At 34.0% G+C, this 62,614-nt stretch overlaps 3 protein-coding genes, 1 long non-coding RNA gene, 1 other non-coding gene and 1 pseudogene across 8 annotated transcripts; 5 read left to right on the top strand and 1 right to left on the bottom strand.

The window, feature by feature from the left end:
* Positions 1–3,311: 3,311 nt before the first annotated feature.
* LOC132055827 (CASP-like protein 4A3) lies at positions 3,312–7,223 on the top strand (annotated as a pseudogene).
* A 1,826-nt stretch (positions 7,224–9,049) lies between these two features.
* Positions 9,050–17,880, top strand: LOC132055826 (4-hydroxybenzoate geranyltransferase 2). 3 transcript variants are annotated; one of them, XR_009414658.1, is made up of 10 exons: positions 9,050–9,471; positions 9,860–9,995; positions 11,051–11,172; positions 12,128–12,197; positions 12,364–12,513; positions 14,336–14,471; positions 14,597–14,693; positions 15,161–15,239; positions 15,372–15,410; positions 17,294–17,880. XR_009414658.1 is itself a non-coding variant. In XM_059447824.1 (8 exons), exons 1-8 carry the CDS (start codon positions 9,059–9,061, stop codon positions 15,225–15,227), a joined length of 1,191 nt encoding a protein of 396 aa, XP_059303807.1. In that variant the 5' UTR covers positions 9,050–9,058; the 3' UTR covers positions 15,228–15,243. The 3 variants fall into 3 exon arrangements, 1 of the variants encoding a protein (XP_059303807.1); XR_009414657.1 differs by having other exon boundaries at positions 17,289–17,880; XM_059447824.1 differs by lacking the exons at positions 15,372–15,410; positions 17,294–17,880 and having other exon boundaries at positions 15,161–15,243.
* A 12,582-nt stretch (positions 17,881–30,462) lies between these two features.
* Positions 30,463–35,770, top strand: LOC132055824 (serine/threonine/tyrosine-protein kinase HT1-like). The gene is made up of 3 exons (XM_059447823.1): positions 30,463–31,151; positions 32,991–33,446; positions 35,290–35,770. Exons 1-3 carry the CDS (start codon positions 30,792–30,794, stop codon positions 35,527–35,529), a joined length of 1,056 nt encoding a protein of 351 aa, XP_059303806.1. The 5' UTR covers positions 30,463–30,791; the 3' UTR covers positions 35,530–35,770.
* Positions 35,771–36,453: 683 nt separating this feature from the next.
* On the top strand, positions 36,454–36,533 carry TRNAL-UAG (transfer RNA leucine (anticodon UAG)). The gene has a single exon. It is a non-coding gene; the product is annotated as a tRNA-Leu (tRNA).
* A 5,513-nt stretch (positions 36,534–42,046) lies between these two features.
* Positions 42,047–45,439, top strand: LOC132055823 (protein KINESIN LIGHT CHAIN-RELATED 3-like). The gene is made up of 3 exons (XM_059447822.1): positions 42,047–42,197; positions 42,512–44,509; positions 44,943–45,439. Exons 2-3 carry the CDS (start codon positions 42,564–42,566, stop codon positions 45,157–45,159), a joined length of 2,163 nt encoding a protein of 720 aa, XP_059303805.1. The 5' UTR covers positions 42,047–42,197; positions 42,512–42,563; the 3' UTR covers positions 45,160–45,439.
* Positions 45,440–52,431: 6,992 nt separating this feature from the next.
* LOC132055822 (uncharacterized) lies at positions 52,432–58,518 on the bottom strand. Of its 2 annotated transcripts, XR_009414656.1 has the most exons (6): positions 57,979–58,518; positions 55,400–55,531; positions 55,252–55,321; positions 54,039–54,087; positions 53,413–53,958; positions 52,432–52,795 (listed from the first exon to the last, which is right to left on the bottom strand). It is a non-coding gene; the product is annotated as an uncharacterized LOC132055822 (long non-coding RNA). The 2 variants fall into 2 exon arrangements; XR_009414655.1 differs by lacking the exon at positions 57,979–58,518 and having other exon boundaries at positions 52,433–52,795; positions 55,400–55,695.
* Positions 58,519–62,614: the final 4,096 nt, after the last annotated feature.

Here is a 62,614-nt window from a genome sequence, read left to right as displayed (position 1 = left end):
TCGAGCTAGAGGAAGGTGCATTAGAAAAGAATGTGACACTTCTCTCATTGCAATTAACATTGTCATGACTTGTGACGGGTTTTTTCAACCATTTTGATTTCAGAGCAACGCGGGCAAAGTTGGTATTAAGTGACAAAAAATAGTCTAGTAACCTTACTGCATCAAACCGTAAGTTGAATGATCATTTGAGAAATTAATCTTTGATGATAAAATATAGTAGAATTTGTTGAATTTTGTATTCATCGAGTGACCTAAGCTACAACTTAAAACATAAAGGGCACAAGCGAAATTGATAAATATATAACTTGTTTTCTTATAATATTGGATAATTCTCACCTCTTAAACTTATAGTAGTTTTTAAAATTAAGTTAAATTCAAGATTCATTTTCTTAAATTGTAGCCGTGTACCCTTTGGATTTCGATAGTAAATTGTTGTTATGCGCGTATTTAGATTGACTAGCACTCGGTCTTGTGTCTCTTTCGCTGCTAACAGACAAGTTCCTGGACACTTTACTAATTGAAATTAAAACAGTACATGTGTTCCTTATAATATTAAAAAGCTCTTTTAACCAATTGAAGAAAGGGACTCGTAAATATACGTTTGAGTGTGTTTGATAGTGACTTAAAGCAAGTAGAGGATAATGAACACAACTTTTTGCTTTTTTCTTTTATGGCCCTCAAAAAAGATTAGAGGTTTGTAGTTGATAAATATAAAGTAAAACCTCTCACTTTATTAGGAGCCTTTAGCTTAATGCGGCAAATATACCTACTCACGACTATCATCTCTTTTTGCTGTAGTCAAAAAGTGGACGCCTTGTTTCTTAACCAGGTTGTTTTCTTAGTGTAATGAGGCTTCTTAAAGTTCCGTACCACACGTGTTCATTGAAATATATGAATAGCTGCTTACTTTGTTTGATCCAAGATACTACAACAATCTACCTTGTGTTCTTGTAATATAGAAGTTACAGATTTGACAAAGCTCGTGAGCTCGTAGCTTTCGACTGGACTTATATTTTTAATACTATACATATTAGGAGTATCTAATAGCAGAGGGTCAAATTTATATTTCAAGTATGGTTTATAGTTTAAATTTTCCGAATCAAAGTTTGGGATCAAATTCATAAGCAGAGATAGTTGATAAATTCTATATATGATGAAACATCAACTCCACAACACAAAAAAATTGCCCATCGGATCCACGCAGCCATTTCCGTAAATCCCAACCCCAATTATTTTAACGCAGAATCATAACCCGTTTCCCCATCCCATAAAAAATCATACAAGCCTGGTTCATTTTATTTTAGAAAGAGAGGAAATCACCCCCTTTACAGTAACATACTAAGAAGGATTTGGAACTCCAGCGAATCTAATTTCTTGGAGGTTAGATTCTCACTAGATATGGTACAGAAAAGGACAATGCCAAACAAATAAATAAATAAATAAATATATTTGCATTAAAACTTGCTTAGACAATGCCATGATCAATGATAGACAAAATCAGCCACTTTCATATCCTAATCTCCTATCGATTTTCATCAACATTGCAGCACATACGAAAGGTATCATTCTCCAAGTAAATGTGAAAAGTAAAATGAAGGAAACACTATCCTAGCACAAAATAAACAAGGACTTCAAGAGTATTAAGGAGTAATTTACACTAATTCTACAGTCGCTCAATGCAAGAAAGCCCAGTAAGGCAGTAACAATCAGAATCTCTTGTAGTTAGTCAAAGGTAAAAGCAACCCTTTAATATTTGAAATTAAAGTGCAATATAAAGCAAGTTTTTTTGATTGAACAACACCACTTGTGACTTCTCATGATTTATTAGTCAGAGCATAGAAACCACCCTTTTAAGTTTGCTGCCAAATGCATGGAGTTAGTATTGCATTGCATGATACGGAGGTACTATTACTACACCTAAAAGAGCAGCTTAACCCAATTTTTAGTGCAAACATGGCATGATACAGAAACACCATAACACCAGTAGCATAGCACAGTGACATAGAAACAGTTAAGAGAATTGGGATGGGGAAAGCAGTTCTTGGTTAAAATAATTAAGCGTTCTGAGGCATTCGTGGAACTGCGTGAATCTAACGTTGTTTTGTAGTCAAATCGCATTTCCATCCATAGTAGAAGAAATTGCTCAATCTCCTAACTTTTATGCAAATTTGATCCCAAAGTTTGAAGGAGGCGAATATTTAAACTAAAAATCATACTTGGAGGGTAAATTTGACGTTGCCCTATTAATTATGTTTCTAACGAGAATTATAATGTCTAGATTCTGAATTCATGTGGAGCGAAAAAATCCTTTCTTGCTGAAGTGTATATTAATGATCTCACATATACAAGTGCAATAAGTGACGGTAAATCTAACCAATTATAGAAAAGCCAAGTTCAGTTATCGTTTGAGGGGTGTTAAGCCAAAATTGTACCGTATGATAAAAAGTTAATAAGAGGTGCAAACAAACGTCATCGTGATTTAACCTGCAAATGCGATTTATGGCACTATGCGTAAGGAATCAATTGTCAGGAAGATTCATGCAGACATAACGTGGAGCTGAAAATCCTCACGAAGACGGCCATAGTTAGCTTTATATATCCCCTAACCATTGCGAGCCATCTCAGCAAGTATACTCCACGGGGACACACCGACGGTAACAATGAAATATGAATAAACAGAGAGATAGAAAGGAGTAAAGCTTAATACATTACCACCCCTTAAACTCACAAGATTTTTTTTATTTGACAACTCAAATTATGATCTGTTTTAATTGATCATCCTAACACACGATAAAGTATTTATATTAGATATTTTTTTTGTTTAAATTTTGAAAAAAAATTAGCATGTTCTCAAACATCTACCATGGGTTGTTAAAGTTAAACTAGCATAAAATATATAAATCTATTTTAATTATCTGCACATGAGCCTCGAATTAGAGAACTCCTGAGATTTTATGTCTTATTAAGGCGAATGTCCATAATCAAAGGAAAGTGACTTATTTTAAGTACGTGGTTAACTTATCTACGTAATGAATACTTGAGAAACGAGCAAAAAATTTCAAACTTTGAATCGAAAGTGTCTTAAAAAACGCTTTATCACGTGTTTAATTGAAACAAATCATAATTCGCGTGTTTAGACGAAATTCTTGACAAGTTCAAGGGCCGTAAATGTATTAAGCCAAGAAATAAACAATTTTTTTTTTTTTTTAAAAGTAAACAACTAAAAGCAGTTCCACTCCTACCAAACAAAAGCACTTCCATTATTTTCCTACTTTTTTCCTTTTCCTCTCTAAATAAATAAAGCGCAAACTCTTCCCGGGGAAACTCAAAAAATGGAGAAATCGAATTCCATTTCCAACTCCAACTCCAATCATCACTACCCGAATTTCCAGAAACAAAAAAGCCACAGATCAATGTCTGAGGACTCATTCCACTCCCCTCTCCGCTCACCTTTTCCTTTCGATGAACCTGGCAATAATCACCGCCCAACAACAACAACAACAACAACCAAGTCTCTCTCTTCAAAGGGCTCCATTGTTTCAGTCGACTACTCACCACGTAGAGATCCACATACTCCCAAACCGGAAAACACAAACAAAGATCAGCTGTATTTTAATAGGGGTGGCTGTTAGGGAGGATGTAGTAGCTACTACTAAGGTGCGAACACCGGTTCGTGGTGGTGCTGACGTGGAAAGTGGTGAGGAGAGCTCGCCTGTGAGGACTGGGCGTACGAAGAGGGAATTGATGTTGACTAAGGCGGGCCTAGGGTTTAGGGTTTGTGAGTTTGCTTTGTGCTTGATTTCGTTCTCTGTTATGGCGGCTGATAAACTCAAGGTTGGAGTGGTGACTCTTTTGATCGATACACCGAGTACAGGTTGAGATTTTCTTTTCCTTATTTGCATATCAGTTGTAGTTGGAAGCTGCTTGGTAGTCTAATTTTCGGTTTAATATTGACCGTGATTTCGGGCATGGAGTCTTTAAGTCTTTTTAAATAAAATTTACATATTTGGAAACTACGCAAAATGTACTATAAGTTGCAATAATTGACAATTCAAAAGATATATAAAAAATTACGGTCAAAGAAAGACTTTTTTGAATCTCGAAATTCGAAAGGTGTCACATAGTTGGGACGGAGGGAGTACTAATTTACTGATTTTAAAAAAGCTATTCACTCAGTGAATATTGTGAACAAGAATTTCATGCTAATGGTTATTTATTAGTTACAGCTTTAGTTCATGGACCTTCAGGCTTATTGCACCAAAAGTGCAAGTTTAGTGGGGAGAGTCAGGGCTATTTGTTGTTTTTATCTTTCTTCAAGTTATCATTACATGAAGCAATAGACAACCGGTTTGTATAACAGTATAAGTAGGCATTTCATTAGTTCTTAAACAGAAGAAAGTGATGATGTCCCTACGAAGCAGGGTGGCTCGGTTGGTTGAGAATGGGGCTTCCATGATAGAGGTCTCAGGTTCGAAACCCTTTGCCTACGACAGCAGGGGATTTGCCTTCCGCGTTAAGCTAATCGCACGGGGCTTGCCTAGTGCGGGTTATCTCTCCTGTGTGATTTAAGGGCTATTGCTGGCGCAGCGTGCAGGGTTTACCTTGTGCGCTGAAGGGTAGTGGCTGTAGATTCCCTTGTCATAAAAAAATAAAAAAAAGAGTGATGTCCCTACAACTATTCCACTACTTTATGTCACCAAAACTTACATTACTGACCTTGCATATATATTTCGATGTAGTGTGGCAGATCAGACTTACTTTCATCAAATTAAAACTCTGTATGCCTAATTTATTATAAATTTTCTGTTTTCAAAATAGGGCCGCTATACTTGGATTTTGCTTCATTTGATATGAGTATCCAATAATTAACAGTCAGATTTATGTCATGTAGCAGTTGGTTATTTGGAAATGTTGTGTCTTGTCATGTAACACCAGATTCTTCTTGTCATAAGTACCGAGGCGCTGATGGATTTTAGCTATAGACAGAATTTATTTATTTCTCTTTCAGCGGAAGAAATTATGTTATTTGTGGTTGATGCAAAGAGATTTGCTGTTCTTTCTTTCTTCAGTTGGCTTTTGGTGATATTGGATCTTTATATTATGTCACAGGTATTGTGTTGCTGTTAATATTATTGGATTTGTGTATTCTGGATTTCAAGCGTTTGATCTAATTTACAATCTGGCAAGTCGGAAACACTTTCTCTCTCACCACACTCGATATCGTTTTGATTTCTTGATGGATCAGGCAAGTAATAACTTTTGAACTTGTCTACTTTCGTAACACCTATTTCTAGTTTATTATTGGTTACTTGTGTTGGATGTTACTTTTTCATAGTGGCTGTTAAAATGCGGCTGGATAGGAGGGTGTAAGTCATGATGACTTCACTTTATTAAAGATCAAATAACTGCTAGTTTGGAGAAGTATGGTAATAATTGACCTTTTCAAATAGTCCAGCTTTTAGGAGCATCTTATTAGATCAGATTCCGCCAAAGTCCTTGTCTGTGGTTTATGCTGAAGAAAAAAACTTTTGATCTTAGGAGCTAACAGATAAGATTCAGCTCTTCTGAAGAAAATCTTTTCAATGCCTCATTTACAATTTACACTACCTCGTTCAGCACTTAAAGATCATGACCATGTGTGGTTGCACTAGTATGATATAGGATGGCAGAGGGGAATCCACCCTTTATCAGGGATAAGCGCTACAATGAATTTAAATTCATAGTATGCTGGTCATGCTAAAAATAGATGCTGGCGGGCTGAACGCGATAATTGAAAGAAACGGAGACAGTCATTTACTTTTTTTTTTTTCTTTCTTTGAGAGTCATCTACTATACTTCCTTACTTGTCGGAGGGCTGATGACCTATGCGCTTTGTACTAATTTTTGCTGGTCAATTTGATTGTTATCATGAGAGCTCTGCTGTATACTGAAGTATGAAACTATCTTGATATGAATTGAGTATTATATATCAATGAATAAGCTTTACAGCACAAATCATTCCGTTCACGTCTTAATGATTAAAGCTTTCATTTTGAAGTGTGATTTCACACTGATTTAGATGAAATAGGTCTGCCTTCAGTCTCCAGGGGACGTTTTGACAATTATGTCTTATTACTCAAATTTGTATTAACCAAAAACTATATAAGTACTTTCAAATTAATGAATTTTTATGAAGTACTTAAAATTCAATGACCCGTCATGCTTTGGGGGCACAAGTTTCAGTATTTAAACTTTGCTTTGTCCTTTTAGCAAATTATACTACTTAATAGAGTGATACCTAGAAGCATCAGATGTGATAATTTTCTTAATTTGCTTTATTAAATTTGATGACCCTCTTAATTTGTTAATGACATCCTGCTTCATTTTCCTGTTCTTCGTTTTAAATCCAACACAACATAGAACGTGTTTATCCTTGGGAGTTGTAAACGTCTGACAATGTTCCTGAACATGTTATTTGAAAGACATCAAACATGGTATCAAATCTTTCTTTGTTTACTTTGTTGAGTTTCAAAATTTCATATATGTTTGGTAAACCCTGTATCACGTGTGAAAGGTATTTCCTAGCAATTAGCATACACGCCAGCTTACAAAATTATACTCATCTTCGTATTTCCACAGGGAGAAACCTTGTTAGGAGATGTTGGGTTGTAGCATGTTTACGCATGTTGTGGTTCTCGGGACAGGAATGTAGTTTTTGAACAATTTTAATACTAATGGAAAAACTAGCAGAGTCCAAGCTGTAACTTCATGTATGAAAGAGAATGGAATACATATGCTGACCCTCCTAGAATAGTAGAATATGCACTTAGCCTTCAGAAATTCTTACTCAGTTCATAGTGGTAATTGGAAAACTGTTTTAAACCATGTTCATAACTCTGTTTCGCACTGTTCCCGTTGTTTTTATGTATGATTTGCTCTTAATAATTTTGCTTTTGCATGTACCTGTGCAGATATTGGCTTATCTGATTATGTCAGCATCTTCTTCAGCTGCAACAAGGGCATATGACTGGATATTAAATTGGGGAAAAGATGAGTTTACAGAGATGGCATCTGCATCTATAGGGGTGTCTTTCCTGGCTTTTATAGCCTTTGCCTTTAGCTCTCTCATTTCTGGTTACAACCTCTGTAACCGAAATGCCGTTGTGACCCAGCAATGAGTTTGTATCCATTTATTCGATGAGTATATTTGAGAATCGCCACATAAAATCTTGTTTCTAGCTTGACAGCTGTATAGAAGTAACGAATAGAAATTCAACCATGTAACTTTTCCTTCCTACTACAGATAAGTAAGATGTGCAAATGTAGTTAGCTGAGGTCTTCTGGAGTATGTATAAAATGTGAGGGAGCCCAAGAAATGACCCAGAACCCAATGGCGATTAGCTAGAAGGTCGTATTTCGATGTCTTTTTTTTTTTTTTTTTTTTTTGGTGTTACTAAAATTAGATTCATAGTTAACTTCAATATGTCTGACAAAGAATGAGAAGCTGATCATATTTTCGTATTCACTATTCAGAGTTTTGAAAGGAACAAACGGGTATCTATATTTGCCAGTCGTGTCTCGATTAGCTAATGTGTTCCTTGAATATACGGTTAAAAAACATTGCATTGTCTGGTCAAAACCTTTTTTTTTTTTTTTTAAATTTTGTTTTAGTTTGAGTTGTTGTAACATAAGAAATAATGGCAGGCATAAAGTTAGTGACCTTTTTATTAGGTCTATGATTAGTTCAATGAATTTGAAGGAATCAACAGGTTGATAGTCACGTATTATTCCCAAAGAACAAGATTGCTCGCTTTTACGAAACGTATTTGAATCCAAAATATGGTCCATGCAACATTTTTATGATTTTGTTTATGACAAATTAATGCGACTTAGCAGGAAAGAGTTCTTGCCTCCTTTGACACTGGTCCTGTAACGAGTGAAAAGTACCTTGTACAATTTTTCATTTCCATTTCATCGTGATCTTATATATAAAAAGAACAATAGACCTTGATCAATCAAAACAAATGATGGCAAGTCAAGAACATTTTTATTCCCACATAAAATAGTGAATGTATGGATCCATAATGGATCGTGTCCTTCAAGTCACACATTGCTTTCTACAACATCATTTTAAACAAAGCTTTAACATATAACATTCCTCTAAGATCGATATGGAGTTGATTTTAATTAGAGAAAATTACGCCCTATGTTAATTAGGATAACAATGTTATCAAAATTGACCCATAATTTCAAATCTTACAAAAAATAATCCACTCTCCTCCTCCTCTCTCTCTCTCTCTCTCTCTCTCTCTCTCTCTCTCTCGCAACCTCTGACCACCACTATGTCGCTGGCAAACAACCATTGACGGCGAATGAGAACCACTGGTGGCGCTGGGTTTGGTCCAAGTTGTTTGGTGGGAGATGGAGCAGCGGCGGCATTGTGGTTGTTGCACAACGGAGCTCTGATGATGAGTTCCGGCGAGAAATCTCGGGTCGCGCCGATAGTAGGTAAGTCGGCGAGGTGGAGAAACCGACAGGTGCAGGGGTAGTGGGTGTATAATATCATATATCGGTGTATACACACATCTTATACACTATTATGAATGTTTGTACACCCATATACATAATATAATTAATCCAGATTTATGTTTTATACCTACTTATATAATATAGCATAATTGTGTATAAATGTGTAACGTGCGTATTTTCGCGTATAAACTTATACAATTATATTTTTTAGTGTATATACCTACACATTATACACCTTTAAATGCCTATATACATAATGTTCCTGTCTTTTATATAGAAGTGTATAGCGTTGTATAAAAGTGTTTTTGGGCTAAAGCTGAGCAATGTAAGTTTTAGGCTATTTTTCTGAAATGTTAGTGAGCAATATGTACATTTCTGAAATTTCCCCTTTTAATTATGGAATGATGAATAATCGTTGGTGGGTATTGATAAGTATTACTATATATATTGCTAGTGTAATTGGATTACTTAAGATGTTTAACTGGTTTAGTGACCACTTTAAATAGTTACTACTACTACTGTGTATTTCGGCCCTCCTCGATTCGTCAAAATGGCACTGTATCGCCGCCTTTCTCAGACTCGCCATGTCTTCCATCGTCACTGTATCACTGCTCTTTACCCCTCCGCCCACCTAACTAACCCTAGCCCCATTGCTCTTCATTCTCATTTAATCAACAGCCCCTTTCAATTCTCTTCATCTAATGATGATCATTACACTCACACCCTTAATTCTATAAAATCATTCACATTTTACTCCCCACATTCTTCAAGAATTGAACTTTCAGGGTTTCACTTTTCAACCTTAGCTAATTCAGAAGAAAAGAAGAAGAAGAAGAATGAGCAACAAAAGGCAAAGCCTTCTTGGATTGATACTTATTTGCCTCAAAGAATTAGACCCTATGCACATCTTGCCCGACTTGATAAGCCTATTGGCACTTGGTTACTTGCTTGGCCTTGCATGTGGTAACTCCTTTATACTCTTTTGATCCTTGTGTTTTGTTTGTTTGTTTTTCATTTTTATACTTTTAAGGATTTAATAATACCCGAGTATTCTCCTTAATGGTAGTATTAGTTAGTAATCGCTTAGTTTTTCTCTTCAAGGTGTAATACTATCTGGTGCTTCAGTTGCTTTTATCTTGCTATTTTGTTGTCATATTTTTCTTGATATCATGCTTCAACTCCTTTTCTATTCGATTGAGCCGAGGGTCTATCGGAAACAGCTTCTCTACCCTACAAAGGTAGGAGTAAGGTCTGCGTACATCCTACCCTCCCCAGACTCCACTTGTGGAGTAGACTGGGTTGTTGTTGTTGTTGTTTTCATTGTTTTACTTTTTCAAGGATATATATGTAGGTCGATTGCTTTGGCTGCTCCACCAGGGAGCCTACCTGATGTGAAGATGATGACATTATTTGGTTGCGGGGCTTTTCTTTTGCGAGGTGCTGGATGTACAGTTAATGATCTTCTTGATCGCGATATTGATACTAAGGTGATTGTGCTTTCCCTTTTACTGTTAGTAGAATTTTGTATACTTCCCTTTCAAAAAATTGTTTCTTGCTCCTTTTCCAATTTATTTGTTGGCTAATTGATGTGGTAAACCCCAAGTGATTGCTTTAAGTATTTGTTAGTTCCATAAAAAAGGAAATTCACCAACTCATTATGACTTGGCTCTCAACACTTGGTAGGAAAGTTTGCTCTCTTTCTCAACCCTCTTGGATAATACTCCATCTGTTTCAATTTATGTGAACCTATTTCCTTTTTAGTCCGTGTCAAAATGAATGGCCTCTTTCCTAATTTGGAAACAAATTCACTCTATGAAGTGATTTACAGTCACACAAATATTCAAGACTTACTTTGAACCACAAGTTTCAAAAGTCTTCACTCTTTCTTAAATTTCGTGCCCAGTCAAATGAGTTAACATAAATTGAAACGGAGGGAGTAATATAAAAGGAGTTAGAGAATCATTCTGCTCTATGGATAATTAGAATGCTTTGAGCAGGCGAGTGGTTTTCCATAGATATTGCCTAAGTAGGTAAAAGCTGGACCTCAAGGGAGAATTTTGGTTACTGACTGAAGGTGATGTCTCCTGCTACTTCCTTCTGCACTGTCTTGTTCATGATCATGAGTGACAGAGAGAGAGGAGACGGAATTAATGGGAGGGACAAAATGCTAGTCTTTCCCCTCATTATGACGTTTCATTGCAAGATGGGTGCTGCTTTTATTAGTTTCACTTGCTTCTTCTGGGATCTTTACTGCTCGATTGGGTAGCAATGTGATACTCTTTAGTGCCATTGAAACTTAAAGTTGACACCTTATGTCTGTTTTGTTTTCTCACTGTTGTTATCATCCGTAATCTTTTCCAAATTTTTTAAAAAGTCCTTGACTGTTGAAATTTATATCTTATATTGGTTTAATTCCTGACTCCTCCTAATATAATCCTTTCTTTCCAATCTTGTGAAAGCTGGTCTACCTTTGAGCTTTTGCATCACACGTTGGTCTTTTATTCTGCTTTGTAGTGCATTTGAGAGCTTGAATGCAGTGCAGGTGGAAAGAACAAGGTCGAGGCCAGTCGCTAGTGGTGTCTTGACACCCTTTCAGGGGCTCACTTTTCTTGGGTTCCAATTGCTACTAGGTCTTGGGATTCTTTTGCAATTAAACAATTATAGGTTTGTCTTATTTTCTTCTTGACATAATTTTGTTCTTTCTCAGACTTTCCCCTTGCAGAGAAAGCATTTTGCTTAATCTATTTCAGAGTGATTTGATTGATTGGTTCATTCTAGTTGATTAGCTGACCTAGGGAATGGCTATCTGTTCATCTCCTGGTTTATAGAGAGATTAGCATAGTTCCCTTCGCAAGTATGAAATCAGAAAAATGTATATGTTATATGCTACTTTGTGGATCTGACGAATATTATCTCGCTGGACAGCTGTTTCTCTAATCACGCTATTCATTTTGCTGAGCAAGTCAAAAAAAAAAAACTTAAGAGTATTAGCATATAAATTTGTTGTGTCTGATAATGTGGCAACCTATTCCCTTCTCTAGAAGAAGGATCAGTGTGTCTATCGTAAAGACTCCAACTATTATGACCGAATATAGTTAACACATAGATTGTTGACATTTCTCTTCTTTTTTCCATTTTATCATTTTTTTTTTTTTTGAGAATGGTAATGTTCTTTTTTCCATTTTTATCATTTTCGGCACCATTCTCAAGACCTGCCCCCTCCCAGCCTGAAAAACTCAATTCTTTGTTGAATTCTTACTTTGAACTTCAATTTTTACGTCAATCCATTAATGAGATTTTGTTCTTGGTAAGATAGGTACGGAAAGTGTAGTAATTTTCACGGAAATGTTGTAATTTTACAAGTTATAGACATATGGGACTAAAGACAGCACATTTGTTGGAATCCCCATTTGAATTACATATGGTTTTGTCACTTTTTGTTACTATGCTTAAAATTTTCACGGACGGTTTATTTTTAATTTACGAATATTTTGGAGAACTAGATATTCGCTAGTGTCTTTGATTCTTTCTTGCATTTCAATGAAAAAAAGTTTTTTTTTTTTTTTTCCTTTTTTGTGACATTCTTACATTATTAATGATTCATCTCATATTCCTGCAGCCGCATTTTGGGAGCTTCTTCCTTGTTGCTGGTCTTCTCATACCCCCTCATGAAGAGGTTTACATTTTGGGTAATGTATCCGAATCTTCATGCTACATCTCTCAAAATCAGTATATATGTACTATCTCTCGCTCTCCCTGCCCTCAACTCCAAAGGATACAACCCTTCTCAGCTTCTGTGGATCTTTTGCCAACTGTTTGGTTTATGATGGGTGATATCTATATCTGTTGGTGCAGCCTCAAGCCTATCTTGGTCTAACTTTCAACTGGGGAGCTTTGTTAGGTTGGGCTGCTATTAGAGGAAGTATTGATCCTTCAGTTGTGCTTCCACTATATGTCTCGGGTGCGTTTTGGACGCTTGTATATGACACAATATATGCACATCAGGTACATATTGATCATTTGAAATTAGCTGCCATTATTTATACTATATTGAGTTTGAGACTTCTAGCAGAATAAATACTAACATGAATATAACATATTGGGATAATAATCATGCACACCATTTCGCCGTACTTGAATATATCCTGCTATTAACTTCCTGTAACCCTATCCAGAAAGATGGGGCCTCTTATTTACTCCCTCCGTTTCAATTTATGTGAACCTCTTCGGAGTACGAGGGTCAAACTTTATAACTTTGACCATAAATTTTGACATAGATTTTTCAAGTTTGTAAAAATATTACATGTTTAGAAACTACATAAAAGGTACTATAAGTCATGATATTATTCAAATAATTTAGAAAAGATATAAGGAAGACGTGGTCAAAGAACCACCTCATAGACTCCCCAAATAGTAATAGGTTCACATAAATTGAAACAGAGGGAGTACAAGTTTGCAACTTTACTCTCGATGCCTCACAATTTTTTTTTTTTGGATTGCTAATCCACTTGATAAATATTAACAGTCAAATTCTGAATTTTTTTTGGAAGTTATTACCAGACATCTGTGTGATTAGAGTGCAGTTTCAATCATGTAATTCTGGTCAACGCAGAGAGAACCAGAAATGCACTTATATGTATAATATACATACATTATATATACATGCATGACGTGTGTCTGTGTATGTGTATATATATGTGTATAAATACATATGAGAGAGATGTACTTCCCATAACTCCCATGTGGTTCTCTTTCAGTGTTTTCATCTTTTGAGGATTTGTGTTGGTTCCTCTGGTTTAATATTGGATCTTATGGCGCCCAAGGATATGGCCTAGTGCTCAATGAGGGGGAGGTGAACCATGCGGAGGCAAAAAAAAAAAAAAAAAAAAAAAAAAACTAGGTGATCTTCCCATCTGCGCCTGTCTTTGTAGTGGGCAGAGTTACCTAGTACCTATGCTGGTGGGAGGTAATAAATATTCGGTGGAATAATCAAGATACGTACGGCCCGGATGCCACCAATCATCAAAAGAGATACTACTTGACTTGTATATTATATTAGTAATTGTGCAAGGAAGTTTAAAGCAATGGTTCAAAAGATATTTTTGTCGGACAAATATCTCTGCGAAGTTTGAATTATGAATAGTTAAATGAATTTGAATTCTTAAAAATTGTAAAATGGTATAGAATAGTGTTGCCATTAGAGATTGGGTGTCTTGCAGAGAATCATATTCTTGTGAAAGTTCTATACTTTTGGTATAGATTGCTTGTTTATGTGATCCTGTTCCAAATCAATATAATTATTACGTTTTCAAAAGAATAAACTAATGGCGTGGTTTTTTACTTGTTTGGATTTTCCGACATTCCAAATGGAAAAAATTGTATGATAAATTCGAATTGAGGGAGTGGTTGTTTACTTGTTTGGATTTTCTTTAAGTAGCTTAATGGTGTTATTTAGGAAAAATCCTAGTGGTATCAGACTACATTTTGGAAAATCCTGTACTTGCTCATTTCCATGCATTATTAGGTAATAATAGCGTGAAGACCTGCCTTTGCCATAAAAAATAGACTTCACAAAATTGTTTAAATGAAGAAAAGACCCATGTTGATTGGGCCTTTTAGACTCTCAGGTTCTCAGTATCATAATTGCCTTGTGCCACAATTGATTGCAGCCCTCATAGCATGTTGCACATGTGTCTGAATGTTTACTTATATAGCATATGCACCAGTCTGGATTTGTGTTCCCTATTAAACTAGTATGAGATACTTAAAAAGTTCGTAATTTATGTGAAAGCAGCTCTTGTCAATATGTTACTAACTGTTCATCCAGGATAAAGAAGATGATCTCAAAGTGGGTGTCAAATCTACAGCCTTGAGATTTGGAGATTCCACAAAAGAATGGATCAGTGGGTTTGGATTAGCTTGCATCAGCAGTCTTGCTCTTTCTGGAGTTAATGCCAATATTGGTATCTATTTTCCTTCTCTAATTTATTTAGCTACGATGTTCTTGTGGACATCATTCTCTTGTTACTTATTTACCATAATTTGGTTTAATTTAATTTTTTATTTGTCTCTTTTCTGTTTGGAACAGGATGGCCATACTATGCCTTTTTGACAGCTGCTTCTGGCCAATTGGCTTGGCAAATTTGGACTGTTGACCTATCATCTCGTGCTGATTGCAACAGAAAGTATGTATCACATAGTAATTAGAGACATATTATTTGTCTAACTGGTTATTGCTAGTTGTCTGCTACCTTGAGCATGAAACCCCTGACATGCTGACAATTAATCAGTGGCAGAGTTACTTTTTAGCAAGTATCACAAGCATTTCACACTTAGCATGAGAGTATCTCTCTCTCTCTTTTTTTTTTTTTAATGACCGGGAAATTCGTCTGGAGCCGACCCTTTGGGCCAACCGCAACCTTTGAAGCTGGGGGATGATGGGCCCACCCCTCTACCCTTCTCCACTTAAATACTAGAATTAATTCGCTTGCCGCGGGGCTCGAACCTATAACCTTAGACACAAGTCCCTCAACCTTTGCCAATATTATAGCACCCAAAGCAGTTCAAATGCACCTATGAATTGTTTCATGTGACTGATAATGTTTAGTCTTCTAAACTCTCACTATTTGAATCTATTGTGCTTTGTATGTAGATTTGTTTCCAACAAATGGTTTGGTGCGTTTATCTTTGGGGGGATTCTATCTGGAAAACTATTGTGACAATAGTTACTGGTAACAGTGCCTTTTTCTTCTCTAACCTTTTGTTTGTTGTGAATCTCAATGCCATTGATTGGCTTCAGACTTCTTTCCCAAGAAAGTATTGAGAGTTATATGCTAAGTCATTTGGTTATAATTCTTCTGCAGATAAAAAACAAGTCTTACCAATTTAACCGGCTGGAGATGGTAAGTTATATTTATTCCTTTTTGGTTAAGTTGGAGCTTTTTGCCTTTTGGTTTGGTATTAGACTAGACTAAATGGAGATGATTACATCTGATTGTGTTACTAGTAGCACAAAGAGGATGAAATAAAAGAAGGTTGCATGAGGATGGTTTGATCATGTAGTACATAGACCTCTATTAGTAGCTGCGCAAAGAGGATGAAATAAAAGAAGTTGCATGAGGATGGTGTGGTCATCTACACGTAGACCTTCAAGCGCTTTCCATTTGTATTTGTGACACTATAATGATTGTAAGTGATAAAAGCGGATGAGGTAAATCTAAAAATTGTCTAAAAAAACCTACAATCTCATGGAATCTATAATGAAGAACGTGACACAACTAGAAGTAAAAGATACATTTAAGTAATATTAACTAATTGGGACTAAGACTTAGTCGTGTTGCTACACTTTTTAGGTCCAAGATTAGGAATAGTTTTGCTTAAATGATTTGTTGGTAAGTAGAATATGCATACTAACGTTGGAGAGCCCCTAATTTTGTCTTAGAAGACATTTCTTGAGATTGGTGCGAAACGAGTTTAGTGAAAACCTTGGAGGGTTCAAATCCCAGGAGAGATAAAAAGCCACGTGATTTCACCCAATCTCTGTAAGCCTTGGTGGGCATAGTCACCCCTTACCTGTGCTGGTGGGAGCTACTTGGTACCTGGTGAAATAATGAAGATCCTTGTAGCTTGCCCGGCCACCATCCCAAAATAACAAGAGAAAAAAAAGAAAAAAAATGAATTCAAATGGGATGGAACGTATATTGAAGATCCATGTAGCTCACCCTACTAGTCTGGGAATCATACGTGCTGATATGATATAAGAACGTACATGGGGTGACCTTATATCCTTTGAATAATTTAGCTGTTGTACAATAGACCCTTGTGGTCCGGCCCTTCCCCGGACCCCGCGCATAGCGGGAGCTAAGTGCACCGGGCTGCCCTTTTTTTATATTTTGTTTGGTTGAGTCACTGATATTACTTATTTTGAACTTTGTTCCGGTCTCTGAAACACTTTCCATGAAACAACATGCATTGTAATTTTGCTCCTTTCTTTTTGGGATGCATAGATCCAGTGATCCTTAGTTAAAGCGTTGCAAACTACTCCCTCCGGATCAAAAAGAGTGTCCACTTAGTCATTTTCACACCCCTTAAGAAAATACTAACTCCTAGGCAAAAATAGGTAATGACTAAACTACCCTAATTAAATAGGTATTGGAATTTGATCACCTAACACTTAATAAGGGCAATTTTTGAAGAATAAGGCTAATTGTTTCTTGATTTGGTAAGTGGACACTCTTTTTGAACCGAAAAAAAAAAGGGTAAGTGGACACTGTTTTTGATATGGAGGGAGTAACTGGATTTGTAGTCCTTGCTTCCGGATGCGATATCATGTCTCTGTCTAAACAATGAAATGTGTGTGCTTTAGAAGTGATATTATTATGATTACTCAGGCTTGCATCCCACACACACACACGCCAACCCCACCACAACACACACACACACACACACACACACAAAAAAAAACACAAACAATGTTTTTATTTGCGTTTGTTAATGATATACTGTCTTGCCAGGAATTCAGGTGACATTAGGTTTTCCTTTTTTTCTTCCCTTGCCCCGGATTAAGTGAACTTTCTTGGTTGTAAAAATGACTTTGTTGTACATGGATGTGGAGGGGTATGGAACCATGAGTTACAAAGGCAAGAACATCTTAGTAAATTGCATTTCTTCATGACTCATGCCATGGTGTGCGTTAGCACCACTCCACTTCTTGTAATCACTGTGAAGACATGTATTTTTGTCCCCGTGCCTAGTATCTAATTCAAATATTCTTTCACTAGTGTACCATGGGAGCTCAATCTTGGAGCTTGCAGCAAATCTCAAGCTGGATGCTCAAATAATTTGTTCCTTGCAGCATTCAAAGCTGTATTTGGGTTGATACGAGAAACATACGCAGGATTTGTGACCATCTTTTTGCATATATTTTTATTTATATGGTATAGATTTGTTTGGAGATATGGTAAAAAGCTAGGGGTGCACGCATACAACAATAACTACGACTCAGTCCCAAACATGTGTGCAGACATACCGGTTCTCTTTCTTTTTCTTTTACCTTAATAGTCTTATTGGGTATTTCCTCCGTGCCATCATGATAGAAGGCAGTAGATTATAGCTTTCTCTATGGAAGAATTAACCAGAGAGTTTACCAAGATATCTCTGTATACAGTAATATCAACATGCATTTGTTGGCAACTGTTGTTGTAGGTTCCCATTGGCCGATGTTGTTGTAGGTTCCGTTTGGCCATTGTCAGGGAATTTTCTTGCAGAAATGTTCATTGAAGGCTCCTGTGCTTTCTTTTCCTTTGTTTGAAGACGTATCATTTCCTTGTAATGTACTCTCTAAAATAGTTTGGGCAGCTTTTCAAGGAACTTGATTTTTGCTGATGCTGGGCTTGCTCTTTTTTCCCCTTTTCCAGCTCAATTTCTTATTTATCGTCAATTAAAATAAATAGTCTTCGTCTTTATTTGCGACTTTTCAGTTACAATATTTCACATATGGGTGTTTCAAGAGCGAGGCACATGCATTTCATTCTCTCCTTTAATCTTTGCAAGAGGAGACAAGAACGATGTGCATATGTTAAAACTTTCTACGTTTAATGCCTTTAGGAGCTAATATTAAGCATTAAAAAGTTTTATTTTAGGGGTCAATTATAGGAGTTCATATTCAACAATTTAAAAATAAAAGCATGTCTAAATGGAATTGTTAAGCACCTATTAATTAATTATTATTTTTTCTTTATAAATCTTTACTATCAATTTTAGGTGTTGTTTAGTAGTAATATATATTTGGAATTCCCTTTAGAATATTATTTGACATTTTACGAAATACATATTAATTAATTGTGATCCAAAGTGTGCATGTAGTCTAAATTCTGGCAATACTTACTTGAGATGCTTGGATTGGGCCCAATTGAGTTCCAGAACGGTGATATAAATGCCATTTTCCTAATATAATAAGAGACAATTAAGGGGCTTTTGTAGTCTCCACAAAAAAATTTCATAAAATGCCAAACTTTTTAATTAATTAATTCTAGGTTCTGATCATATTTTTTAAAGTGAAATTTATTTTTTATACTTATGGTCAACTTTTCAAAAGTTGTCAAACCTACTATCGTATTTTGCCTTTTTTTTTTCTTTCTATTCGGTGTTCGGTATCCGTATTGGAGCCCGATTAATCTGGATTCGCGTCGCGTAGGACCTATTCGGGGAAGCGCTCCCTACTAAGGATTTTTTCATGCCCAGGCTCAAACTCGAGACTCATGGTTAAGGGAGGAAAAACCCCATCCGCTGCACTTTACTTTTCCTATAACTTTCTTCTATTGATTCTATCTATTAACCTAAAAATAGTCATTTCTTTTACTTACATGTAGGCATTTCTTTTATTTTATATTTATACTTTAATGAGCTCATATGTGTTTAAAGATTTTTACTAAAATGATTTTCAGATAGGTTTAAAGATTATTAAATGATGTTATATAGTGTTGAAAATGAAGACAGTGTTATTAGTTAAGATAGAGTTATCTTTGAAATCTCTTGTTTGGTTAACTATGATTAATCTTTTAAACATAAAATAAGTTTGAAGCAGGGCGGAATTAGAGTGTCTGCTACGGGTTTGGTTGGATTGGTTCAAATTTTATATTTGCCTTAAAAGTTCATTAAATATGGTATAGATTATTAATTTAGAACTAAAAACTTCAAAAATTAGGATTCAGAACTCTTAAATTTCAAATTTGGCTCCGCATCTGATTGAAGCAAATACGTTCTTCAAAACAAAAGTTAAAATATTAAAGGAATGAAATGAAAGTTTTGCTTTTAGATATTGAAATTATACTTAGTTGAAATTTAATTATTACTACAATAAATTAGAGTTAATCACGCTGTATGATAATTAGGGTGAAAATGCTACCAAAATTGACTCACTTTTTTAAATCATACAAAAAATAACCCAAACTTTTCTCTCTATCACTCTCTCGCTACCTCCTCTCTGTCGGGCCTCGGCCTCCTCTCTCAGCCGCTGTCGACGCATTAGCGAAACTTTTGGAATCGAAACATCAATGATATTGCTTAGTCTTTCATCTGTGCGAATGAAACTGCTACTGTGTTTAACCATCAAAATCTCTTCATCCATTGAAAATTCGGAACGACGATACCTGAACAAGAGTAGTGTTGTTGAAATGGAAAAAGTGGAAAGGACTATTAAGATCTGTGGTTGGTTTCTTCCGTCGAAATATTTCCTCCACCTGCAACTGTATAATAGTGTATAAGAGATGTGTATACACCCATATACACACCTCTTATATACTATTATACATTTTTATATACCTATATACATAATGTATATGTCTTGTATAAAAGTGCAATTCTTATTCAAAACCAGTCCATATCTATGTTTATATTCATTTGTACAATATTGTATAATTGTGTATAAGTGTATTTTCGTATATAATATTATATAATTATATTTTTTAGTGTATGTACCTACACGTTATACAATAGTTGTATAATTGTGTATACGTGCGTATTTTCGTGTATAATATTGTATAATTATATTTTTTAGTGTATATACCTACACATAATACACCTGCAAGCACATATATACATAATGTACTTGTCTTTTGTATATAAGTGTATAACATTGTATAAAAGTATTTTTGGGCTAAAGCTTTACAATGTAAGTTTTAGACTTTTTTTGCAATGTATGTGAGCAAATTGTAATATCGTACATTTCTGAAAATTTTCCAATAATTATATTTCTTTAAATAAAATATCTATTTTATATTTTGAGTTTGGACTCGGACTTAGCACGGACCTCGTGAAACTAGTATCTATATATGATTGGTAAAAGGATGGTCGTTAGTGAGGCTAAGGATAATTGACTTTTAACAAGTAACTGGACTCATAATTTCTATATAGTGTGATGATTACGTATTATTAAATCAGCTCTAATGTTATGCACAGAGCACTCCCGTGATAGGGTAAAACTTAGGTGGTATTTCATTCTTGTAAGCAAGGAGGAGTAACCAAGTCTACGGATTCATTCAATTATTAGATTCATTCATTCTAGTCTATCGTCTTCTGGTTGCCTTTGACATCATATGGTTCCTAATTAATCAGATATTGGTACTATGCACACATACTTGCAAGTTATTATTAATTACTTATTAAAGTAAGTAGCATCTACACTGCCACGCTATCAGCTCTAGTACACGCACAAATCATTTATTGCAGGAAACATACATAAATATCCTGTTAAACTTATCAAAGATTACTAATTAAACACCTAAACTTTGCAGGCAATCAATCATATCCTCATATTTGTCAGAAGTGAAACTATTATCACACTGATGCATGGACAACTAGATTTACGGCATGCAATGATTTAAATGTATATCATAAGCATTAAAAAAATTTAGTCAATATTCTAACGAATATTAAGTTCCTTCACCCCCACCCACATTTTTTAAGTTTTCACGCACCTGAGTAAAGTCAGAACACTTTTCACTACCACGTGGTTGACCAGAGTGATGGATAATTGCACTTTGATGGAGTATAGAAAGATAGTAAATCATCTGCAAAGTTTAAATGTGTAATCTAAAGGTTGAAATACTGGAAAATATTAATTAGAGGGAATCTATGCTTATTCCTCTTATGATGGGGTTGCAAGTTTAGCATATTCAGGTTATAACTAAAGAAAAATAAATACGGATGCAAATGACTACAGCCATTCACAAGGAAACAGATAAAGGACAACAGTGATGAAAAAGACGTATGTTCTTAATTATTCTGTTAATTACGTCTAATATAAGACTAAAATATACTAATACAAAATTCCGATATTAAGTGTAAATTGATGCAGTTAATCTAATTTAATCCAAAGGTTCTGGAATGATATAACCTGAAAGGGATTCAACATAATTAAGGAACCGATATTTGTAAGAACATAACAAACACACATGTGATATCATCGTCAGCCATGTTGCTTCATTATTCACATTTAAGCTACGCGACAACAACATTATTATAAAACCTAACAACCAAGTATAATTAACCATCTTTTTAGCTTTACTAATTTGCCAAATTTTGTTGATATTGAACCAACTTGTTAAGCTTAAACCTATGTTAAGTCATTATTGTCTACCTAATTCTTCTTCGACGTCTTAACAAGATTTCAAAGAATTAAATACACCCCAATTATTTCGACTTGATTACTTTCTAAGAATATATCCTTAATTCTGATATGTCCTTATTCATAGAATTCAGTAAGCAAGAATAGCTTAATGGTTTGGAATATAATTATACACGTTGGAGACTAATTATAGACAACTTTGAACAATTTAATTAGTGGATTTGAACAATAAATATGTGAAGTTTGAGGTCTATGAAAGTATGAAGCATTAATTAGGAAGAAAGACTTAGAATGTTTGAAAAATAAAGAAAGCAGCTTAAAACTTAAAATTTGGAAAACCATAAAGCAAAAATTTAAACTGAAAAAGGAAAAGCATTATTCAACCAACAGTTACCAGTTTATTAAAAAAAAAAAAGAACATTATTCAACAAACTCCCAACTGAGCAAAACATGTTTGGTCAGTTACTTTTCTGGAATTTTGTGGGTATTATTGAGTGGCTCTCAAGGTTTTGCTTCCCCTATTCAAAAATTACTTTTTGGTTGTCTTTAAGTGCAGAGAAGTTGTAATTTTCTTGTTCATCTTTTAAATATATTGAGTTCCAAACGGTTTCTGTGCATGCGAGAACCTCTTTAAGGAGCATAGGTGGAACCAAGTTCTTCCAGATTTTTATTTTAATCTGATACTTTATTTGAATTTTTTCCTCCGTCTCAATTTATGTGATATAGTTTGACTAGTCACGAAATTTTGTTTAAAGATTTCATGATTTTAAAATTTGTTGAATACTATATGTTTGGTCTATTATTACTCCATGTTTCGCATATATATCTGATTAAATCCAAGTATTGTAGATATTCCCTCATTTCCATTCCCAAGCATTTTTAATTTCTCATTTATCAAAAAATACCACTATTAGTTTACTTTTCTGAAATGTTCATGCCAAGTACATGCTTAGGCTTTCAATTTCTTAGAAACCCTACTGAATTAACCTGTAAATTTTTCGATTCTTAGCCTAATATTTACTACCTGTTATTGGAGGGTGTTTTATCCCGGCTATGTCCAGCATGACGTTAAATAAGCAAGTTCTCCGAGTTAAGTTGAAAGGAAGAAGTGAAAGGGTATTAAAAAAAAATTACATTAATATGCATCAAAAATTTATATTTTATTCATATTATATATTAAAATACTCCCTCCGTTCCAATTTGTTTGAAGGTTGACTAATTTAGGAGTCTGATAGCTTTTTCTTTGACTTAATTTTAAACATAGATTCTTCGAATATTTTATAATAAAATTTACGTACTTGAAAACTACGTAAAAAGTACTATAAGTCTGCATAATTAATAATTCACAATATATGAAAATAATGGAAAAAAAATAAAGAGTTGTTTGACTCCTAAAGTGGTCAACCTTCAAACAAATTGGGACGGAGGGAGTATAAGAATATAGGTTTGTTGGCTGTTATTTTGGTATTTATATCAACTTCTCTTTTCAATACGAGACTTTTTTTTTTTGTACATACGACAATCTCTCCCTCAAATTAAGTTCAGCGTGGCCCACCTCGATTGGGTCTCCCGTGGCCTATTAGCAAAATTCACTGGTCAAGTTTCAAGATTCACTATACGTCATCCACATGACCGAGCATTTATGGCCACAAAGCCTCAAAACTGGCTTGTTCTTGTGATGTGTGCCTCCAAGTTACCATTGGCATCATAAAAGCAGTAAATTGAGTCCCACATCATTACTGTGCCATTTTACACTAGCTCGTCTCGTCAAATTATCATTCGCTCTAATATCAATTGTTGGGCTACACACGATCAGTGGTAGGGTTGGGCGGGGCCGGCCATTTAAGGTGGGCCACAAGGGGCGGGTCGGGCGGGCCGGCCGTAAGGGGGGGGGGGGCGGGGGCCGGGCTTGGAGGGGGGGAAAAGGGTGTCGGCCCGGCCCGCCGGATAGGGCTACACCTCGAGCTAGCACGGGCGGGCGGTTATAGTTAGTGGGCGGGATTTTTTTTTTTTTTTTAAGTTCTAATACAAAAATAGACATTTACATTTACTAATAATAATAAAATTAACATTTACATCTAATGATAAAATTGCTAAATTAAAAAAATATTTAGTCGTCGTCAAATTCAAAAAGCTAGCCGTTGTAAATTTAAAAAATTAGTCGTTGCTTAATTTTATTTGAACCCCAAATTTATGAATAACTTCACTTTGGTCATATTTTCAAACTATAAATACCCCTCCATTCTTCTTCATTTCACACAATTTTTCCACAATTCTCTCTTTATCTAAATTTGTCATTCAACTAGCCACATTACTTTACCTCCACCTTCTCAAGTTCGAAGACTTCAAGTGCGGTGTGGATGCATTTTGAGCGAGTAAATGAGTGTTAAATGTCAACATTATGGTGACATATATCTCCACAAGTACGGAGCGTCGAGTATTATCCTATTAGGGGGGTGGGGGTGGAGGGGGTATAGACATTGTGAAAAGGCATGAAATTGAACAATGATTTATCAAAGGTATATTTGTTGAGATAAGTACTATCACAACTAATACATACTATCTGTGTATCAAAGGTATATTTGTTTAGAAAATAAGATTGTCTAGCTTTAAAATACAATTTTAAAGAAAACTAAAGTGCTCCGTAAAAAGAGACTCCTAATTTATTAGGATATAATGTTTTTAAAATACTTATTATTAGTAATAAATGTAGTACTTATCTTTTTTTTTTTTTTTTTTTTTTTTAATTTGAAGTGGGCGGGGCGGCACGGTGCCATCAACCATCAGCCATCTCTTGGGGGCCGGTGGGGCTGTGGTCCTTTGTCCTACCCACCCCTAATAAAAAACTACCCCAGCCCTTACACTTTTTAGTGGGTTTGGTAGGGCCGGTGGTGGCGGGTTTCCCTTCGGCCTACCAATTTGCCCCAACGTTCCCTCAATATAGCGTGATCCTCCTCTTTGAGTAAAGCCTACACGACTCTTCAAGAAAAACTTCACACCGTTAAAAATATGTCAATATCTTAAGTGTAACTTTTCAATCTTGACAAGTGTTAATTAAAATAAGACTTTTTTTCCTTATAACCTAACAATATAAGAAAGAAAATTAAAATATATTCATTTAGTAAATCACACTCATTCTGGAATAACTTAATTACTTTATATCATCATTTCATCTTTGTGAATATTTAACAAGAAAAAGATGGATCGCCATACCGAGTGCACATGGTGATAAATGCACGTGACATTCTATCATCTAAGCCATGTTGCTACAACATTCAAAACTTGGAACTACGTGAACACCCCACGCACAACCCCACCTCAAAAGACTACCCTATTCTAGTCCCAACACCAATATTTCATTTCTGATTCACTTAATTTTATAATCCTACGTAATCCCTTAACCCTAAAATATAATCATAATCAAGATTTTAAGCATTTCCCAAATTTTCTTTAGACAGGACAAATAAATATTCTTAGGCTCTGTGGCTGTTGTATAACCAGACAAAACCACCAGGCCGTACCTTTACCGTATTCATCAACCCACATGGCTTGTCCAACTGTTTTTCTCTGCAAATTGTTATGTGTGTGGGGTTCTATTTATTTTGAGTGCTTTCTTAATCACACTTTAATTACTTTATAAACCATTAAATTAATTAAACCTGCTTTTTTGTTAAGTGACAGATGACTCTTATCCCCATGCCATTAGTTTAATATCGAGAGTTAAATAACCTCTACGTACGTAACCAGTACCCTGAAGAGGATCTGGCCGTACGATTCATCTAATAAAAGGGATTGAGTAGGTAATTAATTATTGATAATACAGATTAACGCGGACATATGTATTTAGGCGGCTTCGCTGGAGGACAGATCGTTGCTGAAAAACTTTATATGATGTTGAACCATGAAAACATATTGTTTAAAATAAAGTTGAGATTGCTATAGAGTTATTTATTTATTATTGATATTTCGGAAAATATTCAAATCAAACGAATCGCTATTGATCCTCCTTAATTATGTGGAAGTCATAACCCTAGATTATATATAAAATCGAAAAGTCTAGTCCTAGCTACATAACGTTGCAATAAAATCTTGACGCCTTATATGAGAACTAGCAAACTATGCCTGTGCAATACACGGGGCCCAACATGATTAATTTGGTTGCTCAATTTAGTTAGTCTTTATGATTTGTATATTTTGCAAAGTATACCGCGATTCTCCTTAGTGAGTCTCCATATTTTTTTTCTTTTCGTCTTATTTTTCCTCTTAATTTCTCAGTTGTTGTTAAAATTTTTCTTATTTTGGTTATGTCCGCCTCTTTTTATATTTAGTAAGTTGACAATTCAAATATCCTACATGTCAAGTTTATAATCACAATATTCAAAGGATATTTTATTATATTATACACATTTTTTAATTTAGAACCCCAATTTATTTTTTAAACTTCATGTCTAGTCAAACGTAGACACTTAAATTGAGACAGAGGGAGTATATGACAAATGAAGGAAACGAAAGGACAATTAAGAGGCTATCTAATTAAGACAATGGGGGGACTTAAAAAGTAAACACACAATAGGTAAAATTAATGTTCAACTTCTGAAATATACACATGTTAGTCCCTGCTTAGAGTACAATTTCAGTTGCTTTTTGTACAACTTATTGTTGTTGTGTTCGTCCACCTTGAGCGTTTATATATAAGAAGAAGAAAAATATAGAATAGAAAAATAGACATATATTTTTAGTAATGTGGTCAAGTAATATGGGACGAAGGGAATACTTCATTTATTAATTCTTAAAGAACGTGAAAGTCAAGTATAGTAATGTGGCCAAGTAACATGGGATGAAGGAAGTACTTCATTTATTAATTCTTAAAGAACGTGAAAAGTCAAGTATAGTAATGTGGCCAAGTAATATGGGACGAAGGAAGTACTTCATTTATTAATTCTTAAAGAACGTGAAAAGTCAAGTAATGTGGCCAAGTAATATGGGACAGAGGGAGTACTTCATTTATTAATTCTTAAATAACGTGAAAAGTCAAAAGTGAACAAGTAAAAGTGTATGGAGGAAATAAATATGTGTTGGAGAATTAAAATTGAAGTGCTTACATGTATACATGAGAAGAGAATAAATATTCAGCAAGAACATGAAAAGTCAAAAGTGAACAAGTAAAAGTGCACGGAGGAAATAAATATGTGTCAGAGAATTAAAATTGAAGTGCATACATGTATAAATGAGAAGAGAGTAAATATTCAGTACTATGACATATATCCACGCGGGGTTTATTAATTCTTAAAGAACGTAAAAAGTCAAAAGTGAAAAAGTAAAAGTCCCCGGAGGAAATAAATTTGTGTAGGAGAATTAAAATTGAACTGCATACGTCTATAGTCTATACATGAGAAGAGAATAAATATTCAGCAAGAACGTGAAAAGTCAAAAGTGAACAAGTAAAAGTACATGGAGGAAATAAATTAAAATTGAAGTGCATACGTCTATACATGAGAAGGGAATAAATATTAAGTACTATGACATATGTCCGCGTGGGATAAAAAAAATAGTTCGGTAGAGTGTACAAGTTATATAGCTTATGGTACAAGCATTCATTGCGTGTACAATTTGTAAAGCTTTTGGTACAAGTATTTGATGCTGTGTTGGTCCTCCTTAGTGGCTTATATATAATAGAAATATAGGATGCAAGCTTGATCTAAAGTTTTATATCACAATTGAACTTTTAAAAAATTCATGTCAATGGGAAAAATTATACGCGTGCAATAAAATTTAAGGAAAAAAAAAGAAGAGAGAAGAACAGTGTTGTATTAAAACGCATAAATGGACAACTATCAATGTCATCAATATTCAACCCCAAAAAGTTTATACGTACATGCACAAGTTTCAGCATGTACAAAGCGCGCCAAACAAAACATGAAATTAATCAAACAAGGGAAATAGCACAAAGTTGAAAGACGAGTTACTATTGTGGCAAAGTCACGAATTTGATCATAACATTACGGGCTAATAACACATCAATTCCACATATATGTCCAAAATTATCACAAAAAATCAACCATTAAGTGCATGACTTCTTCTTTAATCTTCTACTTTCTACAAAGCTAATAATATTAATCAAGAATTAATGTTCTAGGCGCGTAGCTTGATTAAATCACTTTCCTTAGTGCCTTTTTACTATAGTAGATAAGTTTCACAAGCAAACAATTCAAAGGAGAAAAAGAAGAAAAGGTATAATCACTCAATATCCATATTATGGAGAGTGGCAGATAGGAATCAAGATACTTTATGATAATGCAAAAGAATGTGCAAGTAATTAATAATTGGTGTACTTTCTAATTACATCGTCGGTGGCGTTGGCTATATGTATTGATGGTAATATACTAATATTGATTAATTATTTCGGGTGGCATGTATGTTTTTGTGTTTAGCATGGAAGTATGACGTCTTGGGCAATTTCTTTTTAAAATAATTGCGCAAGTGATATAATGTACAAACTATCTGCTTTATTCTTTAGTTTAAAGTTATCTAATCTTGCCTTCTAAATCTTTCCCAACATTTTTCATATTGAAGTCTTAAAGACAATATTGCATTTTGATAATTCGTTTATAGCACTTGTTGTCACCTTCACGTCCATTTGAATTTTCATTGTTGGTATTTTCTGTAGAAAGATCAGAGAATGATTCTAAATTTTGAAACAGACGCACTTGAGCATCTGGCGAAGTTCTACGTACGAAATTAGTAGTATTACTAAATTCTTTCTAGTCTAATTCAAACATATCTTCCCATACTGATACTGTACAGTTCCTATTTAAATTCTGATTAATAAACCCAGGCAGAGTTACCAGCCCCTCCTTTTTTTATTAGAAGCAAGTGTTGCACTATAACAACTCAAAGAATTAACATTGTGCAATATTATCCACTTGAGATCGATTCAGCAGCATTTTTCAAAAAACCTCGACTTCGCACCATCCAGAATTTTCAATTTATTATAAGTAGCATTTTTTTCTTTTTAGTTACTAATGTGAGACTTTATTCGCATACTCAACAACAAAAATTCATGAAGGCCAGAGCAGAAAAAAAATTAAATGAACTCTTTCGCCCGAAAATTACACTATATAGAGAGATATATAAAGTTAATATAATTTGTTTTTATGTATATATAATTAAATGACGAATCTTTAAGTAAAGATTCTACCTTTACCACTAGGTGAAGGGTGGCGAGGGAGGGGGAATAAGATAATACTAAAAAGGAGGGAGGCGGGGGGTGGGGGTGGGGGAGGAGGAACTCACATAGTCATGGATACAATTACACAATTTGGATCAGTTTCAAGTAACCCCCGTCCATCATTATAATAAATACTTAGTTGCATTCTTTAAATGACCAAATTTTGTCGATGAGGCCAAAAGCTAATAATATAAAATATTAAAAAAAAAAAAAAAAAAAAAAACTAAACAAATCTAAAAGAAGTAAGTAGGAGTTATAATATTACTACCATGAAGAGTGAGAATAGCGGTGGACCGTATAGCAAGAGTCTCACACCATATGTTTATGTTAGGTTGAAATGTTAAATCGTAATCCTAAAAAGCAGTGAAGAAGAGTACTGAGAAGAGAGGTGGACCGTATACGGAAGAAGCATACGGCACTGTCCGACATAACTCCCCTAAGAGTGCTGGTTATGGGTCCCCCTACCTTTAATAACGTACAACGAGATCCCCCTCACTTCTGTTAGCCTTTCTTCGGTCCGCTTTGCTATGCCTCTTGTTTCCTCATAACATGATTTTACCATCTTCTCCCTGCTTCAATCCAGCAATTACATTAGAGTATTTTATAGTATACTTATTATTTTTATATATGATGTGAATTTTATTAAGAGAGAGGGGAGAGATAAATTTATACAGTACGTTTATCAACTAAAGTATAAGTTAATTTCAAACTTAATCATGAAATATTACATTTTATCCCGCGTAGCAAATTAACCCATAGAGTATTTCATAGTACTATTTTACATTGGTGTAAAGTTTATCAAGGGGAGGGGAGAGAGGCTATATCTGCTTCCTCCGTCTAATGGTAATTTTTGTGTCCAAAAGCAAATAAATTCTTTTTTTAATAGTTCAATATAACTTATTAAATTTAGCTAACGTCAAGGACGTATTTGCATAAAAAAATGCATAATTTTACTCTATGTCTAACAGTTCAAAAGCATTTTTGACCTTTTTTACTCTAAAAACTTATCATTTTTTCGAAACATATCTATTATAAAGAAAATAAAGTCCAAGAAACAGAGGAATATTATAGACAGGAATAACGACAAAAGAGCATAATAAAGACTTCAAAAAGAGGAAAACTCATTAAATTTCTTTTCCTCATTTGAGAAAGTTGCAAAAAAAAAAAAAAAAAAAAAAAAAAGACAAATGATGTAAATAGGTATAATGAGAAATGTGAAGGGCAAAAGCGGGAAAAAGAATATAAGCGGTCGCAATCAAAAGAAGCCGATATGTGTCCTCAGAAGTGGATCTTCCCACGTTATGAATGCTGCTCAACTCTTTGTATTCTACTCCCTACTACCCACTGCTTTGCTTTTCCTTAATGCTTTGTTAAGAGAGAGATTAATAAATAAAGAGAGAGAGAGAAAAAAAACCGCCACTTCCACCACCGCTCTCTCCACCATTACAACTCATTACACAAAATTAACCTCATTCCACACTTCAAAGTGGTCTGCTTTTTGCTCATTCACTTTCTGTATTTGTACCTATACATAAAGATTTCAACCTTTTCTTCAAAGTAGTCACAGTTTCAATCCCAACAAATGCACCCTTGATTAAAAAAATTCAGCTGGTACACAAAATTAAGCTCATTGTACCCTTCAAAGTGATCTACTTTTTACTGATTCACACTAATTTTAGATGAAGTTTTCAAGCTTTTCTTCCAAGTAGCACTCCTAGCAAATGCACTGTTGAATATTTTTTATTAGTAGTAAAAAAATTCTGACACATACTCAAAATGTAACTCTATTCTTTGGAATGTAGCTCATTTTTTTTTTTTTTTTATTTATAAAATTTAGGAGAATCTGTAGCGCCGTTTGAGTATTCTTTATTTATATACAGTAATCTTACTATTTTTGGTTTTGAGGGCGGAGAAGTTAATGGTTTACTAATGAAGAATTTGAACTGGTTTAAGCAAATAGCGAATAATGGGAAATTAGAGAGGAGGCTATCATTAGGAGAGTACAAGCGAGCAGCGTCATGGTCCAAGTATATAGTATCATCTGGAGCTGCGATAAAGGGTGAAGGAGAAGAAGAATGGAGTGCTGATATGTCACAGCTGTATATAGGTAATAAGTTTGCTTCAGGAAGACATAGTAGGATTTACAGGGGGATTTATAAGCGTAGAGAAGTGGCTATTAAACTTATAAGCCAACCTGAAGAAGATGGTAACTTGGCTACTTTTCTTGAGAAACAGTTTACTTCTGAGGTTGCTTTGTTGCTGAGGTTAAAGCATCCAAATATCATTACTGTAAGCATGGTTTCTCATTTCTTTCATTTTCTCTTATTTGATCTATGTTTTCTTAATTTAAATTTGAACAACAAAGAAAGGAAGGAACTTGGATTATGTTTTGGTACTCAGAAGACTGTTTTGGAACGTTAAGGAAGGAAGTTTGACTATTACTCCCTCCATCTTAGTTTGACTATTACTCCCTCCATCTTAGTTTGACTGAGTACAAAGTTTCAAGGAATATAAAGAGACTTTTGAATCTTGTGATCTTAAGTTAAATATGTGTGTAATGTACTAAAATATCCTATGAATCTTGCGGTTTTAAACTTGCCATGCAGGATGTTTGAATTGTCTAACTTACTAAATATAGATAGTGACATTGTTTTGAGACAGACCAAAAAGGAAAGTAAGACACCTAAATTGGGACGGAGGGAGTAATTTTTCTTTAAGAAATTGAACAATAAAAGGGAAGGAACTTGGATTACTTCTTGGTACTCAGAAGACTGTTCCAGAATGTTAAGGAGGGAAGTTTGCTCCAAACTAGTACATTCTTGTAGAAAGCTCTTTGAAAATCGGGTTGTCTTCGGTTAAATGAAAGAGATTGTATTAGCATTCCTTATGAAGGGATTTTTCCTTCACAAGTACTGCAAGTTCATAATCCGGTTCAATTAATCTTGAACTCATTTAAGATGTTATGTCTCCATTGAGTAAACTAATTATATTGCCAGCTGTGCGGAGGCTAATAAATCTACTTTCCAAATGAAAGGGCGTAGTTTCCGTTCCAGATTCAATGAGATACAAATCATGAAAGCCGTTCATTGCATAACTGCATATGAGTAGGTAGTCCTCAGGGGGGAAGTTATTCACCCTATTGTTCCCCAACGAGCATTTGGAGGAAAGGGCTCGGAGCGGAAGAAGTTGGCATTGACCATCAATAACCATGACAAAGTTCGAGATGAATGGGGAATGGAAACTGGCTTTAATAAGGAAATTCGAAGGGGTAGTACCTGGGAGCCTATATTACTTTATTTCGTTTTCCAAGCAATGTTCCTTGTTTGTTCTTTGGCAGGTTCAGGAGTCTACCGACATAGATATAGTCTCATTTTATATGGCTGACGATTGGGCGCTTGTCCTCTAATCTTAGGATATTTATAGTAGCAGAACTCATACATGAAAATAAGAAAAAGAACGGAAGGTTTTTTTAAAAAAAAAATATATCTGTTATTAATAGGCAAGTGATTCGATTATTGCTACTTCATACATGGTTCTTAAGTAGTCGCAAAACCATAGTTGCCATGAAAAGATGCAAGCCTCTATCACTTTTAATTATGTTTTACTTTGAAAAGCACCAATTACATGATTATCGATAGACTAATCAAGGTACTATCATTTTGAACGTAAGCTCTTGATATGTCTTATATCCACTACGTAACCTATGTTGCTCGAATCTTCCAAAAATGCCACCCCCCATCCTCATCATCAGATACTTCAAAGATGAATAGCTTTTGGAGGATCTATCACACACCTAACAACATTTTTGAAAAATCCAAGCAACATAGAAAGTAACAAATTTGCCTTTTGCATTATGTCAAACTTGAAATCTAAAAATCAGCTCCCTCATCCTTGATTTGTACAGAGGTATGATTGTGCCACCTGCAGGAATTTCATGATGAGTTTATCAACTCTAAACACGTCTCTCAGAATTTCTTAACGTAGTAGCTTGGGGATTTTTAGACATATTTTGATTTATCCTAACTATCTACTGGTAAATAGTTGTCATCTGTGAACACATCTCTCAGTAATGCATGAAAATTGCCACTTCTTTTTACTTGTTCCATTTCTTCTGCTTCTCCATTGCAGTTTATTGCAGCATGTAAGAAACCACCAGTGTTTTGCATTATCACAGAGTACTTACCTGGAGGCTCCCTGAGAAAGTACCTACATCAGCAGGAGCCGCACTCAGTCCCTCTCAATATAGTTGTGAAACTGGCACTTGACATTGCACATGGGATGCAGTATCTTCATGCTGAAGGGATACTTCACAGAGATCTGAAGTCGGAAAATCTACTCCTTGATGGAGATATGTGTGTGAAAGTTGCAGATTTCGGGATCTCATGTTTAGAATCTCAATGTGGTAGTGCAAAGGGGTTCACCGGTACATACCGGTGGATGGCACCAGAAATGATCAAGGAAAAGAACCATACAAAGAAAGTTGATGTCTATAGTTTCGGTATTGTCCTATGGGAACTTTTGACTGCATTGACACCATTTGATGACATGACCCCCGAGCAGGCGGCATTTGCAGTCTGCCAGAAGGTACATTCTCTGTTAACCCTGGCATAGTGCTTTTCGTCAAGATAAATTGCCTATTGTTTCATACGTCTCTGGATCTGAATTTGTTCCACTGAATCTCTATCTGTTTAGCGTTATCGTTCGAAAGTGTCATTTACGTTACATTTGTTATTCCTGTTATAAATGTGATGGGGAAGCTATAGCCGAGTTGTTTAAATTCTCGTTAAATAGTATGAGGTTACCTTGGGACTCACATCAGTAAGTTAATGTTCTCTTCTATGGCTTGCAAGATGAATCAAGAAAGACAACTAAGATACAAAGAGAGAGATATTGCTCAGTTGTGCATATTGAAAGATTGAGAAAACGTATGTCTATGCTATGAAATAACCCTTGAAATACTTATAAAAATTCTTGCAGCGTGAAATATCTAAGTGTGCAAATATGTTCACCTTGTGATTACGTTTTGAACTTATTTCTCATATCTGGGGTGTCTTTCTCTAATCGAATCTTCTGTCAGTCTCTAAATTCAGTTGGTAATGGGATCATCCCATCGATTATCTTTTGTTTCTTTCCTTCTCATGTTAGTATCATCCTGTGCTTTTTCCAGAAACGTCTGCTGTAGAACTTGAATAGAGTTTCCAACAAGTGAATAGCATTTATAAATGATAAGCATCTTGATTCCTCTCTTCGTCAAACTGAACTATTTAATATGTTGGCGCTGTGTTAATGTTGTTCTATTCTTCTCTCTTTTTTTCTATTTCTTTTCACCTTCTTGATCATCAACGTCTCTATCCTCTCCCTGAGGTTTTGTGGCAAATCAGCATAGTCTACTTTAACATCACTCTTTTAGAAAACCTGTTTGCAATATCTACTATGTTTACCATTGGAAACTCTTCTGAGTGGCAGAAGTTGCTAGTTATTCTTACCTATAAGAACAATGAGGCCCATGATTGAGTTGTTTCCTGGAAAGAGATTAAGAGATATAGAGAGGTGTGCTTGAGGATCTGGAAGAAGTATTAATTTGTATGACAAATGTAGAGTTAGAAGTCATTGTAGCCTGCTGTGAAGCATAAGATAAAGTTTGTTTTGCCTGTATTCTGTATAGCCTGCCCATCGATCAGATTCCTCGGGTATTAGGCTCCAAAGTAAACTTGAGGTATAAGGCTTCATGTTGAGTAGAATTGTCAAATCTGCTACTTAGAAGGCTGATCTTTAAGATAATGCCCAGAACATTGCTGCTGCCGCTTAATGCACTCTACTAAGAAAGCTACAATCCCATTAAGTGACTACCTCAGTCGCTCGCTCGCTCTCTGGGTATGCCTTATTTTCAGAGTTAATTTCAAATGCTGTGGGGCTATATATTGGCCTTTCTAACACTCCGCTGTCCTTTTCTAAGACTTGCTGTCTCCCTTTTTTGTATTTAATATTTTCTTTTTTTTTTTTTTATATTAATTCACTTCAAATTTTTTGGGATTTATGTTTTACATTTTAAAAAAATATGTTTTAAAAGGATATAGACACATATTGAATGTTTGAGAGTCCAATTCATAAGACATCTGCTCTTCTTCCTTCAGTGTTTCTCCTGCACATTGGAAATTGATGATCATGTGATTTTTGCTTAGCAGGTTGCTGGCGATTCAATTTTATGCTTTTGTTTTGAGATCCAGATTATTGTTTTGCTTTCAATAAGCTAAGCACGTTAATAGCTTCTCTACATACATATTGTGTTTGTCGTTGAAAGTTGCTTCTCTCAGATGAAGTTACATTTTAACATAACTTTATGTACATATTTTTTTGCAGTATCATGCATCACTCCCTGTAAGATAGAGATTTTGGCAGTTTCTTATATTTAATTGGAATTTTGCAGAAGGCTAGACCACCAATACCTGCTGCATGTCCAGTAGCAGTTCGGAAACTCATTAAAAGGTGCTGGGCAAACAATCCTCACAAACGGCCACATTTTGAGGAGATTGTAACTGTTCTTGAAAGTTATGCTGAGGCGCTTGAGCAGGATCCTGATTTTTTCCAATCTTACGAGCCCCCTCGGAATTTTACCTTGTCGCAATGCTTGCCTAATTGCAACAGATCAGCTTCTGCTGAGGCATAGGAAACTCCAGAATATGTAACTTATTGCGTTATCTTGGGGGACCAAATTATCCCCAGGACCCCAATGTGAAGTGTATCATATTTCTTTAGTTCTCAGTAGCTCTAAGTTATTTGTTGTATACTTGAAGTTACTAAGCAACTCTTTGAATATTTCGCTGTTTGATTTTGCTAGACATTTGGATCAGGATTTGACCAAGGAAAATCCGTTTGTAATGAAAGCTTAATTGCATTTCAAACTTTTATTCATTTTCCTAATGCTGGGATGATTTACAGTAAATCCATCTCCAATCCTGCTATTTGACGTGAATGTAGTGCAGCCAATTTTGTTTTCTCAGTCCCCAAGTTATTTCAGTTCAGGGTCTTTTATGTTGGTATCCTCATATTAGACATTATTTTTTCTAATTTTTGTCATAATAGTTAGTAGGTTATAGTAATATGGAAATCGTTTTCAGAAATTATCGTTTTGTTATTCGTTTGCCCCAAAAAGAGTTGGACTTATTATCATTTGAGAATCTTATCAAACATTTTCGTTTGTAAATATGTAGATCCTAGTTTAATAACTCTAACACTCCAAATAACGCCACTTCTGAGACTTGGGTTTGCCAATTATGTTCCATAGTCATTGCATAGTGGACAGACTAAATTAGCGGACATAGCATAAGAAGAAATCCTTGCACGAGGGCTAAGATGTTGACTTTGCCGTGAAAAGAGTGATAAGAGGAAAGCTTTGACCTTCCCTTATTCTACCTCCTTCCTCTCTTCCAGAACGCGAATGTGGTTCCAGGTTTGTTGCATCATACTTGCAACGGCCTCAGGGTCGAGAGGAGACAAATGCTCTCAGAACCTTTGTTCTTATTGAAGCTTTTCCACTTGTACTATCGATCAATATTTCTAATATGATTTGTTAAGAAACTTGAACGCCAAGGACAGTTTGGCCGAGTGGTCTAAGGCGCCAGATTTAGGCTCTGGTCCGAAAGGGCGTGGGTTCAAATCCCACAGCTGTCAATTTTCTTTTTCCTTTTTTTTTTTTTTTTCCTTCACATTTCTGTTTTTAAAGGTTCGTCCTCTTTTTGTCCGGATAACAGAAAACCAATGATCATTTCACCACAATTTATAACTTTATTTTGATGGAATATTTGGTTAGAAAACACCCCTACTTTATTAACAAATTTGAGCTGTGAAGTTGATTCGAAGGCTTGATTATTTTGCTTTACTCATTTCAAGATTCAACGAACATTAAAGGATTTATGACTTCTTTACGTAATTTAATCCTAAAATTTATTAAGTCGTTAGTATGAAAATAATTACTCACATTTGTCATTGTCACATCATAAATATAAATTAACCGGTTTAAGTATGAAATTACACATTAATTCATATCTAGTGACATAATTTTACATTAAAACACATACCATGCATTCATTGGATTGTGCAAACACAAGGGGTAGGCTTTTTTTTTCCCCCTTCTTTTGCTAGTACGTTTACAATTTATCAAACAATAGTAATTCTTTTAGGTTGATAGTTTTATGAAATATTCAATAAAATCTTAATAAAACAGTTAATTTGTTTCATGGTCAAGACTTAACTGTAGGATATTGCTTTAATAGCATTGTAGATGAGGGCCGGTGAGCATGTGACAGTTGGATGGAGACTAGAGGGGTCGGGCTTATCCTTACAGCCCAAACGGATTTCACTGGAGGGGCTAAATAATGAATTACAATCTAACTAGTCCAACTTAATTAAATCGACTATTCATTTGTTTGGTTTTGTATAGTTTATTCGGGAAAAAACTCAAATATGCCATCGAACTATTGAAAATGTCTCATTAGGCTACTCATCAATAGTTTGGTACCATTTACGCCATCGAATTATCGTAGATGATTCGTTTATCTTCTTTACGTAAATAGTTTGGGCTTATTTACGCTTATCGCTTTATCGCTAAAATGGCTATCCATCCATTTTTCATTAACGCCAGTTTTATAATACTATATATGAAACGTGTCATAAAAAAAAATTAAACCAGCCTAATTTTAAATCCCAAATTAATAAAAAAACCCGACTCATACACTCTACTCACCCACAACTATAATCTAGTTGGAGGCCACGAGTCATATCTGGTATTGTAAAATAGGCGTTAATGAAAAATGACATGGATGAGTCATTTTGGTAACGGGTGATGGCATAAATGAGCCAAACTATTGATGAGTGGCAAGATAACGTAACCATTTCGATAGCAAACAAGATAAATAGCCAACCATTTGGACGAGTTTTGCGATAAATGAACCCATTCTCGATAGTTGATTTACACATTTAGCTTCTTTTAAGTAGCTTATTTACTTACCAGACAACAATGATACTTTTTTTTTTTGTTGTTTATTATGCCTACATTGAGTGTACCCCAAAAAAAATATACATATATCAATATTTTGACAATATTATGCGTCCATATACATAGCTCAAATCATTTCAAACCTTTAGATGGACTAACTTGGGCAGTGCCTAATTGACTCCCTCCTAAATATATACTCAGCCCAATCTGTCTAAACTTAAATGATTAGGTGAATTATATTTCATAGACAAATATATGCCTGCTGTAAGAAGTTACTTATAATTGGTATTTAAGTGATAAGATGAGTAGGTTTTTTTTAAGTTGTCAATGTAGATTAATTATATTAAACCAGGTAATTACACTCGATGACCTTTAAATGGGTGCTCTTGAATTTTGACCACCGCTTGTCCAAACTCCATTAAGGTCAAAAGTAAAAAATTGCTAAGTTTGAAGTTTTGCCTATTGTGCAAGTGAGGTCAAAATTTCAAAACCATCCGACCCGATGGCCATTCTTGTAAATCAACTCATATAAAAATGTGTTTGCTTGTACGTTTATTCAACTGAGTGAATGGAATCTGACGCATGCATTTCCTCACTATCTCTTCTATCCCAAGGAGCTGCTAAAAATATATTTTGAAAGCTTTGACTAAGCGAAATAATAAACATGGTACTTTATGAGTTGACATTCATGCAAACTAAAAACTCAACAATTAGCTAGCTCATTCATCTATCTCGTGTATTTTTTAATTTGTCAAGAAATTAAATCTGATGTATATATTTGTATAAATAAAATAGGGTAGAAGAAAATATATTTTAATGCTGATTGAAAAGTACTGGTGATAGAAAAATGAATAAATTAACACGTAAATGAACATGTTTAATGCAACAATATCAGATATTTCTGAAGGCATCAAAATGGAAAAAAAAAATAAAAAAATTGCCATATCCCAATCATAAAAAATGAAATACATAAAAAATGCTGTTGAAAAAGTTATTTTGATAAAATAAAACAAAATTCATAATTTAGACTTGGATTAATTATTGTCAAACGAGTTTGAATTTTTTTCACATAGAAGAATTACATAAGAAAGTCATGTATACATCAAACATTTAAAAATATTTCAAACTGAAACCTATATTTTTACTTTTTCTCAGCAAGGAAACACAAGCTGTACTAACTAATTGATTAACTTTGAGCATTGAAATATAGCAAAACAAAGTAACCCTTTATAGCTAAAGTAATTTAATTTAGCCTTGGTCGTTACAATCATAGACATCTCATCATTATTATTTTATTCCCACTGGATGAGGGAATCAGATATCCTTTTGATTAATTATATAAAATAATGTCATTGATTGGAGGAAAGTACAAAATATCATCGGATGCCTATCAGTCCAGGCCCGTGCTCAGCTAAACTCACTAACCACCATTATATATCATGTTGTTTTATATTAACTCGGTTTTAGCAATTATTATCCAGCGAAGCTTAATAGTATTTTAGTTACATAAATTATGCCTCACTTTTATGTCCTAGTTAATAATTATTGGTGCCCGTGGGGTGTTCAATTTCACCAACTCTTGAGGAATAATATGCTTTCTTTAGTATTTTCACGAGACATGATTCTGTACACTGCAGATATTAGATGTTGGCTATCATGTGAGATATTGTGTTCCATTAAATGACCATATGGTAAGAACACAAAGTCACAAGTACTCTCTCTAACTCAAAATATTTATCGTTTTTTTTATTTACATGCCTCTTAAGAAAGCATTTATAAGGATAACATTTTAACTATTTTACCCTCTTCATATATTGCATGTAATCTCTCCTCAATAAATATCCACTCCATCGATGGTGAGAACCTCTTAAATGTTGCTAATAATACAAGGCTAATATGGCGAAAAGTTACTTAATTTTGTCTTGATTAAATAAAACGATAGCTATTTTGATGACAAAGTATTTTTAAAAGAAGCGACAAACAAATATTTTGAGATGGACGGAGTAGTAAGTGAAAAGTAAGCCGAAGTCCTAACACGGAGTACTGCACTTATATTGTTTTGAATTAGTTGTTCTATATATAGTGCTGAAAAAGTGGGAACAAAATTGAATATTTTCACATTAACAAAAATGGCCACGGTTTGTACGTAACCAAGCAACATTACATCAATATTAATGAAAAGCTTGTAATGATCACTCTTGGTTTCTTTCTTTTTAATTTTAATCTTATTTATGTTATCATGAGAAATAGTGCCATATGTTGATGTTGGAGCATCTACTTTAAGATTTTCGCACACTAAGATATTTAATAGCCGTGTTCTTAAGGAGGACTACCTCCGATCCCATGTAAGTGATCTTTAAGAGATTGGCACACTTGTTAAAGAATTCACTTAATAATATTAATGAAAAAAGTATTTGACTAAAAGACCCTTTTATATCTCCTCGTAAATTTATGCATAGAAAAATATAAAGAAATATTGCAAGCCTATCATAAATTTGTTCAATCATTTATAAAATTAGGGTAAATTTTTTTTTGAAAAAATTAATACCTTACCTATGTTGAATAAAATTTAAAAGGCTAGAAAATCTTTTATATAGGACCGGAAGGAGTATTTGTCTAACCTCATTTTATTTCACTTACATTAAGGGCAGATGTTGGAAAAAGGTACAAATGACATTTTTACTTTTGTAAGACGTCAAATATTTTGAAATAAATCAGTATATCTAAACGATTATGGCGTAGTAGAAATGGGAGAGTGAATTGACAACGGGATAAAAACACTTAGGTGTGACTTTTTAAAACCTTCAAGTCTTGGTGGAGTTACATTTTACTTATATCGGTGAAAGGTAGTAAGTTTTCTTAAAATTAATTGAAGTGCATGTAAAATTGATATGGATGAGATCCACGAGTTTTTTTTTTTTTTTTTTTTTTTTTTATTTTTAAAAGAAGGTGAATTGGAGGAGAGCTTGGGGAAGTGGACGTGCTTCATAACCACCGAAGGTTAACAGGTTTCCAAGACAAGATCGACATGCAAATGTAAGACAAACTTAGAAGCTACTTCAAGCCCTACTCTATTTTATCATGACATGCAACATTTGAACTCAAAAATGAAAAAAAGAAAAGAAAAGAAAAGAAACTGACAAGATGTTCTTCAGATTTGGAAAATTACTTGTTACCCCTTTAAAGTGTCATAGAAAGGAGTATTATACGTATTTCTTTTGGACCCTAGTTCCTATGACTAATCCAATTCCAACTATCTAGACTGGATCATATAGGTCTATGCAAGTTGATACTTATTTTTATCAAAGTTTCAAAAGCTTTTCTGCAATATTTCCACCCGTTATATTATCCGTTTTTTCATTTTTTTTTTTTTACAGACTTCTTAACAAAAATAATTAACTACATTAATTGAAAAATTATTTATTTAAGTTACTTTATAGTTCTTGAATATCTTATTTAATAATTAATTACTAGTTGGAGCAATAAGGGTGTAATTTTTTTAAAAACCTTATAAATGCTTCTTATTTCTCTAAAATATCAAAAAGATTCACATAAATTATCTATTAAAATGGTTAATATTTGTACCATGAGAGGAGTAGTAGTTTGTCTTTGAAAAATTAAGGATAAGTTCCACATTTGACCAAAATTAAGGATAAGTTCCACATTTGACCGATCATCCAAAAATAATTATATTCGCTTGTCAAATATATAAATATATATTCTTATAAATTAAAAATTACATATAAAAACATATTGTTCAGCTATTATTTTGATGGGCGAATATTAAAGGGTGAATCAACCAATTTTTTCAGCCCATATTGTGTGTGTGTATATATATAAAATATATATTCTTATAAATTATAAATTACATACAAAAAATATATTGTTCGGTTATTATTTTGATAGGTAAATATTAAAGGGCAAATCGACCAAATTTTTCAGTCAATATTTTGCACTGCCACGTGTCAACAACCCAGATGGTCCAAAGACTAGTTGGGAAACAGTGCGGCGGTAGTTGGCCAAAGTTTGGGGAGAAGTCGCCTTCTCTTTTCCTCTGACATTCCACCTCTGCCAACTTTAACCTTAAATTAATTAATTAATTCACCCCCCATTTCTTTTTCTTTTTTTTCCTACTTATCTTAATGATAATTCCATCTATGTCCTCACTCTTTTATTTAATCTCCGCAATTCCAGTCTTTTTCTATCCTCTTCATCAAACACTATTATTCCAGACCCACCAATAGGATTATACATTTTTTATTTCCTTTACACTTTGTATTTCTCCCTATATAACTTTCTAAGCTGCACTTCATATTTACTAATGGGTTCTTTCTAATAAGGTATGACCCTTTCAATCCTCTGTTTCTTTTTTTTTTTGGTTGCATTACTGTTATAGTCAACCTGTGTTCTATTCACTTTCTGTTCCATTTATATGTGATTACTATTGGGTCCTTGCTTTTTTAATGGTTTGTTTTAGTTCATACTTGATTCTTGCTGTAGCAGTATGCTAAGATCTGTTAAAAAGATCAAATTTTTGTCCATGTATGTGTTATGTGTGGACAAGTTTGAAAGGTCAAACTTGTTTGTGGCATATCATAGAACATGTTGCATATGTTGGATCTGTTTAGGAATTGACCTGAGTTTGTATTTGCAGGTAATTTATTTAATTTATTGGAGGTGCTTGTTTATTTTTTGTGTTGTGGGAGATGCCTGGAGTTGTTATGGATGAAATTCATGAAGAAGCTGAGGTTAAAGAATTGAAGGAAAATGGAAAATCTACACCTTGTAAAGAGAATGAGGTTGTTAATGAGTCCTCCAAGGGGGGTGAGGAACATGCAGGTAATGGGGTGGTGGAGCCCTCTATTGAGGAACTTTATGAGAATGTGTGTGAGATGCAAAGCTCTGATCAATCTCCATCAAGGGCTAGTTATGGATCAGATGGTGATGAATCCAGGATTGACTCGGAGCTTCGCCATCTCGTAGGAGGAGAAATGAGGGAAATTGAGATTATTGAGGAGGATGAAGAGGTGCAGAAGCCAGAGACTGAGGACTCTCGAAGCAATTCGGGCTCTAAGAAGGAAACTTCTTCTGATGTGAAGTTGGACAATTCACCAAATACCCCTTCTTCAGGGCAACCCAAGACGCCTTCTCGGTTGGAGTTGGAATTAGATACTTCAGCAAAATCAAATCCAAAGGGTAGGAAACCTTCGATTGATAAGAAAAATGGAAATAGTAGTAAGAAGGCTGTTAGGAGTAGGCCGAAGAATTCGCCTGCTTCAGGATCAAAATTGAAGAATGGAAATGAGGACTCATCGGATTCAGGTTTAGACAACCCTGACCTTGGTCCGTTCCTGCTTAAGCAAGCAAGAGACTTGATATCTTCTGGGGATAGTTCCCATAAAGCTCTTGAATTGGCTCATCGAGCAGCAAAGTCATTTGAGAAATGTGCCAATGGAAAGCCTAGTTTGGATGTGGTTATGAGTCTGCATGTAACTGCAGCAATATACTGCAATTTGGGCCAGTACGATGAAGCCATTCCACTGATAGAACACTCGTTGGGAATTCCGGTGGTTGAAGAAGGACAAGAACATGCCCTCGCCAAATTTGCTGGTTATATGCAATTGGGTGATACTTATGCAATGTTGGGCCAACTTGAGAACTCGATTGTTTCTTACACCACTGGTCTGGAAATCCAAAGACAAGTCTTGGGAGATAATGACCCCAGAGTTGGTGAGACGTGTCGATATCTCGCTGAGGCTCATGTTCAGGCTTTGCAATTTGATGAAGCTGAGAAGCTTTGTGAGATGGCTCTTAACATACATAAAGAGAATGGATCACCACCTTCACTAGAGGAAGCAGCAGACAGGAGGCTGATGGGACTAATTTGTGAGTCAAAGGGAGACCATGAGGCTGCCCTCGAGCATCTTGTTTTGGCCAGTATGGCCATGGTAGCCAATGGGCAGGAATCCGAGGTGGCAACTGTTGATTGCAGCATTGGAGACACATATTTGTCTCTGAATAGGTATGATGAAGCGATTTTCGCTTACCAAAAGGCTCTCACAGCTCTAAAGTCTAGCAAAGGAGAAAACCATCCTGCTGTTGCTTCTGTTTTTGTCCGTTTGGCTGACTTGTACAACAGGACGGGAAAGCTAAGGGACTCAAAGTCATACTGTGAGAATGCCCTTAGAATATACGGGAAGCCCGTACCTGGGATTGCTCCAGAGGAGATTGCTAGTGGTCTTACTGATGTTTCTGCTATTTATGAGTCGATGGATGAGCTTGATCAGGCACTCAAGTTGCTACAGAAAGCGCTAAAGATTTACAACAATGCCCCTGGTCAGCAGAATGCTATAGCAGGAATCGAAGCCCAAATTGGGGTGATCTATTATATGTTAGGAAAATATTCTGAATCTTATAACTCCTTTAAAAGCGCCATTTTAAAACTCAGAGCAAGTGGAGAGAAGAAGTCAGCCTTCTTCGGTGTTGCCCTTAACCAAATGGGGCTCGCTTGTGTACAACGTTATGCGATAAATGAGGCAGTTGAGTTGTTTGAAGAAGCAAAAGGCATTCTGGAGCAAGAATACGGACCCTATCACCCTGAGACGTTGGGTGTATACAGCAATCTTGCTGGTACATATGATGCTGTTGGCAGGTATGCTAATCGCTTACATCTACAAACTTTGCAATTCCTTTATATAGTAGCACCATGTTTACTTTATTATATACCTGGTGTGATTTGTTATGCTCTTGAGAACTTAAACAGCTGACTTATTTCGTTTCATCTGGAATTCATATGAATTTTTTCTGCTGTTTTACAATTTTGCATGCTAGTCTAGGTAGGAGCAATTTTGCATCCTTGAAATCTAGACATTTATAAGACATCCCCCTATCCAAAAAAGTGCCAAAATGTATTAAAGTTTTCGCCAATCAACTCAAGCAGGTTCTGTTTAGCTAGGAACAAATATCTGCTGAGAAGTGAGAACTATTTATTGGCAACACAAAAGTCTAATCTTTGTTATAAATTATGATTCTGTTATGCCCATCTTTTTTTCCAACTAGATTGGTGATCTTGATACTCTTTGCAGGTTGGATGAAGCTATTGGAATACTGGAATATATTGTTGGGGTGAGAGAGGAAAAGCTAGGGACAGCAAATCCAGACGTTGATGACGAAAAGAAAAGGTTGGCTGAGTTACTGAAGGAGGCTGGTAGGGTTCGGAATAGAAAAGCCAGATCACTGGAGAATCTACTCGATGCTAATCATCGTCCTAATACTATAAATAATGGTGGGATTATAGTATGATTATGAACAATGTACATGAAATTAAATATTTTGAGATATTTGTTTGAAAGTCAAGAAAAAGAAAGAAAAAGGTATAGGTGAAGGCTTTATTAATTGAGTTCTTGTTCTGGCATAGATTGGCATAATGCTGAATGGCGCGTCTTGACGACAAAGTTATTATTGTATACTGCTCTTGTTTGTTTTCAGTTTCATTGATAAATTTTTATTTTGCCCAGTTGTTGTAACTCTGTAATCATTTGTATATCATTATAGAAGGAAAGAATAATACTTTTTTACACCATTACAGTTTTTGAGCATATTGAAGCTGTCCTTGAGAGAAATACTACACAATTGTTTGCAGCTCAACTAAATATGGGTATCCACATAGTTTCATGTAAGTTCATATCAGTCCAATAACAATACCAGTTAAATGCCAAATATATGAATAACATCTGGTTGGCACTACACCAACCCCATGATTCATCAATCATCAGAGATTGGTTGGTGGCATTGGAAAGTAGACAGTTGTAAAATACTCATCTTTCTATTGTCACTTCTAAAGTCTATAACAAATAGCTGTACTGTCTGGGAGAAAGGTTCTTGATTTTTCTCCTGCGTGAAGTTTTTTCTGTTAATTTCATGAGCCAATCATTCGTCGGGAAATAAAAACGTCAACTTATAGTACTTCCAAAGGCCAATGAAAATTAGATTATGTTAGGTTTTTAGGTTTTCCCTTCCTATGTGGAATTGGATTAATAAAAACGTCAATTTGGATTTCGCGCCACTTTTGCCAAAATTTCCTCTATATATAGGATCAATTTAGGTCTTATTTTGACAACACAAAAGTGAATTCATAGCAGCCAGTAGAGAGAAAAATGTAGAGAGAAAGCGATTTTCGTTGAAATTTTCTCTTTACAACCAGTCCGCTTTAAATTGAGTTTTTCAATTCGTTAACCGTTGGATCGTGTTGAAATTTGAACTGGGGGTTCTCAACATCTGGTTCTTCGATTTCAACGGTGGAGATCGGATTTTGTGGTCTGTAGCTTCAGTTTTCGAGTACGAACGTATGCTCATTTTTTTGGGTGATTTCTCTCATTTCTTCATTAGTTTGGTCTATTTTTATGTATTGTTGCTCCGTCTTGACTTTGTTGTTGTAGCGTTTGGAGAACGTTGTTGTAACTCTTGTTGTTTATAGTGGAGCTTTTGTGGTAGGTCCGTGGATGTTCTCTTGCTTGAAGGGTTTCTACGTAAATTTGATGTCTCTTAATTCGATTTATTTTCAGCTTGTTTGCTATTTTATTGTTGGTATATTTTCGGTGCCTGGATTTAGTTTGTCTTGTGTTTATTGTCTTCTGTTTAGAATAGTGTGGGAAGTTTCGAAACGGTATTTCTTGCCGTGTTACCTCGTCGTGCAATTTGGTTATTGCTTGTTTCTTCCCAACAGATTATGCAGGTAGTAACATGCAAGTATGCAACATAGAGGGTTGTCAAAAATAACCTAAAATATAGACTTTTAGCATACCTTTTAATTACAGCAATTCTGTCAGTTATTGTTACTTGTTTGTTTTTCTGTCAGCCTGGTTGTATCTAAGGTTGCTAATACATAGTTCCCTAGTTGGAAAATGGGGCAAGGTCAAAATTATAAGATGTTGATGTTAGGTGAAAAACAAAAAATAATAGGACGAGCTAAGAAGTCCATATCTGTTCCAGCTAGAAAGGGTAGTTGGTCCATGTTATTTTAGATCTTATATATGTGTATGTAATGTACTTGATGTTCATGAATTGGTCCCCCATACCTTTGCTTTTACTTCAAAAATGCAAGTTATATATTAGATCGTGGGTCTTTTATTTAGGTCTCCTGTTTCTATGTAGCCTGTTTAGATTTGTTGGGACCTGATTTTCATGGTGAATTTTTCTCTGGAAATTAACTTAAAGAAAACGTATCTTCTCTAGCCAATTTCACAATCATTGAGCCATAGATACTTTGGTTTTATTGTTAGGATGAATTCATATGTCCTTTTCCTTTCTTTTCTATAGTAGATCCAAATGTGATCTTGAAGAAGTGAGAAAGTGACAGAGAAAAAAAAATCTTTTATGGCTGGCCGTCTGGCTAGGTTTAAAATAGTCTTTTTAAATATATACTTGAGCAATTTTCGTTCTTAAAATTTGTCAAAAGTGAGGACTTTTGATCTCACTAAATACTAGTAACAAACTTTAGGTGTTAGATTTACAAGACGTGTGGGAAAAAGAAAAAAAAAAAGATTAACGGAAACTAACAAATTTGAAGAACAATTTTTGCAATTTTCTGATATTTATGGTTTGTATCTAGTGTCCGGTGCATTTTTGAGGTGCAGTTATGTTATTTTATGTCAATTTTTGGTGTATGTTGTAGTATTTGACGGGACATTAATTTCTTGGTATTTCTAATTAATATTTGTTCTTTTTCAAAATTTTCTGTTAGATTTAACAGCCAAAAAATGTTATCAAAAGTAACTCATTTTAGGCAAACTTAAAGACCAAAACTGCTCAAGAATATGTATCCAAGAGACTACATTTGAATTTAGCCCAACACATAAGGGATCATTTTTGTCAATTTCTTTTACAGATTTTTTTTTTTTTTAATCATCTGCTATTCATAAATGTTGTCTAACACGCCATACAATAGAGAGATGTTATCAATTTTTTTGGGTATTACATGCGGTATAATGCAGTGTCTAGCATAAAAGTTGTCAGGCTTTTGTATTACAAACTAGATCCAATATTCAATCAACATGTCATATTGTTGAATTTTGTTTGAAGTGGTTAATTGGATTACTCGTCCTGGAAAATCTAATCTCGTCAAGTGGACACTTTTCCACAAAGATTGATGAAAATAAGTCATTTTGGTTTAGACTAATCTGGTGCTCATCCCTCTGGATTGCACTCTTTAGATATGTTATTTGATGAAACATTGAACAATTAGTTTTAGGAAAATTTTAATACTTTTTATGGTGAATCTAAATGGAGAATTACTATTCCACAAACACATGGCCTTATTTATGACGAAAATAGGAGAGAAGAAAAGGGGGTCAACCGTGTTTGGCTACGGATCACGTATTAATCTTTTGGGAAAATAGTGATTTTGGTACCTAAATTATTGCATTATTTCGATTTTTGTCCTGGAATTATTTAACTAAGTACGTTTAACCATCAATTGTGTTAAATTTGCAAATGTTAGTCCCTAAAAGATTTAAATATCTAACAGTTTTCTCTAGACAAAAACTAAATAATAAGAAAAGTATAAGCTCAGAAAAGAAAGAACATACACAGACCATTATGATAATTAACGAAGAAACTTGGATCAAATGATAACCATGTCTCTGTGTTTACAACAGAACATTGATTATTTTTGCATTAGAATTGTTAAATCACCCTTTTAATCTTTTTCAAATGCATTTTTTTCTTTCTTAAGTTGGGCAACTTGTGCATGGCACTGTAACATCAACATTAACATCTGAGATTCTTGTATACATTCACATGTTCAATGACAAAACTTGTAAGTAAGAAATATAGAGTTTCCAATATACCCTTACTGATGTAACTTGCAAGTAACTCCACTCCCCTCCTTTTTAGTCTTCTTTGCCTTTTTATAACCGACTTTGCCAAAAAGATCAAATTCTCCTTCGAACTCTTGAGATCTCCTTCCTCCTATCCCTATCTCATGCAATGGCTGTAATTTTTTTTTTTTTTCTATTTCGATTTATTAATTTTTTTTTTTTACCGTATGTGTTTTGCCTATTATTGAAATGATGTCATATCTTATTTTTAATTGTGATAAAAAAAATCATTCAAGGTATAAATAGAGTTATTTTCGAATCTAATGAAGTTCCAAGCAGCTATTAATAAGAAGTATAAAATTACTATTAATATAAAGAGTTAAATTCTTAGTACCCGTAATTTCAATGCTAATTAAAACTTGAAAAATAAACAGGGAAAAGAAATCAAACACTTAATACACATATTAAGAAAACAGTTCTTAAACATAGCTGTAAATTTGTGACAAATTCATGAAAGAATTTCTGTATTTATAATTTGAATGTCTAAAATAAGAAAATATACCATCATTTGAATTACAGGTAAAACAAAAAGAATTTAAAAATCATACTACTAATATTTTATATTGAGGGAAGATTTAGGGGTAAAATAGGTAATGATGAAGTAAGAGAGGAAAATAGGTTAGTAATAGTGTTAAATTAAGGGAATACATCCGCTGAACTGAGTGAAGAAAATAAAAAATAAAAAAAAATTAAGGGAATACTCTAAATATTTAGGAAAAGTTGAAATGGAAAATGGTTTTTCACTCCTTGAAAAAGAAAAGTTTGCAAGGAATAGGGAGGTTTCGTGCCTATTCCAAATTCTCATCTTTCAAAGAGATATTGTTTTTACACTTCAAATATTTAAAAATAAATATAAAATATTTTTGCAAAATGATTTTTTCTATTTTAATTACTACTTAATATAAGAGGGGATCTCCTTTTTTGGTTGTCCTCACAGGGACTAAGTTGGAATATTGTAAAAAAATCCAATTCGTGGTGAATTACACGTGGTTGCTGCAACAATTGGTTTTGCTGCCACCGTTCATTTTCTGGATGCTACTCCTGCATGGGCCTTTTTGTAATTGGCCCTTTATTAGATTTCTTTCCCGGTATTTTTAATTTTTAGATTTAGTCTAAAATAAATATTTTTTACATAATAATGATGATATCCCCCCCCCACCCCCACCCCCAACCCTAAATTTACTTTTATGTTAATAATTGGGTTTTTACAAATCAAGAAACCATGATTAAATAGGGACTCTCTCTTTTCAATTTATGTAATACAGTTCGGATCTCGAGAGTCAAACAAGATAATCTTTGATTATGGTTTTATTCGTACGCTCTTTAAATATTTTATTGTTAATTATTGTGATTGTAGTACTTTTTATGTAGTTTCTAACTATGTAAGTTATTTTTCAAATAATTTAAAGATTGTATGTCCGAATTCACATCAAAATAAAGAATTTTAACTCTCGAAATTCGACTTGTAATTGAGACATAGGGATTATTTAATGAAGAGTAATTTAGTGAAAACACCTCTTACTTTTTAGGGGTGAGTGAATTTCTTAAGAGGTATGCCCAATCTAAAAACACCATGTAATATAGAGCGGATGGAGTACCTTTTAGATTATTATTTTTCCTCATACATCTTGATAAAATTTACACAATTTTGGAGCCAATTATTTTTCCAACTGAAGCATTTATTAGGTCTTACTTTACATTTACATATGTCCCGCGTCATATGTTTCTCTCCATACTTTTTTATGTCTTTGTTTTAAACCTCCAAAATCTTCTATTGTGAGGTCATATGTGCTTAGATCTCTTCTAGAATTATTTTTGAGGTATAATTTTAATATTTTCTTACTTTATTATTATAATTGAATTATTATTTATTAATATCCTTATAATTTCATTAGGTTAATCTGTGTAAAGACTTTAAACTAAAGCTATAAATATTACTGTCAAGTACAAGTTATTGAAAAGTTTAATGTGTTATTTAGATGATTCTAGAAGATGAAAATATAACTTTTTAGCTAATTGCATGCAAAAATAAAATACATTATTAAAACCTTATTAAATGAGTTTAAGATAAATATAAGTGAGTTTGAAGTAAATAATTCCATCGAGAGTTAAAATGTTAAAGGTGTAAAATGAAGTTTACTTTTTACATACCGAAACATATGTACCGATTTTAGTTATAGGTGAGATTGTTAGTTTATATGTTTTTAAAGTGTTTATTTTATCTACCACTAATTTCAGATTTTTCTCGATTAACCTCATTTCAGATTTTTCTCGAAAGAACATCAAAATCTACTTTTTATGGGTCTAATTAAAATTAGTCCATCCGGTAAAATAAATAAATAAATATCTATTTAGTTTTTTTTTATTTTGGTTCAAAATAAGTGTACATAATATTTAAAATCACTTAGGATATTTTTCATGGATAAGTGTCATTATAAAAAATATATATTGTAATTCTGGTTTTGCTTTAAACTTAATTCCTTTGCATGCACGAGTTATTTTTTATTACACAGAACAATTCTTTCTTTACGTAGAATTTGCATTAAATCTTGTTTATGAAAAAGATTAGTGCAATAACTTTTAGTAGATTACTCTAGAGTGTAAAGAATATTTTCAAGAATTACTAAATAAGCATCTTTTGAAGACAAAAAGAAGAAGACGAGAACCTTTAATTTTTCTTTATAAAATTTTCAATTATATTGGGAAATAAAGAAGACGAAAAAGGAAAAGAGGTTAAAATCATTCTGAAATTGGTGATTGTACGAGATTATATGTTACTAGTAAATTCACCCGATTGCTGAGTAGTCATGTCTTAATTTTTGTACAAAGAAATTATTCTGTAATAATCAAACCATAATTGTAGTATGAACCCCAAAAAAAAAAAAAAAATCTAGTATGATCAGTTACAACAGATAATAACCTAGCACAGAAAATAGTGGCAAAAACCTTAAATGAAGTTCTTTGAGAGACTTCAATTTGAGAATTGTACTCTTTTGCAATGGATTAAAGTCTCGCCAGCCAAGCCTAGGAGTGGGCACCAGCAGCAACACTGGACGCACTAAAGGCTTTGGTATGACAATAAAAGATGATTTTTTCGAGCAACTTTCCAATCACTTTGTTAAGAGTTTTCAAATAATATGTTTCTCACCTTTTTGCTATTTCGTCTTTTATTAAAGGAATACAAACATCAGATTTTTATGCTAAATTCTTCTGATTGCGTTATATCATAGTTTATGTATACATCTTAAGCAGTGAAACAGTTAGCAAGTCGGGGATCATATTAAAAAAGCCTTCTGCAACCCATGCCCTGTGCACACACATTGTACTCCCTCCACATAAAACAACCACCAACTTAAGGAAAAGAATAGCATATGCTTCAAACATAAACCCTTGAATCTCATAGAAGTTAGTATCTAGACAATTACTCCACCTTTTAAACACAATACCTCCTCATAGAGTTTTTGGTACAGAAGAACACCTGCTAACATCAAGGCACCCATACATTACGTATAGTTATGCATAAATTTGTCTAAGAGTGAGAAAAGGGGGAGAAACTTCCTTAATTCACTTACGGAAACATTATTAGACTAACACCAACATTGATCTCTTAATGGATCATTGCACAAACACTCTAAATAGCCTCGAGCCCATCAAACTTATATTTTTTCGGACTCTGGTATATGGTACTAAACATTAAGTTATATAGAATAAGCGCAGGAATTAAGTACAGTTATGTTGACCAAAAATAAGGTACACTTACGTCATTGATTCTGAAGCCAACTTAGTAACAGAGGACCATGGTTGAACTATATCCGTTATAATAAGTGTGCTATAAAGAAAGTTAATGTTATTGGATAAGGTGCAACTATATATTCTATGCAATGAAGTTCTTTGTCTTGGGGATCATATTGGCGTTGCATGTGCTTCTTACTTCTCAGCCCAGAATTCCTGTACCTCTGTTCATCTTCGATCAATAACATTATTCTTCGTGGACTTACCAAATTATAGGCATTTCAACGTGTACCTTTGAGCTCTTTGTTTATTTGCTTGAACTTGAGAGTCTGAGAATTGCAAAGGAAACTCATAAATGCTAAAAAAATTGATAATATGCAGGCCAAAGAAATGTGGCTTGAAGCTTAATGGGGAGGAAAAAGATAACAATTAACCGAAGAATTAATCCACCGGTATCACCAGAATTTGAGGGTCATAATGCATACAATTGTTTATTTTAACTCTCACAACTTCTTATTGCCAATCTCTACTACAATAACAAATAAAGAATCCGGGAAAGGGGAAAGAACCAAACAATGAGCAAGCAAATAACAAAACAAAAAGGGAAAAAAATGGGGGTTTTTTTTTTTTTGGAAGTGACATGTAACTTAGGCTATAGACCAGCCGTATATAAATATATAGATTAGGGCTAAGTAAAGAGTTTCCAATTCAAAATCATAAAGAAAATAGAGATATCGCAAAATAATTTGGCACATAAAAGCGATCTTTACTCTTTAAAATTTCTTCATGATTCCACCATAAACTATTATAATGGGAATTATCTTAATACATTTGGCAAAACTGCACAGACAAAAAAACAAAAAAGCTTTTATAGTATTAATGTATATTAGTAAAATTTGCACCTTTATTCACTTTAAACTGAAAGTCTAAACATAAGATATATTACCTGTAGCTTCCATGAAATGATTACGATACCTTTCTCCTCCTCTAATTTTTCAAGAGCAGCACCTGCCAAAATAAGCTTAGAGATTTCGAATGAAATCATTTATTCAAAAGTTGAATTCATAGTGATAGCAGTTAATACTGATGAAACTTTGGATTAAGACAAGACCAATGATGTTGCTAGGGAATTCAACAGCAACCAAGTCTAAATGTGTTCAACAGACAATGATTGTATCAGTAAGGTAGCTGAAATATTTCTTTAGCATCTTAGCGGAGTTGCTAAATTTTAGCTTCACAAGGCCACCAAAAGAAAATAGGAAAAATGGGAGGGGAAAAGAGAGCCAAAGCAGTAGGCATCCATGCCTTGCGAATCACATCTCTATTTTTCTTGTTGTCAAGAGACACCTACAATAGGTAGAAGCTTTTTTTAATCCTTCTCATGATTATCCACTGGATGCTTCGATACAAAATCTTCATGGCTGGCTTTGCCCGATTCCGTTTGACGGGTAGCTAGCTTGTTCTGTTGTTTCCGGGCATAAAAATCATCAACCTGTATAATCCAGTATAAAATTTCAATATGAGGAGAAATTTTCTCAAAATTAGGATAGAAATTCAATACAATCATCTAACCTGCAGCTTTTGATCTTCAATGTATCATCTATTGAATAGCCGAATGGCCCTGAAAAGGAAGATATCTCTTCTACATTCTTTTTCAATCAAACATAGATAAATCTAAATAGTGACCATATGAAGATTTCAGATCCAAAAGGCTCCAATTTCAACAATGTATAGCACATCACCAACCTAAACCATCTAAGTTTGGCAGCAAAACAGTTCACCTACTTAGAGATGAAACTAATGATATTTGCAGTTGTACCATTTACTGTGGTAGCAATACAGAACGTAGGATTATTCTACTGCAGTAACATAATGTATACAAAGTATAGGGGAGAAAAATGTGACTCAGAGAGATAGCCCGTCATAGGGAAGTCAGGATCTTATCCAAAATAAGGGTAAGTCATCTGGAACCAATACCTTGATAGATAACTCTCTTTTAATAAGCATCTCGATACACAACTGTTGGGATTTTTAGATCTACAGTTGATGAATCCGTGTAAATACGAGTTCTTTCATATAGCAATGGCTACGAACTACGTAATATGAGCTGTCAAGGCTTTCAAACCAAGACTGGAAAAGCTCAATCCATAAAGATTAGTTTAGTGGAATGACTTAACGAAGAAAATTCTTTTTGTCGTACTCTAATAGACAAACTTTTATGTATTAAAATGTGGGTCTAAATAGAGAGGATTTGATATAAGAACATACAACATTCTCCATCTATAGTAAGTCAACCAAAGTAAGTTGTTGCTCAATTAGGAGATAATTTGTATTTCAACAGAACGAAAGTAAAAGACTTTGCCTTCCAAAGGCAGCAGTAAACAACACATACGTTTCTCTATTGAAAAGGATCTTCTTCTTTTTTTCTGTTCAGACTTATAGTCTAAGTAAGGTATCTCCTCCATTAACTCTGCCCTAAAGAAGAGAGCGCATAAGAACAGAAAGAGAGAAGCTTACTCTCTTTCTTGCTCAATAATCCTTACATAAAACTAAACCATAGTGCAACATATAACCATGTAACGGCAAAGGACCACATTTTTACTTGCTCAGCTTACTTCTCCGACCTGCTTTCTTCACTTGCTATCCTAATATCTTCCCCAAAGTACAAAAAAATCCTGTTTAAAAGAAGTTCTTTACATGGTAAAAGAACAAACCTATCTTTTGTTAGTTTTTGAGGAGGATTGAATTTTTTAATGACTTAAAAAATGCAAGTAGATGTAGATACCATATTTTGCGGCGATCAGAGAAAGAGATGCCGACTATATTCAACCGCTGGGGCATATCCAGTAAGAATCCTGTAAAGAGTTAGGACAAAGATGGTGGATTCAGTTGTGGCAAAAGCAGAGAATTTAAGGGAGTTAAGAATTGGATACCTTGTTTAGGAGCGGAGGATTGCCTCGTTTCTGCTTGTATATCCGTCAACCATATGTAGTACCGCTGACCCCGCTGGCTCCAACAATGATAGCCATGGATATGAATCGCGAAAGACGGAACAACAATCTTTGCTGGGAGGAAAAAGAAGAAGAGACGGAGGCAATTCAAAAAAGTTAAGACGTGACTGTTCATTTCTTTCCTCTTTTAATAAACAGAGGCAATTGAGAGGACGCGACTCTTCTTTGGTTTTTTTTAGCGCATGAAATTCTGAGGAAAATAAGAAATATGGTCAGAAATTTGAGAGAAAAGATAAATAAAGTTTCAAGCCATTTAAATAGACCAATATCAATGCTATGTCGCACTTTATATACTATATATAATATAAATTTAGAAAAAAACAATCCTATGTAAGCATTTCTTACTACTCATCGCATTTATCTTTTTTCTCCTTTTTTTTTAAATTTTTTATGAGTTATTTCTACATAAAAATCAAATAAATGACTTATAAAAAGCCTCAAAAATGAATGCAGCTACAACAGCCCACCTTTGGGTAATGTCCTCTTTTATCATTCGCTTTTAATGTGATTAATTTGTAGTAAATGTATGAGTAAAAGCAAAGAACATTAAGGCTAAAAAGCATCAGTTTTCTCAAACGGACTCCACGCACTATAGCACGTAAACCATTTGCATCTTTCTTTCTTCTTTATTTATCTTTTTTCACCCTTTATTTGCTTTACATTTTTATCTTCATAACTCACCGATTTAATTTCTACTTTTAATAATATTTATAACCTTCATGCTTTTCAAGTTTTCATATTCATAACCCCCAAATATTTAATTTCAAAGATTAAGATGCCTTATGGTATTTCTCCATTTTTATCTATATAAACTCATATTTTTTGTTCATGACACTCTACCCAAGGTTGTCCTCCATTTTCACTCCAGTGCTATATTCATGCTTTTGTTTGACTTGAAGACGAAGAAAGCTCTTGATGATGATCGACTTGTGAGAGGGAATATCAACAAGAGCTTGGAAAAATATGTATTGATTTCATATTTTTTAGTTTCATTTTTTAGTGATTAAGGTCGTAACGATGTGTGTATTGTATTATTTTCGTCTTTCTTTATTTTTCCTATGATCTCGAGTTTAATTTTTATATAACTTTTTGATTGTTGTAAGTTTGTAATTTTCTTTTGGTTCAAATTAGTAACTTATGATTGGAAGTATGCTAGCTACTAATCAAGTTTTAAAATCTATAATTGATTGCTTAAAAGGAATAAAATACTTATTGATTTCGTATTTTTCAGATACGTATTGATTTCGTATTTTTCAGTTTCATTTTTTAATGATTAAGGTCGTAACGATGTGTGTATTGTAATTTTCTTGTGGGAGGGAATATCGACAAAAGCCTTGAAAAATATGTATTGATTTTGTATTTCTTTAGTTTCATTTTTTAATGATTAAGGTCGTAACGATGTGTGTATTGTATTATTTTCGTCTTTCTTTATTTTTTCTTATGATCTCGAGCTTAATTTGTATATAACTTTCTGATTGTTGTAAGTTTGTAATTTTCTTTTGGTTCAAATTAGTAACTTATGATTGGAAGTATGCTAACTACTAATCAAGTTTCAAAATCTATAATTGATTGCTTAAAAGGAATAAATTTTAGTGATTGAAATACATCATTCATTTGGTGTTTGTTATGTTTAAGTTTCAAGAACTACCAAAAAATGCGTATGACGTGAGAATTGATAAATATAAAGCAATGTGGGTGTGGAGGGAGAATAAACACAAACATGTATTACTTTGAGAAATGGTGCATTTATGTTAAAGTTGAAGTAAATTGCAAGAATAAATATTGTGTCCTTTCACTTCTTTAAGAAGATGATCATGTGAATTTCTAACGTTCTCTTTAGGGAATCAAATTGTAGGTACGAGTATTTATAAAAACGGTCGAGTACGTGTAATATTTTTTTCTTGAAGATATCAAAAGTTAACGGTGTTAATTTTAAGTAGGGATAAGGACTAAAATTGCACACTCTATTTAATTATGGGTTAAATGTGCCTAATACAATAATACAAGGACCAAAAATCATAATAAGCCAATAATACAGGGACTAGAACCGCCTTTTTCCCTTTATTTTATATTCTTTTTTATGTATATAAACTCGAATTATATTTAAGATCCCGACTTAGATACGCAAATATATTAAATATATACTTGATAAAGAGATAATTGATTAAGAAAACATATCAACTTTACAAATAGTCTCGTTTATAAAAATCGGGTCATCTATAAACCAACATCTCACATGTAATATTGTTTTTACTAATATTGTTTTTACTTTTGATTTAAACATGCAATTCCTTGAAGTATGAAAATTGTTACCATATATACACACACACATTTTTATCTATATATTATTTAGTAATTTTTTTTTATGACTGCACGAAGCGCGGACAAATTTACTAGTTAATATATAGATTAACACATCTTTGCAATTAGCAAATTGACTCCTATTAATTACACGAGCAATAGTGCATTGTTAGAGAATATAAACAAATTAATGGGCACACGTCAAATCTTTATGAATGATTATGGCCTAATAAATTCCAAACTCCGTTCAGCCAAATTTAGAACCCTCTTCTTCTTCGCAGAACAAATGTGTGACTCTTCTTCCCTAACTGAAAGAAAAACTCCAATAGCTTAGAGTAAGAGAACTTGAATATACAAGCTTTGAGGCTTTTAACACGAAGAAACCACGGGCACAATTTATGAGAACAAAGTACAAAAATATAAAGAAAGCCTGTAGATTTTCGATCCTTTGCCAGAATCACACTCTCTGATACAGTCCCTACAACATTGTTAGATCAGACATTCAGATAGGTTTCACAAATTGTCACAAAAAGTTTTTTGTTATTTTTTTAAGAGGACGCACGTATGTGCATGTGTTACTCTGCACTATTAAATGAGAAAGCCGCAGTTTCAAGTGATTGCTTGTAAAGAATTATTGACAATAATTATGTCTCTTTGGGGGCATCTGCTAAAAGAAAAAATCGACAACAATTGTAATTTTTCATTACCCTCTCTTAATTGCAGAATGAATAAACAATGACTGGGAAGGTCCAAAACCAAATAGGCAAAAGAAAAAGAGGTTAATAATTGAGAGAGAAAGGCAAAAGAAAAGGAGGTTAAAGATAGATATCTTTTCTTGGTCCAAAGAGAAATTCCACATCATCTTTTCTTAAACCACACAGGACGACGTAGCATTAAGCATACCGGTAAGTGTCTTTTTTGTCTCATATATTGTCTTGCCTTCATTTTCAAGTGGGAACACTAATGTCAATTTTCTCTTTTCAACTTTCATAAAAGAGAAAATTACATATTAGCGCATCACCAAGTTTATATTACAGATTCAAAACATGTTCTTTTATAAGCACCAGCACATTTGGTAATTTCTCACAAGTCATATTTTCAAAAAAAAAATTATGCTGAAGCTCCATTTTTTTCGCCTCCATTTTTTTTTTCAAGTTATTTAATTTTCACGATAACTGTCCAACTGAACGACATAGGTTCATGAACTTGGTTAGTGTAAAACGAAGGGAATTTTAGCTGTTTCATTACCTGGAAGAGCAGAGATCATCTTCAAGGCCTTATGCTTGTTTCTGACATCTTGCAACTCCGAGTTCAATGTGTGAAGAAGTAACTTTTTTCTCCGTTTCTGCTAAACTCCTATATGAGAACCCAAAATCTTCTATTACAGTTGAAATCTAATAAGAAAAGGTGAGGTTAAAAATTGCAAAAAAGGACAAAGAAAAGGGATATAATGACACATACAAACAGGAATTGTGGGGTGCGAATGGCACCACAATATCTGATACGCAGAATGAGAAGAGGTTAATCTTTTCTTCTTCCTTTGATTTTACTACTTAGCTTCATATATATCATGGTAATATTTTCTTTTCCTTCAATTTTAGCCGAGTGAAGTGTAAAATAAAGCCCAAAAAAACAATCGATTCTTTCCTAAATAAAAGGTAAAAAATAGTATGAACAATCAAACATAGCATGACCGAAAGATGAAACACCAAGTAAACATGAAGGGAACAACTATACTATAGGAAAAGAGAGATTTACCTATTGAGAGAAACAACGGGAACGGAGATTCTCTCTGGCGAGTGAAAATAAAATAAAATACTATACTCCAAAATAGAAGACGAAGAAGAGGAGAAGAGGAACGCATTGAAGGAAAATTGACACCACCTTTATCAAACAAAAATTATATATAATTGACCTCAAACTACCTCGAGACAGAAATTATTGATTGAAGAAATAAAATTCAAAGATTTTAGCAAAAGGCGGCTTACCATAATGTTGGTGGTGTTTGAACTTTCAAACTGGCATCGTCGATCATAATACTGCAACTGAAGTGACACAGACTAATTAGAAAAGCACTGTTTAAAAAAAAGAAGGGGAATTTGCAGATAGGTATGACTCTTAGTTTCTCTTTACTCCATTTTGTTGTCTGTGCCTTTGGTAGAACAAACGAATGAGTGGGAGGGCCTAGAACCTGTCTCTAAGAACCGCCTCGGTTTATCTTCGGAAAAGTCCAACTGAATGTCAAACTAAAATTAATCCTCAGAGGGATTTGAAATAGAAGGTTGTTGGAAGGGTCAGTTCAAGAATAATTGAATCTCAGAAATTGGTAAACAAAAACGCAAAAAATGCACAATGTCTAAAAGAGGGGGAAAAAAACTAAAAAAGAAAAAGGGATATTTACCTTTGGGCGACGGGGAGATAAGAGGTAGAAGTGGCTGGTATTCGTTGTAATTGAATTAGAGGCGTTCCAAAGGTGTATGAAACAAATATGGGAATTTTGTTTTATAATATAGCACATAATCGTAGGTAGAATAGGGATAACAACCCCAAAACTGAGGACAACGGAAATCATGTATTTTTTTTTTCTGCTTTCAGTAATAATGGCTGCAGCAATGGTAGCAGGACTGTGGGTTGTGATTGGAGAAAGGAAACGGTAAGACGTCATTATACTCTTCCTTATTTAATTATAGCTCAATTTAATAATCATCAGACAACAAAAATTAAATATAATGAGAAAAGTGACTTACTACTGTATAGATCAGCAAGAACTTTTACATCAAAAATCTGAAATTGAAATGAAATAAACTTTGGCACAAAATAACATTAAAAATGAATATTTGCCTAAAGTCTCTGCATTATGCAGAATTATTTATCTAATATGACTTTGTTAATATATGAAAAAACAATAAAAGAAAATAACCAATTGACTTATGTGAAAAGAACGAATAAGATGTCGATAAAAAAACCAAAGAGTTTCTCGTATAAGAATTTTGAATAGCATACGATTTTTTATTTTATTGTGGGTATTTTTAACTATGGCATATAGTTTTTAAGAACTAATATTACACACACAATAACATTCGGGCCTAACAAAGACTAAAATAGGCCAAAGCCAAACTTCAAAGTTAGAGACCATTTTTATTAAAAGAAAAAATTGTGATATATATGTTTATTTAAAGTCTATTTTTAAAAAAAATTTAGATGCGAAGTCATTAATTAATATTTTATAATCGTCAAGAACAATATAAAGTTGTTAATAATTTTTTCAAATCAATTTATTCTAAAAAATATTCAATTGACAGCAATATAGCTAACCAATCACGTCACTAAATTTTTTTTTTTTTTTTTTGAAAATTGTTTACTCCCTCTATCTCAAGTTTTGTGACACAATTTGAATTTTAGGAGTCAAATTTTATTATTTGTATCCGGAATTCGGATATACAATCTTTAAGTTTTTTGAAATATAATTTACATATTTAGAAACTATATATAAAAATATTATAAGTCACAATAATTTTTTAAACAAATTAGGGAAAAGTATTCAAAACACACTCAAACTATGGCCAAATTTGCCATAACACACCTACGACTTTGCGGGGGTCTATGACCCTGGACTTATTATTTTTTGTGTATTATTTTCGCTTTCAACCGGTGACTGGACTAGCAAGTGTAGCTACTCTCCTTCGGCGCAGTAAGAGATGATAAAAACTATATATGGACCAAAGGTATATTTGCCACGTAAGCCGTCCAAATAACGTTTTTAATTCCCAAATCCAATCTTAAATCCCTGGCTTGAACGGCTACATCTTCTTCTCTTCTTCCTTCACGTCGAGTTCTTCCCCAAATTTTTGGTAAATTTCTTCTCTTCATGTTTTGGTTCTTACAGATTGGATTAGCACGATTCTTTCCCCAAATTTCGATTAAAAATTCGGGTTAGCTATGGAAGAAACAAGATTGGATTTGAATAAGCTTTGTATGGACAATGAAGATCCAATGTTGAATGAGGAGGTGCGATGCGGTCATGGTGTGTTGCTCACGATTGAAGACTTCACGGTCGACAATCCCGGAAGAAGATATTGGTCTTGCCTATGGTTCGAAGAAGTGTAAATTTTTTTCGATGGAGGGATCTTTCCAAAGTTGATGAAAGATCGAAATACATTATTCCAAAGTTGGTGAACAAAATGAAGGAGATGCGTTGAGAATTAGCTTCAAAGAAGAAAATTAAGGAGATGGAAGAAGGATGTGGAAGTTTCGAAATTGCCGAGATGTTGAAAGAGATTGAAATGGAAGAACAATGTCTCAAGTGATATGAAAATGAAGGAGATGGAAGAACAATCAAGTGTGATTAATGCGGGAGAAATTGAAAATGCAAAAGAGATAAAATCGAAAAAGAAAGGGGATCAACAACTTTAGCTCTAATTTGATTTTCACATTTTGTATCTTGTTTTGTTTTGGTATTTGGATCAGTTGGTTAATGCGAGGAAATTCTTGAACTTGTCATGACCAATTGCCTTAGTGTTTCTTGTATTTTTGAAGTTGAATGGTTTAGTTTTGTGCTTGACGTTAGGTAGGCAGTGCTTGGAAAAATGTCTTTTGTGTTGTGGTTAATGTTAGGTAAGAACTACTTTTCCATTTTATTTTGTCTTGTGGTTAATGTATGTTAGGAATCCTTTCTAGTTTTCTTTTGTGTTTGTGTTTAATGTAAGTTTGAAATTGATGAATGAAATCCGCACAATTTAGAAATCAAAGGTGTTACATGTGCTTTCAACATAAACCTTAAATTGAAAACACGGAGACCGATCTAATCTATTTCTATGATCTCCGTTTTTTTTCAAC

The sequence above is a fragment of the Lycium ferocissimum genome, chromosome 5, assembly GCF_029784015.1.
Source record: "Lycium ferocissimum isolate CSIRO_LF1 chromosome 5, AGI_CSIRO_Lferr_CH_V1, whole genome shotgun sequence".
In the NCBI taxonomy this organism is placed as follows: domain Eukaryota; kingdom Viridiplantae; phylum Streptophyta; class Magnoliopsida; order Solanales; family Solanaceae; genus Lycium; species Lycium ferocissimum.
The sequence above is the reverse complement of the archived record's forward strand: the minus strand, read 5'-3'. Positions and strand labels throughout refer to the sequence as shown.

What these genes read in the sequence shown, in the direction of transcription:
- LOC132055826 (XM_059447824.1), top strand. Translation starts at nt 9,059, where the DNA reads ATGGCACTGTATCGCCGCCTTTCTCAGACTCGCCATGTCTTCCATCGT. An exon ending in TGGAGTTAATGCCAATATTG is followed by an intron (nt 14,472 to 14,596) that starts GTATCTATTTTC and finishes TGTTTGGAACAG; the next exon opens with GATGGCCATACTATGCCTTT. An exon ending in CGTGCTGATTGCAACAGAAA is followed by an intron (nt 14,694 to 15,160) that starts GTATGTATCACA and finishes CTTTGTATGTAG; the next exon opens with ATTTGTTTCCAACAAATGGT.
- LOC132055824 (XM_059447823.1), top strand. Translation starts at nt 30,792, where the DNA reads ATGAAGAATTTGAACTGGTTTAAGCAAATAGCGAATAATGGGAAATTA. An exon ending in AGCATCCAAATATCATTACT is followed by an intron (nt 31,152 to 32,990) that starts GTAAGCATGGTT and finishes TCTCCATTGCAG; the next exon opens with TTTATTGCAGCATGTAAGAA. An exon ending in CATTTGCAGTCTGCCAGAAG is followed by an intron (nt 33,447 to 35,289) that starts GTACATTCTCTG and finishes GGAATTTTGCAG; the next exon opens with AAGGCTAGACCACCAATACC.
- LOC132055823 (XM_059447822.1), top strand. Translation starts at nt 42,564, where the DNA reads ATGCCTGGAGTTGTTATGGATGAAATTCATGAAGAAGCTGAGGTTAAA. An exon ending in ACATATGATGCTGTTGGCAG is followed by an intron (nt 44,510 to 44,942) that starts GTATGCTAATCG and finishes TACTCTTTGCAG; the next exon opens with GTTGGATGAAGCTATTGGAA.